At 47.8% G+C, this 66934-nt stretch overlaps 1 protein-coding gene and 1 long non-coding RNA gene across 2 annotated transcripts; both read left to right on the forward strand.

The window, feature by feature from the left end:
• The first annotated feature begins 18552 nt into the window (after positions 1–18552).
• LOC144169816 ((3R)-3-hydroxyacyl-CoA dehydrogenase-like) lies at positions 18553–32300 on the forward strand. The gene is made up of 3 exons (XM_077699176.1): positions 18553–18927; positions 20543–20736; positions 27465–32300. Exons 1-3 carry the CDS (start codon positions 18765–18767, stop codon positions 27864–27866), a joined length of 759 nt encoding a protein of 252 aa, XP_077555302.1. The 5' UTR covers positions 18553–18764; the 3' UTR covers positions 27867–32300.
• Positions 32301–40633: 8333 nt separating this feature from the next.
• On the forward strand, positions 40634–45084 carry LOC144167610 (uncharacterized). Its single transcript, XR_013322056.1, has 3 exons — positions 40634–40904; positions 42033–42131; positions 44674–45084. It is a non-coding gene; the product is annotated as an uncharacterized LOC144167610 (long non-coding RNA).
• Positions 45085–66934: the final 21850 nt, after the last annotated feature.

Below are 66934 nucleotides of genomic sequence, written 5' to 3' on the forward strand. Positions count from 1 at the left end.
GCCGCGTCATGGGCGGCGCCGTTTCCGATGCTGCCCGCATGCCCCGGGACCCAGTCCACCCGCACCATCACGCCGTAGAGCTCGTGAAGGGTTGCGCAAGCGACTTTCACGTTGTGCGCCAAAGTGCCGGCTCTAGGTGTCCTCGTCAGATTTTTGAGGGCGTCCAAAGAGTCGGTAAAAATTGTGAAGATTTGTCCTCGCACAGAAAGTGGGCTGGTCCTTGCACATTCAGTCAACTTCTCTAGTGCATAAAGGATGGCCTGCAGTTCAAGTGACCTCACAGGTTGCTCTTGGCAGTATTGAAACGCCTGCGCATCCCGCTGCTGTCCTCGGACGGCAGCGACCGCTCCCCGGAAGGTGTCTGGGTCCCAGGCGGCGTCCGTGAAGATGGCGTTGTCCTGGAAGTCAGCCCTCTCAGCAAGGGCGGTTCGTTGGGCCGTGTGATCCCCTTTCGTGCGTCGGCGCGTGACTGGCTTCGTGACACGAACCTGGACGTCGTCCCAGGGAGCGATCGCGCGGAGCACTTCTATCTCTTCACCCAGCTGTTCCCCGTCCAGCTCTAGGAGCGACTGGCCCGCTGGCGTGTAGAGACGGCGGCGATCGTGTCCTGCCTTGCGTTCTGCGATGATGTCTCTGAGCGGCGGGATGCGAGAGTAGCGGTGCAGCTCCTCGACCCGGGCATGGCGGGGCAGGCCCGTTATCACCCGAAGACACTCCCGGTGTAGTATTTCCAGCTTGTCGTATTGCGATTTTGTCAGGTCAAAACACACAGCTCCGTAGCAAGCTTTGGACGTTAGTATTGCCATTGTGAGGGTACGAGCTGTGCGTGTGCTGGCTCCTCCGGATTTGTGGGCTATGCGTCTTACAAGATGCAGAAGCTGTTTCCACTTAGGCTCTAGCTGCCGTAGCCACGTTGCCGCACCTCCGCTTTCATGTATCGGGATGCCAAGAATCTTGATGTGCCGGTCTGGAGCTCTCTCGAGTGTCTGGCCGGCGAGGCAGAGCTTGACCTTTTCGTTTTCAACCGTGGAGCCGCCCAGGAGAATATATTTTGTTTTTTCCGGAGACACTTCCATTCCCGTAGTCTTCAAGTAGTCGGCTAAAGTATTGAGGGCGTCTTGTATAGCGTTGGCTGCGTCTTCTGTTGTTCTGAGAGGGTCACCAGGCTCCGTCCACAGCGTCACATCGTCGGCGTACATGGTGAGGCGCACACCATGAATTCGCCGCAGGCGTGTAGCTAGCCCTCGCATCACCAGGTTAAATAGCGTGGGCGACAGTATGGCCCCCTGGGGAACGCCAATGCTGCTGCTGTAAATCCTAGGGTTCCTAATGTCACTCCGAATCTCAAAGGTGCGTCCCTCCAGGAATGACCTGACGATGTTGAGGATGCGGGCTCCTGGCTTCGTGTCTTCGAGTGCGGAGATTACTGCCTCGTGCGCTACGGTATCGAACGCCTTCCGCAGGTCGACGGCTACCAGTATGCCAGGAACCCTTTTTCTTCCTCTCCGCTTTTGAAGACAACGGCGGAGCAAGAAAATGCTGTCTTGTGTGCAGAGGCCTGGACGGAATCCTGTCTGGCCCGGGTCGAAGTAGGGTTCTTTCTGTGCCTCTTCAAGGTGGTAGTTAAGCCGGGTGAGAACCATCCGCTCCAAGAGCTTGCTGAGTGTTGAGGTAAGCGAAATGGGCCTCAAGTTACTGATGCTGACGGCTGGCTTCCCTGGTTTGGGAATGGGGCTCACCACGGAGTGCTTCCATTCAGCGGGAATTTCGCCTGACAACCAAACCTTGTTAATTTCTTCAAGTGGCTGCATTTTCCCGTGTTCGTTAAGGTTGCGCAGCATCTGCCAGGTGATGCCATCCTTTCCTGGTGCGCTCTTGGCGTTGACGGATTCGAGAGCCATCACTAATTCTTGCATTGTGAAAGGCGACTCAACATCTTTGTCGGAAGTAGGTGCTGTGCGTTGATAAATTCTGGGGTCTGGTGGCACTGATGGCTGCGGGAAGAGCGTCTCTGCTGCCTTTTTTTCGAAGTCGGACGCCGAGTCGCCGGTCGCCAGCCTGACGTTTTTGACGGTGTTTCCAGTCTTGCGGTTGCCTGACATGGCCTTGTAAGTTTGCCAGAGCTTCCGCCCGCCAGTCCGTTCATTGAACGAGGCGCAGTGGTTGTGCCATCGCTCCCGAGAGAGCATTTTGGCGTAACGGCGCGCTTGTGCGGTCTTATTGCGCACCTTGACAAGGTCGACATGCTGTTTCCCCCTATCAAGGTAAACTCGATGCAGCTGGCTACGGGTGTCCCACAGGTTGAGAAGGTGCTTGTCGGGTGTAGGAAGGTGTTCATCCACTTCAATCTCTCTAGTGGCTTCCCGGGCAGCTCTGGAAAGCTTCTGAAGAAACGGGACGTTTTCGTCGTAAGCGTCAAAGCCGGATCGAAACCTGTCCCAGTCGACAGCTGCGGTCATCCGTTTTTTCCGCCCTGTGGCTGTCGTTAGGGCAGTGCTGCCACTGCTACTGATTTATCAGTAGATCTGCTGTTTTTGTTCAATTTCTGCTGATTTAGTGATAAGAGTGCAAAATCTACTGATTTTTTTGCTTTCTGCAGATCAGGTTAACAAAAGCTACTACTATGTTGAGCCCCAGCTCGAGCAAATCGGGGCGTCGCCATTTTTCCGAGAACCTGTTCAGATTGGCTTTGAGGGTCGTCGAGAACTGAAAGCTGACCCCCAAAAATTGGCTCCAATCCACCCTGTGAAGGTGGTTTGAAAGCAAAGCTTTAAACGACGCCCACAGCCATTTCCCATGCGACGTCAGTTGAATTTACACACGTGGCTCTACAAAGAGTGAAACCAGAGATTCTGCCAGCCGTTACCTGGAAATCGCAGGGGCGGAGTCCCGAACGTAGCAGGAACGCCGGCCGTGAGGCGGGGCAAAGAAAACGGAGAGGAGCGTCTTTCGAAGGGTGAGGCAGCGGAACCTAGCCATCCTGATGTGCTATCTTGGGGCTACACAACCTCGCCACACAAGCGCAGACACCGAAACGATTAGACATGTGAGCTTAGTGATTCCCATACCGATTTAAACTAGTTATATATAGTTTAGTAATTAAGTTAAAGAATTGTGAGAAAGCTAAAGGAACTTTTATAATCCCTATTTATCAGAACCAGTTGCTCCTTTCCCCTTTTGTAATACCGCTTAAAACACAACCGAAGGTAGCGTTTTTCTAGCAGCCAGATGCATCTCTGTATTTGGTTTGTACATTTTGTTTTCCCGCCCTGCAAACCAATCCTTAACGTATGTTTACCGTACGACCACTTAATTCCTTCGGGTGCGGGTTACCCTGGAGGTGCTGTCGAACAAGTTAAATCAAGCCGTGATAAGGCAGCGCGCAATGGACGCGAAGCTGCGCCAAAACAGTCTAAAAACAACCGTCGCTAAAGCAGACGACAAAGACGTACCGTCGACGCCACCGCCGGCGAGCAGGCACTTCCGCGCGGTTGAACGCTGGGTAAATTCTCCGTGTCTACAGTGTGCTCCGTGAATGAAACCCTCCTCCCCCCGTCGCCACCTTTGCCGCGTTGGGAGTTTGTTGTCCGACACACCACGAAAGAACCGTCGGCTTGTAGAGCTAGAAAGCTTTGCTTTAAAAATGTAGTTTCCGATATGACTTCATTGTGAACCCCTCAGTAGGAAAGTTCAGTAGGAAAGAATTCAGTAGGAAAGAAGCAAATGCGTGTTTTATTGTAGCAATGTAATTAACATATGGGGTGTAATTGTCAGTTTAATGAAGCTCCCCGGAATTTACCTAATAGAAGCCGACGACAGTACCCGCAGTACACGGATCAGCTGCTTGCGACGCTGACGTGCACAAAGCATATAGTACCCAAAAAGAAATAAAAAGAAGAGAACCATAGTTGGCGCGCACGAATTGTCCAACGAGCCTTAAAAAAGAAGTTTGAAATGGAAAATTGCTCTTTATTACTTATTTTGAATAGTAAAATCTGCTGATTTCTGCTTAATTTTGAGCCAAATTTTAATGATTTCTGGTGATTTTTCAAGCAAAAATCTACTACTACTTTTTCCCTGCCTGTGGCAGCAGTGCGTTAGGGTTAGCTTTGGTCCGGTCGTGCACGCTCAAAAGGAAAGTGGCGTAGGGTGCCCAACGAGTTCGCAAAAAAGAGCGAAATTTTCCTCACGTGTGCGGAAGGTCAGTTTCCCCGATTGTAGAAAGGCACACCAATGTCCGAGGACGGGAACCATGAAGTAAGGCTTTCCTCTGAAGCACGAAATAAACGTGATCCTTCACTCTGGCGCTACTGCAGCTTTCAATTCCTTCCTCCTGTCCTTTAGCCGCAGGTCACAGGGGCATTGCGGCAAAGAATGTCGGCGCTAGCGGTGAAAGCGGTGCTAGTTAGAGGTGGTCGATCGGCCATCCAAACTTTGTATGGGTCTGGTACTGGCACTACAGCGGAGTTATGGTGGAGTCAGTGACTGTCGAACAGGCAACATGATCAACACGCTTAAAGCAGATACGCGGCGCGTTCATCAAGTTCACCAACCAACAGCTCGACGCTACACTTGACAATCATGTAAGGATGTAAGCAACCGTCCACGACGTTGACCCACGGCTACGTTGACACAAACTCGGGCATCAAACAAACGCGAAAGCGAACCTACCCCTGCGGAAGGGCGTATGTACCTGCGCAATAGTGATAAAAAACACCTTACCGCAGTGCATAGCTTCTTGATGCTATGCGCAATGCCTTCGCGATAAAAGTAAAAAAAAAAGCCCATGGTCCAGGAAGTGACGAAAATGTCTTTCTCACGTGACTTTTGGCTGTCACGTCACGACCTCGATCTGTTGTTGGCCGGACAGAGCGTCATACTTTTGGGGGGGGAGCAGTATGGCCCCCGTGCCCCCCCCCCCCCCCTTCCCCCCTAGGTTTCCGCGTCCCTGGCCGCTTCGGTGGTGGCGAGGCGAATAGACTTTATGTAGAGTTCCTGTATATAGCTCCCGCAGGGAGCTATATCTAGGAACTCTAACCTTATGTAAAAACTGGCGCCCTCTTTCGGGAACTGCGTGCGCTCCCGCCATGTTGGGGGATTCCCAGATCTCCGGATACCGCTGTGTACATGATATCCCGGGTTTAGCGACGCGCACGTTGGCATTTATCGTTGTCCAAGATGCCCAAATACTGCCGCGTACCTTGCTGTGCACAAAGATGATACGAGGACGACCACGGAAATAGCGTGCACATCTTTTTTTTTTTATTATTTCTCAACGGAAGTATGACTCCAGCCCTGCGTGAAGTCGCTTGTGGGTGTCGACTTCCATTCGCGCAGTAATATTATAGCTAGATCGCATGCATAGTCACGAAACGAATATTATGTGCTGGGCTAAAAAGGTCCCAAAGTGAGCTATTTTCGAGCCCTGTATTTGCCGCGGAGCACTCCTCCCTGCTGGTAGCTAGCGGGATTCACACGACGGAGAAACCCTCCCTTTTTGGCCCGCGGGACCCGCTCACGTGACCGGTTTTAGGCTCCGCCCCTCGGTGGGGATAGCCCGCGGAGGCTCCGCGAAAGAAAATGCCTCCGCATGTTTGCCTCGCCGCTGTCGTCTACTAGTCACTCCGCGTAGCTCCGCACGTGTGGATGCGCCGCCAGGCCGGATAATCCGGTCATGGGCTGTTGACGTCACATATCCGTCCGCCTCCGTGAGAGGGCTTCTCCGTCGTGTGAATCCCGCTAGGTGCACTGCATCGGTCAGCTCGTACTTGTGGGAACGCGACCTTAGCGCGTTCCCTTTGGTTCGGCTTCGCCACACCGCTTGCTCCTCGCGGGAACTTGCTCGGCAAGACGTCGGCGAGGGGGATCTACCTCCTCGCCGTAGGAGTGTCTTTAAGCCGGCGAGCGCGTGCGGGATGCGAGCTGCGGGGGAAGTTGGAGCTCGGGAAGCGAGGCGAGAGGACGTGCCTAGCGACCTCCTTCCTTCGAGGATCGGGCAAAAAGGAGGGCGACAATGGCTGCCATCGGTGTCCCAGCGAGGCAAACGCGAGCGCGCTGAGGCGGCGCCCCGGCGATAACTGTTGTCGCGGTGAGTCGAACCTCTCGATTCCCTTAAATTGCCCGAGCGAGGAACTAGATCCTCGCCGTCAACAAGCTAGCCTGCATGCTCTTTGAATGTTTATTATCCTGTAATAAATGTCAATGAGCGAAAACACTTGTCGCTTCCTTTGTTCCGGTGAGCCACGGCCCGCTGCGGCTGGCGCGGTACAGCGCGCAGCCGCGGGGTGGGGGCAGATAGCTTGCTAGCTGGGCGAAACGAGAAGACGAAGACGGATTAGTCTCTCTCGTCGCCGGTTTTGCTATTGCAGGGGAAAGTAAACCAATCTACTTTAACCCCTCTATAACCCCACATACTTTACCGTGAGAGTAGAGTTTTGAGTCTGCCGTTCGTGCTTTGCACGCCCGCGTTTTAGATGCGACTGCATCTCATTCACTCCTCTCCTCTCCGATGCCCCTCTCTCGCGAGGGGCATTGGATTGGATTCGAATGGATTGGCTTGGATTGGATTAAAGTGGATTGTGTTGGATTGCGTTGCGTCATAGTCGCGGCAGACACACTGGCGCCGGCGCATGTGCAGTACTCTCTCTTCCGCGGTCTTCTCTCCTTCGGGTGCGCTGCGCATATAACCGGTGTGCCGCTCTCCGGCGGCCTTTCGGTCGACGGTTGCTCTCCGCTTGCGCTTGAACCCCCCTCAGCGTCGCATCACACCAGGGTTCCCGAGGGGAGGTGGGCGTAATTTTTTAGGGGCGAAGCTCCTTAAGGCGTGGGTCTGTCCATCCTCGACGTATGTATGTAGCCACCTCTAGTTTAGTTCTTGGATTGTTTACTAGATGGCGTGGCTACCTCTAGTTTAGTTCTTGGATTGTTTACTAGATGGCGGTACTTGTATATGATGAAAAGATGCGCTTGGATTGTTTACTAGATGGCGTGGCTACCTCTAGTTTAGTTCTTGGATTGTTTACTAGATGGCGGGGAGCGTTGTAATAAAATCCGTTCGCTGTTGGCGCGCGCTCGGAGTCGCCCGATGGATAAGGCTGCAGATGTGCGAGCCCGCGAGGCAGATGCGCTCCGTGAAGCTGCGCGACGCCGCCGCCAAGATCCTGCCGTACGAGAGCGGGAGGCCGAAGCGTGTCGTCTGGCTGCGCGACGACGCCGCCAAGATCCCAGCGTTCGAGAACGAGAGGCCCAAGCGTCACGGCAACGGCGCGAGGACCCTGCCGTACGCGAAGCGGCACGGCTGCGGCGCGAAGAGGATCTCCAAAACGTCAGAGAACGGGAAGCGGCGAGAAAGCGCGCGTATCGGCAGGCAGACCCCGATGCAGTGAGAGCTCGTGAGGCGTCTGCAAAACGCATCAGGCGAGCTCAGCCCCAAAGTGCCGACGCGCGGTTTAAGCGAGACTTTCTAGACGTTACGTTCGGACACAGATGTAGTGGGCGAACTTTCACTGAAGAGTTACGGTTTTACCGATGGTTTCCCCTCAGGAGCTTCGCCCACTCATCATCATTCACCCCGTGGATATGCTGTGATTTTTTTTTTATTCTGGATGTTCGGTAGGCTTTTATGGAAGTACTACACATTCTTTTATTTGCCAAACGTTGCAGGAAATAAGGGATCCGCGAGAGTTGCAACCTTCACGTAGCGCCATGAGTAGCGCAAGTAACGTACGTAGTAAATCCGTGTATCGGTCATTTACCGCTCGTCGCCTGCTGTTCGACCGTAGCCTATTTTTCAAGATTAAATTTTTCGAGCGTAATTTTCTAAGCGGCCGTGTGCACCCACTTCTGTTGTCCACGGCGCAAGCAAAGGACGCTCAGCGGTCGCCGCGAGGCACGGGCTCACGAACGCTAAGGTTTTCGCAGTTTTTTTTTCTAAAGCCTTTGTGTGTCCTGGGGAAGTTCGGCGGTCGCCGCGAAGCACGTGCTCATCAGTGCTCGGCAATTTATTGGTAATTTAATTATTCATTGGCAATTTATTGGTAATTTATTGGCAATGTTTAACGCGTTACACGCCACACACGTAACGCGGTACACATTACGGCCAATGCCAGGTATGCAATTTATTTTGTTAAGTGTTTTTTTTTTTGCAGGTTTCCTCTGCATCCCAGAGGATCCTTAGCGTATAGCTATATCGCGAGTGCCCCACCCGTTCCCCCCCCCCCCCCTCCCTCCCTCCGGCATTTCAACCTCACGACAGCCCGCAAGTTTCGAAGCGTTTCAGGAATGGCCTCCTGAGAAACCTGCAGGATCCGAACCAACACGGATGAACTTTCAATGTAGGCGTCCTCAAAGCCCCCCCCCCCCCTCCCAAAAAAAAAAAAAGAGAGAGAGAGAGAAGAAACGCGACAGCCTCCCGCAGCTTCCCTGCTGGTGCCACCCTGACTGCTTTTTCGAAGCGTAATGCGTATTTACGAAGTCTCCCGCAAATGCGAGCAACAGAGAAAGGTCCACAGATCACTCGTCGTTCATTTTGCTGCGCTTAAACCTGAATATAAAAGGATCGCCAAGCCGAGAAAGCTCCTCACACGCTCCGTACCAACCAGTCCCGCGACCGCCATCCCCCAACATGGCGTCGCGTGCTCGTTTCGTTTTTCTTCCGGTAGATGGCGGCACTTTTGCATAACGTCCGGTGTCAGCGGTGGCGAGGAGGAGGACTGCACTGGCGCCGATTAAGCTGGAGGTGGATCAGCGCCGGGCTAACCACCTCTGTTTGGGACTTCCGAGCACATCTCCGGTGGCGGCGACATACACGGAGGCAGGCTTCTGGCCCATTCAGATGCGGGCCCTGCAGGTGGGTCTCCACCACATCCACCGCCTGCAGGGCACACCTGACGGCGTGGCACTCCTTGAGCGCTACCGCAGCCGGCCCAACTCTCGGATGGGCATGCTGCTCAGTACGTACGAGAGCCACATCGCGTTGCCGCAGCGGCCACGCCTGGAGCCACCACACCCAGGCACGGGGCAGGCTCTACGCATTGTCACCACATTGCCGGGGGTCCGTAGTAAGAGGTCGACTCCACCCCAGGCCGTCCACCAAGAGGTGGCTGCCCTGCTGCAGGGCGATGCTGCCGGACATCTGCAAGTGTACACGGATGGATCTGTACAACAGTCGATGGGCAGAGCCGGAGCCGCCTGCACGGCCCTAGAACTCGGCACCAGCCAGGTGTGTAGCCTGCCCTTCCCTGCCTCATCCACCCACGCAGAGCTGGCTGGACTCCACTTGGCTGCAGATCGTCTTCTCAAGCAGGGCACCCAGGCCCGGGGGGCCATCATCCTGACTGACTCACGGTCTGCCCTCCTCCGTCTGCGTGCCGCCGACCAGCCAGCCAGCTCTAGCGGCTACGTTGAGCGGTCGCTGGCGGCCAAGCTTCATGCGGTGGAAGCGCAGGGGTGCCCACTGCGACTTCACTGGCTGCCATCCCACGTGAACATCACGGGCAACGAGGTTGCAGACTCCTTGGCCAAAGGTGCTGCTCGCCAGGCAGGGGTTCCAGCCTCCCGGGATGGGGTGTCATTTGACGCTGGAAGGACTATCCTGGCACGAGTGGTGGAGGCCATGCATCCAGATGCCCGAGTAGTCAGTGGCCAGGCCCCACGGGTCTTGCCCGGACGCATTAGCAGAGACGCCCGGTCGCTCCTTCTTCGCCTGCGGCTCAATTGCTGCAACGTGGGAGCGCGCTTGCACCACCAAGGCCGCCGTGCATCCCCCACCTGCGCCGACTGCCCAGAGCCCGAGACGCTAGAACACTTGCTGTGCTCTTGCCCGCAGCACGACACCGCAAGGGCACAACTCCGGGCCGAACTCCAGCGACTCGGTGCCCCAAGCCACAAGCTAGAAGACTTCCTGTTCCCCACGGGACCGGACGCCATCCAACGGGAGGTCTTCCAGCACCTAGTCAACTTCCTGGTTACAACAGGACTAGCGCTACGTTTGTAGCCATCGAGTCATGGACTAAACGAACGCGATATAGACTATCTCCCACTCTCCTACCGCTCTTCTCATCCCCCTTCTCTCTTCCTATCCTTTGAAGCCCCAATCCCCTTCCCTGGACTGGGTCGTATGAGGGTGAACTCCCCGTTGAGTTCAACAATATCCCCAGGCCTTTTCTCTTCCCTCCTTTGTTAACAAATCACCACCACCGTAAATCGGCTTCACAGGAATGAAAACTGGGGGTGGGGGGTTGGACATATATTGCTTCGCAGTAAAAGACCGTTATATTACACGTGTGTTATAGCACTGCTTGCTGTGATGCATAGAATGGGGTATCTTTTTGATGCTTTAGTTTCCGTATTTCCGTTGTCTTTTGATGTCCTTAATTGAGTGCCATATGCAATCATTCGTGAGTTGTTCAACGGCCACTTCTTCTTCAAGGTGCCACTACCACGGGCAGGGGGCGAAAACCGTTGTTGAACCGAACGGCCACGCCATGCGCGCTCGCATTCCGACACCCACCGGGCTGTGGTTCCTTTGAGGGCAGCTGAAGGCATCTTCGGCAGCACATCTTCGATCACGGGGCTCCTGACGCTCGACGAAGACCCGACACAAGAGCTCAGCGCTCTCTTCGAGTGCCGGCGAAGCAAGAAAGTCGTGGTCCCCGTGGCCGCCGCTTCTTGCCTTCTCGTGGTCGCCTCGGTGGTGGCCCTCGTGGCGGCCTTCAAGGGGCGGACCAAGCGCGAGGCGAACGGAGTGATGGCAAGACTCAGGGACGCCGACATACACTTCAACGGGGCCAGCACACCTAGGGGCCGCCATCCAGCTGCTCCTGGAGCAGCGCCTATGCTTGACCTTCTGAACCCCGACTACAACAAGACGCACCAGGTCACCGATGACCACTGGGAACTGGACAAGGTTCGAGGACGCCCGCATAGCAAGTGATGCACCTGCCCAAGTTCAGGAAAGCGTTTTCGGCCCTTTTCTTTTCGACCATGGAGTCACTTGGCGTAATTACTTTTTCAATTGACGTGGAACCTGAACATACTTCAGAAACTCTTTCACAGAAAATCGCGGCCATTTCTCCAACCTCTCCTTGGGTGGCATTGCAAATAACTTCTGCAAGTTAATAAACATTTCTACCTACAGCGCTACTCTTTCTTCGGGAAAGGCGGAAAGGTTGCAGTGGAAGTAACTGCTCAACTGGAAAAATAGCGCCAGTGGGGCACGTTTTCAATTTTCTGGATATCATTTATTAGGCACCAAACACTGAGAAAATGGTGCGCTGACTAGCGGGTACACGCACGAATTTTTTTCCTATGTCTTTGCGCGCGCATTCAGGATGCTATTCTTAATTTTTGTTTCACCATACGGATCCAAAGCACAAATAAAAGCGCACATTTCGCCTAGGTTCACGAGGAATAGCAAAGGAAATATGTAGAACAGCGCTAAAATTCACCCCATAAATGTCCTGACACCAACGTCATGCAGAACCAAAATATTTTATCAACCCAGCAAACCACGTTACGTCGTGCAGATATCCCGGAGACGTCAGCAACCGACATTGCAGATGTCCAGGAGACGTACCTTTGGGGTCGGAGTTACATATATACAACGTTGCTACAACCGCAAAAAACCCATCCAAATCACGCGAAGGATCACGTCCAATAGACGTCTCATGGTACTTTTATAAGCTGTTTACGGGATGTTACCTTAGTGGTACGTCTTATGGATATTGTAGTGGTACGCATGCAAGACGTATATAGATGTCTGTTCTACATTGGTTTTCTGTCTTTGGCACACGCATTAATTTGTTATATTCATGACTTCTGTACGTTAGCATGATATTGTTGATATGAACTGAAATTTACTGAAAGTATGCCTGAAATTTACATTCTTTATACATTATTTGGAACTTTGGCCAGCATCCTTTCCAAGGTTGCCTACGTGTTGTGGGCATTTATACTTCAAATACATGCCTTACTAGCTATTCAGCACTGTTTGCTGTTACTACATTAATGTGTTTCCACTTTTGAAGTGCTGCATACTGCATGAAGTCTCATATGTGAAGTGCCAAGCTAACCACACACTCTCGCAGAAGCACACGAAGCACAACTCTAAACAAGAAATGTCGCGTCGAAAACAAGAGGCAGTAAGTAACAGCAAACCAGTCCTGATCAGCACAAGCGCCCTGGACACTAAGGCAACCACAGTAGCGTCATCGAATTGTACCATACAGCACGGCTGTACAGGCCTTCTGCAAATAAATTATCACAGAAACAATTCAAAAATTAAACTATTTAAAATCACAGTCTCCCATCCTATCTGTAAGTACCTGCAGCTGGGTAGTAAGAACGCTTTCAAAGTACACATAAAACACAAGAGTTCAGGCAAAACAGTTTATATTGACTTCGAAATTATATAATATGCTTTCGCAACACAACCACTTTAATTTTCATTCTTACCTGCCCTGGCCCACAGGGTACACATTGTACAATTACAAGAATAGTACAAATATTCATGACTATAAATAGGTCACACACAGGAGAACGGTTGACAAAAAATAGGAAGAAAAGCAAACATGTAAACCCAGGGTAAAAGTACAAGATAGCTATGCAACTTGAAATATCGCACATAAAAATAATTGGGTGAAAAGCAACGCAAGAAAAGTGTGAAAACAAAGAAATGATTGAATGGTGGTTATAAAACACAGCAAATTTACGAAACTAAATAGTTCACATGTAGCAAAAAGTTTGTGGAACAATAAAATAAAAGCACCTAGGAAACACAGAAGTGGTGTTGAGTGGTAGCTGTGAGTGCCATACAAATTTAAGCTACCTTAAACAAACCAACATCTATGGAAATGGTTATAATCTATAGAAAATCTGTGTATAAAGAAATGACTGTAGGCGGTTACAAGACCAGTAGAAATTTACGTGATGAAATGATTCGCAATTAGTGAAATGGCAGGACAACAAAACAACAAAGAACTTCAGAAACAACTTATTGAATTCTGGTTAGGAAAACAATAAGTTACACTATTTCAATATTTCACACAAAGTGATATGATTTGGGAACAAACGAGAAAACGGGGAACACGAAAATGATTGAATATTAGTTACAAGAAGACAGATTTACATGACTACGTGATTCACACCAAGTTATACGCTCAAAGAACAATAACACAAAATAAAAACGCATGGAAGCACAGAAATGATTCAATGGTGGTTCAATGGTGCATGCCTCCATCATCAGTTATGGTAGGGAATTCTTAAACAGCATGCGTTCTTCGTTGTGGTGCCAGAAACTGCCAAAATAGTTGCAGACCGGATTTTTTGGAAAGTGAGTAATATTTTCATGGTCCAAAGACTGAAAAAAATTTAATACCGCTTGTAGCAATAAAAACTAAGAAGCCGAAGGTTGTCGACAAAGCTGATATTTGCCCAGGATGTGACTGACAATAAAAATCTGGGCCCTATACATTGTCTGGTTAAAGAATTTGATGTCTGTAACTACACGAAAATATCTAGTTACACACAATGCAGGATGCCACTCGCAGGTGGAAAAAAGCGTGTTTCCTGTTTCCTAAACCAGGAGAAGTCCCGCGCCAAGTTGACCGTCAACAGTAGCTTGAGCAGGCGCCTTGTGCAGACTGTTGCAGTAGCACCTCTCTTGCAAGCCAGTTCATCAATCTAGGCATGGGTACAGGAAAACATGTGTTGTTAATACAGCTTTTTGAGGCTGGTATAATACAGAATGGCCGCCTACCATTGTCCCTGAAAAAGACAGTGTATGACAGCTGCATCCTACCGGTACTCGCCTACGGGGCAGAAACTTCCAGGGTAACTAAAAGGGTCTAACTTAAATTAAGGACGACTTAGCAGACAATAGAACGCTAGAAGATGGGTGTAACAATAAAGGACAGGAAGAGAGTGGAGTGGATATAATTTAGTGTCAGCACTGGCACTACTAAGGCAACCTTAACACTGACTATGACAGCTAATGTGAGGTACCACTATATATAAGAACAGTATTTCGTGAATGGGGACTAGCTCCAGGTCCCATCTGAACTTGCAAAATATTTTTCTGTGTCTATCCTAACCGCTTGGTGGATTGAAGTGACAATATATACACGGATGAAGCCATGTCCACAAAATGTGGCAAAAGGAAACATGCACAAACCCGGACAGAGTCACTGCCATGGACGTATACTTCCTGCAGCAGAAAGGCGAGGTGGGCTAGCTGGTATATATGCATAACTAAACCTTCAAAAAGCACATCAGTGAAAAACTAGTCATGTTGTCCTGTTCGCTCGTCCTGCTAGGCCTATATTTTAGTTGAAGTATACGTTGTACAGCAGGAAACATCAAGGTAGTGCAAGACATTTTTACAGCCCCATGACATTCACACATAGTCTAAGTGGCACCAGTCAGCAGCCTGCAACATGTAAGTTATTAGGAAACGACAGGCCAGAAACCAGAATCATACTCTGCCTTAAACCTGCGAAATCCCAAATGCTGTGTTACTCTGATCCCGAAGGTGTGTTACACACTAAATTCATTAAGCTGAAAATTCCATAAGTCACAGACATTTAACAGCCATTTTTGAATATTTTTACTAGGTTCTGAAAGGTTAATTTACGTTTGCGATGCTGCAGTAAGAGTACGAAGCACAACCAGCGACATGCGTGTAGTTCTGACGTTACAAATAAATTCGGGTTGCTTACACGTTGTTCATTCGAACATTTCACGACCAAACTCAGCGTTCGAAAAGATTGAACACTCAATCGAAACGCGAAAAAAGCATACAGATTGCATTTTAATCTAATGCTGTACTCTCGGAATTCACTCGATTTATTATTTTGTTTTAATGCTACACGCGCGGCAATCATTCAATTTATTGGGCACGTTTTTTAAACGACAAATAATATGACGAAAAAACGGCATCTGCAGAAACGAAACCAAAACCAATATCACGCTAAAAGTACACGGTGTGCGTGTAACGCAAACACGCCTATATTCGCACAGGGACTTATATTCGCACTCTCCAACTTCTCTTATTTCATTTCATATGAAAACATTCGCTTAGCAAAACAGGACAGAACACAAACACTTCACCAAACACAAGGCTAGAAATTGCGGGAGAATTGATTCTGTTTACAAACGCAGCAGCCAGGTACAAAGGTCTACCGACAAATCTCCGCAACGCACAAAGCGAGTCCCTCAAATCGTTAGGGCTAACCGCTTACGCGTACCGAAGTCCGAGAGCAACTCTGCTACGTTAAATACATATGACAAGAAAACAAGGTTCACTAGTACTCACTTACCTCCGCTACTTGGGAGTATTTCTTCGTCCGGTAGATAAATCCATGGTAGTCAAATCACCGAAATAACGAAAGCAACGAAAGTTGAAGGCGTACACACCCGTGCCGTCACCGGCCTGTAACACGCGTATCGTACGGAGTGCAGTTAAAAACAGACGATCGGACTCGCCGCGCAGCGACTTCCTGTCTCGTGTTCGTCCGAGGGAAAAACTTGTTCCTGAAAGGCACCCACCTTGATAAAACGCGTTGCGAAATAGATGCCCAAGTTATTGGCAAATACAGATATTAGTTGCCAATTATATACAAGAAAAGCTTGAGCGTGGGTACTTTTTAAAGAAAACAGTAATCTAGATTACGGCATTCAAGACAATTTCATGGTCTGCGGTGGAAATACAGCTGCCGTGGGGTTGTGGGCGCCGTAATTTTACGGTTTGTTCTGATGCCGCAACCACTTGCAGCGTATATTCCGCGCTTTCGCGCGTCGACATCGCCCCGCGTTGACGGCGTCGGTAAAATGCACGGCGACGTGAGCTGACGCGGGAGGAGGAGGAGGAGGAGGAGAAAACTTTCTTGAACAGGTAGATCGAGCTTCGAAGTGGGCGGGTCCTAAGCCCAGGACTCCGTTGGTGCGGTCTGCCGTCTTCGCCCTTTCAGCGAGCTAAAGCTGCTTACTTAGGTCCGAGCTGGCAAGTTCACTCTCCCACTGCTCCTATGTAGCTATGCCCGGCTATGCCGATGTCTATGTTGCTCGCCAGATATCAGCGTCGACGCAGCGCCAGGAAGCATCCGAAAGCAGGCGACATTGCCCGGATTCCATGTCCATTTCCTGGTTTGGGGTCATTACGTTCGTAGAAAACAATCATTTTTTAACACGTGCGGTAATTTGGTGCCTTGAGGCAAATAACAAGCTATTTCTGTTCGAAAGTGCGCATTCATCCGTGGCTAGCTTGGCTTTCATCAAGGAGATCGGGGGTTTGGGAGAGCTTTTTGCGAGTCAAATACGGGAGCTCTGGTTACATCGCTTGTAGTGTTAGCATGATGGCCTTGTCTGCAAGTTCGGTGCGCAACGAACAAAGTTTATCAACGCCGGAAATCTAGCGGTGCATTCAATTTCATTCGCGGCTACCGTAGCTTGCATAGGGGGAACGATGAAGCGCGATAGCTTTTCTTGGCTTAAATAAGGAAGCTTTGGTTACATCAATTGCAGTATTAGCATAATTTACCTCGCCTCCAAGATCGGTGCGGTAGAAACAAGCGTTAGCACTGCCGAAATTTGTCAAATACGACAAAACGAATCACCCCCGACAATATTCGCTTGCAGCCTCTGTTAGGTTACCAAATTCTTGGGTCCACGCATTGTTTTCCGGCGTGGTCGAGTGGATTGGAGCTTAGGTGCTGGTGTTGTGTCTTGAAAGTCTATGGTTCCAATCTTGGCAAAACCTCACGGACTTTTTTAGTTTTTTTTTTTTTTTTTGCAATGAGGGTGTCATCCACTTTTCTTTTCAAGGCAAAAAAGGGCAGAGTACCTTGCCGTTTAACGTAGAAGTGACGTTTGACGGTAACCTCAGTGTCAAGGCAGCCCCGAAATTTGCTTTGCTCACACTTTGAATTCCTGAAGCTGCATTCGGTACGTAACATCAAGGTTAAATCAAGTAGCAAGTAAAATTGTGCGAATTGCGTCTTTGTTCATCATCCTATCTTATTTTGTTCAGATTTGACGGCAATGACCCCCCCCCCCTCCCCCCACTAAGAAAACCTTACAAGGCTCGTTGGCAACGTCGCTTGTAAACGAATCCTGCACTAAGTCCTTGCCTCTTCCCGTGAGGTTCGGTATTGGGCTACTGTTTTGAAGGTCAAAAGTTCAAAGCAATAGTGGTGGATTACAATACTTGCACAAAACCCCTCGGTACAAAACTCTTACAAAAAACATACAAAACCCCTCGGTAACTTCAATATAGTACGCCTGCGGAGAGTTTGAAAATAAAGTATAGCAGATATAGCTAAAATAAATGTAACTGCGATAGACATGTTCGAAGTAAAAAACGGATATACCAGCTACATCTGAACAACGTCAGCAAAATATGTCTAAATACCGTCCCCAAATGAAGCAGCAGCAACATCGAGAGTACGTCTTTAGCAAAGTTGAAAGAACGTCCGACATTAAGGTACCAGCAACGTTATCTCAACATCCAAAAATTTTCATTAAAATATTGCACGTTGTACGGATGTCTAATAGAGATACTGCTGGGACCTAGACTTTTGGATCTTTTTGGGACGTCGCAGAGATGTTAGTGGTTTGCTGGGAAGCAGTATGCAATTGTGCTGCTTTAATGTGGAAACTCTCAATTAACCATTATGAGCAAATTAAATATTTATGTGTGTCACGGGAATGTGACGCGGGAATTATCCTCCGCGTCACGACACACAGTCGCTACAATACCAATTGTAATTACCCTGCACAAGAAAAGTATGAGGCTGCAGGCCATCGCAAACGAGAAAACAGCTCCCGCGTTCCTTTAAATCAGCGCAAGTTGCCGCCACGCAGACCAGCGCCAGCGTGTTGGTTTGGAAATCCGTGGCTGCTGTCATGTTTTGTGAGTGTTATCAACGCAAAATTGGCTACTCTCACGTCAGGGATGAAGCCAAATTTATAGAAACTTGGAGAGCGTAAGCTTGCTCAGTAAAGTGGCAATGAGGGAGGAAGTGGGAGGCCGAGGTAGCCGAGACATACAAATACGTTTTCTTTTTTTTTTTTTTTTTTGGGGGGGGGGGGGGGTCGGCTTTGGCCCCCCCTGCTTCCCCAGTTCCGGCGTCCCTGTATCCGGTGCACAAACGGTATTCTACGGAAGACAACAATCTTACACACGACACTCAATACACTCATGCCTCGGTAGATCAGAACGAACGCTTTTAGGTTCCGGCTAACCTAGAATTAGTTCTACACGAACATGGGCAGCTCGAGACCCCAGCTTGCTCATTTCAAACAGCCTTTGTTTGTTTAACGGCGTCTGAGTCATAAGTTTGCTTGGTTTTTGGAGGCCAATAAAAAGTGCCTGTTCAAACTTCCCGCTCCATGCGTTCAAGTTAACACAAAAACCTGGAACAGCTATAAAAAAAAAGTTTTCATAAGATGAATTGCCGAATTTATGGTTTTGCGCGTATTAAAGTATTTTGCGTTTATTTAAGCCTGTTTATTAATATTTCTTGCTTTCTGTGCGCGTGTCAGCGTGAACTCTGGTTCTCTGGTGCAGCGCGGCAGCGCGGCGTCGTCTGTTATTTCCTCCACAATCAGGTGGTTGACTTGAGAGTGCGGCAGGTGTGCGTTGAGCAGCGCTAAACAAAATACAAGTTTCCGGGAAGTTTGAGGGTCAAGTTTGCTGATCGCTGCTCACAGTTTAACCGCTCCGTTGGTAACCAATTAACTGTCGGTGTACCGTCCACCTAGATCACGCGATGGCGGGCATACAACAGCTAGCAGGTCGCTTGGCCCTGGTTACGGGTGGGGGCAGCGGCATCGGCCGTGCGGTCTGTAAAGCTCTGTCGAGTGAAGGAGCGCGAGTCATAGCTGCGGACAAAAACAAGGAAGGAGCGGTGGCCACGATCAGCGAATTGCCAGGTGGGTGAGCGAAACAACATGTCGCTTCAAAACAACCTTCGAAGCATTGCGCGTTCAACATTCCTCCACGCGTTTTCGGCCGAAAGTCGTGGGTTCTGATGATTGGACTTGTTACCCTGTATTAGTAGTTGGGACCTCGCTGGTATGGCAATATCGCGCTCGTGAAATAATGGGACCTTTTAATTAAAACGGCCGTGAGTAAGTAAACAAGAAAGTAACGATCGAAGTAAAGGCGGGGCGAAAAATCCAACCATAATGATAGCATTTTTTGGGGGGTGCAGGAATTAAGCCCTTGAAGTATGTGTGTAGGATCCTTGAAGGGCGTGCTATAAGAGCTTGTGTTTGGAAAGACGCTTGAAGTCGAGCTGGATTGCACGAAAGCAACTCCCCATCACAATTAAAATCCTCTACTTCTTTCATATGCGCAATATATTTCCAAATTTGTGCTTCTCGCTTGCTTTCATTGCAATTGTTTGTTAAAGCAATTCATCGAAAAGCCTAATTTCTCCAGAAAGGATGTAGGTGACTCACAGCTTTTGTCAAAGCACTGCCAATCCTATTAAACCCTCCTCTTTGGGTCAAGGTCACACTTTCGTTGGAAAGATGAACAGGTGTTATGTTTCCTGATATACACGTTTGGCTGACCCATGGGAAAGCTGTCGACTGCTTGAAATGGAAGCAGCTGGCAAAATAAATGGAGTATTGAACTGTCCATTGCAGCACCACATAGGCCAATACTGACTTGATAGCAAGGCCGTGTTACACGAAAGAAATCCGTGCAGTAGCAGCCTCTTAAAACAGCCAACTTGCCCGTGGTTGTCTCCCGGAATAATAGTGTAATCCTAACACCCTTCCTCTGCCCTGCCCCCATTCTCCTAAATTCCAGAGATGTTGGACCCAAAAAGACGAAATCCAAATTACAAATTGTGCACAAGAAAGTACAAGTCACATATGTCTGCAGAGATTTTATTTTGTTGACTCGAGTAGTTCATGGGCTGCTTAAACGCACCTATTTTCAGGGAGACTGGAATGCATGCTTTCGGTACTGCGTTTGTCTTCTTTTGGGTATGCTGTGTGCCAGGCTTCAAAGAAAAATTCATCCATATTTATATGCTTGCATGTACTATCTCGCTCACTATGACGTACACTACTCATTAGTATTCAAACGATTATATCATCAAAACAATGACTGTGGGCATACACGTTAGAAGAAGGCTTGGTCCATTAGGACGTTGCGCTCCTAATGCGTACTTGGTTAACCCCTTGTACCAGAGAAAAGTGGTACAAAGCGGTGAATACTAAAGAGCGGTGTAGATCAGAGCGAGCGCGACTGTACATCACACCATTCCCTTTGTCATCAAGATCATCACAACCTGGTCCTTGCTAACCGGGAAATTGCTGCCCCCTTATCAATGCAAGGAGTAAAATGGGGAGTTGCGCCCTAATCCTAATCCTAGAGGGACCCTATTGCTGCTATGAGGATAGCGAGGAGAGTATTGAGGAAACGTGTTATGTTTGCACGGGAATGCACCCATCACCTACTGCCATTTTTTAAGCTCTTACCCGTTCCTTCAAAAAGGGGACCCATCCTGATTTTTTTTTTTTCCTTTTCAAGGTCCACAGGAACACCGTGCTGTGGAAGTGGACGTCGGAAACTCGGACTCGGTTTCGTCGCTCTTTGCTGAAATCAAGAAAGCCTACTCTGCTCCCGTCAGCATCGTGGTCAACTGCGCTGGCATTCTGCGGGACTCGTTCCTCATAGACATGACTGAGGAGGCGTTTGACGATGTCCTGAAAATCAACCTGAAGGTAGTAACGTCAGCACACTTTGGTTCATAAATGTTGCAAGAGAACACAAGATGGGGATACTTAAATTTTTTTTTTCGTGGGGTTGGTTTGTATATGGTAAATGCATGTTCCCTGAAAACTCATGAAAATTTCTTGCAAGGGGCAAAGTAAATTTAAAACAATAGTTTCTGATGTATCCCTGCAGAGGACATCGAAAGTAGGTGAGATATGGTAAGCAAACAAGGGAAACAAGTAGTTTTGTGGAATATTGACTGAGCTAGCAGTCCAGGCCGTCCTTTTTATAAATGTTCTTAAAGGAGCCATGAAGACAAAACACAAGTTTGTGTTATTCGAAAGATTTCATGTTTTATAGTGCCCCCAGCGCTTGTCCGAATGCAAACAATGCTTTATTCTTTCAGAAATTAATTAGGTTAAGTTAAAATTTTGATTTTCCCGCTAAATCGTGCGTTTTCGTGATCTGCAATGACATCACAGGGCCATGTTTACCGTTAGTGAACCTAGATGGTGCCACCACACCGTGGCAAGCCGTTTTTTGCCTTTGGTTTGTTTGTGAACGTATTTGTACCTGGCTTGTTCTGTTCATGGAGACAATCGTTTCGTGAAACATGGTGCTCGCTCGACAAATATGATCATGTAAGACATCGTCACTTGCGTCAATCGGCCAGTGTCGTCTGAAACAACCCCAAAACCCCTCAGTCCTCTGCAGCTAAACCAAGCATAGTGCGCGCAGTACCAACAGCAGTACGCAACGGTTTACGTGTGCTTTTGTAACTTCAGCTGTTTGTCCCAGCAGTACACATTGGTACTTCTATGTTTACGTGTGCTTTCGTAACTACCACTGTTTGTCCCACCATTCTTAGGGCTTTCAAAAGAATGTGCCCTAAATTTAAGCGCAAATAGCTCGTTCGGCAAGCTTATAAGCTCTGCGTAATTTTTGTTTGCTTTTGCCGCCAATCGCAGAGCTGTCTGGTATGACATCATAGGTTCTGTTGCGGGAAATGAGCTGGTGGGTCGCATGGCCATTCCCGTTTTTCCTAATTATGTAGCTTATTTGAGCGAAGTTTACGTTAAAAGTGGTGTCAGTATGATTCTAACGAGGCAATCTTTGGAATGAACTAAACTTGCGTTTTCTCTTCTTGGCTCCTTTAATAAAGAATGCACGTAAATCGAAACATTGGATAACAAACTGTCATCAAATACTTTGGGCCCAAGACTAACACTGAGCCCCTGTCACAACTGTCATTTGTCTGAATTGCAAGGTGGACACCAAAGTGTTCCAAGCCTGTTTTTGTGAGGGATACCCTGAAATACAGCCAGGTTGAAGAACTTCAGCCCACTTCTACTCGTAAATATAGATTTGCCATTTAAAACCTGGCGATGGGTATTTAATACCCATGCCACGCGTACACGAAAAATGACATTAAGTGTTTAAGGCCTTAAGATACCGAACGACATTATTGGGGCGGTCGGTGCTACACGCGAAAACGCGAAGGCATTAAGTGTGTTAGGCATGATGGTGATGATGACCGAAAAGAGAAATGCACTGATATTTTGGAAGTTTTTAATGTAGAGGAAAACTTTATACAAGGGTTAAAAATGTTTTTTTGTGAAAGAAAATTTTATGAGAGATAGTGTTTTCTAAAAAATGGTGTGAACCGCTTCTAAAAGTGGCTTCAGAAGCTGCTGTCGCCTGGCAGCAGCAGCCAGATCCAAGAAATTGAAAACGGCGAGTAACATAATGTTTTCCCTTTTGCCGCTGCTTTAGGGAACTTCGTCTTCTTCAGAACTTTGTCACCAAGAGTGCACAAAAAATTGTCTTATTTCGAAGCTCAGCTACGTCCCCACGTCAACACTCTGGTGCTGAGAGTTTCATTGGTTCATTCGGTGCTCATTGCGTTCGAGAGTAGGCAGATTTAAGGCATTCGTGAAGGCGAATGAGTTGTGCGGAACTCCTTAAATAAAAAATGACATTAGAGCGAGTGGCATTAGATTTTTGCGGGTAGCAGCGAAATAGTGGCATTAAAGCTGAAGACATTAACCCTTTCAGTACGGCGCCATGGGCCATCGGACGCCGGTGTCCGATGATTTCAAACGTCCCGCGAAAGCTAGAAACGGCGCCTGGTGGGCAACTAACCCCATCTGGCGTATTTATTGACACCTCATTTTTCGATTTTATTATCTTTTGTTGATATTTCGCGTGCAGAGACCGCGCCAAGAGTGAAATTTGAACCCGCGGTAGTGGCAAGTTGTGTGAAAAACGGTGTCCGCTGTATTTGGGCTGTATTTATAAACAAAACGGGCTTCCTATCTGACGACTGCCGCTTTACACATTGATGTGTAGGGTCTGGACAATGTACGGTAGGGATATTTTGCCAAATGCACCGCGTCCTTCATGGTAGCCTGGCACTCATGTCAGATTACTGCTACGGAGCGATGCGCGACACTTCTCAAGAGCGCTGGATTTTTTTTTTTCTGGTTTTTTACCAATAAAGTGAAAAGGATTTTGTGTCAGAACACAAAAAAGTGTGCTTGGATGCATGACCGACTTATTCTTCGAGGAGTGGCACAGCCGTCAGTTCCGCTAGGTTGACGGGCCCACAAAAATACAAAACTTGGTTTGCGGTGTTGATATATATATTGAATCATAGCCATGAAATGTAGGAACAATTTTTATATCTTAAAATTCCTAAAATAATTTTTAGGCTCATTACAATCGCCTATACACGTTGCGTGTATACTTTTTTGTGCATTTTTTTCTGATTATTTGACTAATAAACTGTAAGTAATTGTACCTTTCACAAAACTGCTGGTATGTGTTTGTAAGAGCAATCTATAAGCTACAAATACATGCATAGCAATGCTAAATGTGTCCACTAGCTCAAGAGAAAAAATAGTTTTGTGGAAGCACTCGAAATCAGCCGTTTTTCCGCCGTAACGAAAGAGTTAAGGACTTAATGTCATTTTTGGTGTATGTGTGGCACAGGTATTAATTAGTGAGCTTTATGTAATGTTTTTATTTATTGTGTTGCTGCTTATTAATCCACAAGAAGCATTGTTTTAACTTGACTTCTCTGTCCAGAGTAATATTAGCTTATCTATGCTTTGGAAAGGCAGCTGCATATATAATCGCCATCACACTAATACCAGTATCATTTCTTTGGCAGCTACACCACTGTAAACCTAGGGCATCAACTTTGTCTGATACCCATTTCACTTATAGAAACAAATCAAAGCTTGTTTAAATTAATATGTGTACAAAAGTACAGCTTCCTTTCTGAAAGCACATTAAAAGCCATCTTGAATTCAAACAACTAAAAAGTGGTAATCAAATGCCCCAAGTATGTCCATGTGTGTGCAGGTACACCAGTTTTTTTTTTTTTATCTCCGAAATTATCTGTATCATTGTAGGTGGGTAGACGAGGGGACTATTCTTGGCAGGTAAGGAGCATAGCTTTAGATGAAAATATTTTTCTTCGACCCCTTGTTGAAATTTTACATTGGTACAGAAGCACTATACTCGGTGACAACTTAAGAACGGCACCGGAAGTTGCCGCTGTGCCTAATCACCGTAGCCGGATGTTTCTCCGTGCAGCGCAAGTAGGGCGTTACTGGGGACATTTAGAACATGGCGTGAGCCGTTCCCGTGATTTTTCGGACTTAATATGCTTATAAACGACTCCAGTGACCACAAACAAACTGCGTGAGACAAGGCAGACGATATCACGCATTCATAGCAAACCCCTTTCAAAACGCGCGCGCACTGACGTCACGGGTCCAGCGCTTTAGCGGAGTGATACACTACATGAGGTGGTGCCGTTCTTGAGTTGTAACCGAGTATAGTCAAGGTGATTATGATGCTGCAGTTTTGAGGCCTTAGATCTTTATGTTCCATGGAATGCTTTGTGAGGTACAAAAAATACCTGCACAATCTGGGGAGCATGTGCTGGGAAAAGGAAACAGCAGTGCTGGAGGAGTGTAGGCTGCTGCCGCGTGTGCAGTACGAGCCATAGTGAGAGCTTAAAGGAGCCATGAAGGCAGAATACAAGTTTGTTTTATTCGAAAGATTTCGCGTTTTATAGTGCCCCCAGCGCTTGTCCGGCAGCAAATGACGCCGTATTCACTGAGAAATTGCTCATTTTAGGTTAAAATTTTGATTCTCCCACCAAATCGTGGATTTTCGTAATGTTAGCCATGATGTCAGAAGCGCGTGTATTCAAGCGAATTCGGGTTTGCGGCCTTGCTGTCCGTCAGTCCTCCCAGGTGGCGCTGCTATAGTCATCCACGAACCGTTGTCCTCTGTTGCTTTGTTTTTGGGCGTATTTGCACCTGGCTTGTTTTTGTTACTGTAAACAGTGATCGTCTCGTGAAACCTGGGGTATCCTCGACAAACATGGCCACGTATGACAACGCCGCTTACGCCAATCGGCCAATGTCCTGCAAAACAACTTCAAAGTGGCGGAGTGCTGTGCAGCTAAAACAAGCATAGTGCGCCCAGTACTAACAGTGTGCATCGGTACTTCTATGCTTACGTACGTTTTCGTAACTTTCATTGTTTACCGCATCATTCTTACTGCTGTAAAATGAATATGCGTCACACTTAAGGGCAAATAGTTCGTTTGGAAAACCTTTAACCCGTAATTAATTTGCATTTGCTTTTTTTGTCCTAAGCCAATCGCACAGCTAAGCTCATATGACATAAGTTCTGTTGCGGGAACTGAGCTAGTGGGTCACATAGCCATTCCGTTTTTTCCTAATTATGTAGCTTATTTGAGCGAAGTTTACGTTAAAAGTGGTGTCGGTATGATTCTATCGAGGCAGTCTTTCGAATGAACCGAACTTGTGTTTTGTCCTCATGGCTCCTTTAGGGTACCGTCAGGGCCGAATAGGAGGTTTATGGTGAATGTAAGAGTGGAACATGCTTTGATGTGCGCTGCCCACGGGACTTGTCGAGTGTTAGTGGGCACAGCTGCAAAGTTCAACAGCAGATAAACACAAAGCCTTACTTGCCTTTGCCTTCACATTCTTTGAAAGCTCTTAGCATCCCCTGTAATTTTCTGCATCACTTGTGTTTATATAAGGGATATAATGTCAAAAAGGATATAATGTCTTTAGCATATACAACCCTGCCTTAAATTGAAACAATCAGTTCGCACCTTTCATCGCATTCTGAAACAATCTGTTTGCGCTCTGTGGCACATTCCTTGTCGGAGTTGTAAAGTGACTGCCTTATAAAAGTAAAGCGTTTTAAAAATTGAGTGCTTTTCCAATCCTGTCGCATTGGATGCACTTTTCGTCGAGTGGTTTGTCATTGTAGTCCTTACTTAGCTTTTCAACGCACTTAGCCGTCCACTTGTCTCTTTCCTCATTGCAGAGGTCTGCTTGTCCGTCCACATGCTCGCTACACCTTTTGCGAATATCCTTATCGCAGCTGTTATTACTCTGTCTCAAAACATTCCCCTGGATTGTATCACACTCAGCTACTCTGGCACCGGCAAAAAAGTACAGGTTCTTCTGTTTTCATGGTCTCAACATCTGACCGCCCTCTGTGAAGAGGCAGAGCAAACCAGTAAGGCAAGTGCTGACACCTGGTGTAGCAAGTGGAAAGCTGTGAAATACGACAAGGAGGTGCAGGTACCACGCCAGTAAATTTGGCAAGCACAAGGGTCCACATGCGGATTTGAGAGCGACTTTCTGAACATACATTTTGCGCTCAGTTGTGTGGTGTGCGACAGACTGTCGTTTGAGGTCACTTTGATGGTGGTCAGTAACATCCTAGATGTCATCAAGTGTGAACACGTAATGAACGTGTTGCTGGGCACCTTTCCTTAAAAGGCTGATGTGGCAATGTCATACCTGCAAACTCTCCGGAATTGTCTGGGAGACTCCAGAATTTTTACCACATCTCTGGATTGTCTATCTCCAATGTCCCGAAAAGTGGCCACCACAGCTCAGAGGTCGGTATTGCTTCAATCACGCGCGGACATAAGTCTTTGCTGCTGTAAAGTTGCGGTGCTTTAGAAGAGCACTTGCCGCTATACTGCTAGTTCCTTATAACCATACCGAAGAGTACTGCTAAGTATATTCAAAGCACTATAGTACCGCGTACACCGCCCATCTAGATGCTGCCGGAATGTTATTTATAGCTTACAAAGGCCGGCCGCGAGACGCGCCACCATACCAAAAGAAGACGAGTGAAACGTTCCCTTCATAAGTAAACAAGTTTGGCGCCCTCCGATGCAAGAACCAGAAGTAGAGTTTTTTATGACGCAGGAACAAAGCAGCTCAAACTGAACACCCTTGCCCATTTTTGATGTCAATCTCAAGTCCCATCAGTAATTCTGTAATACTAAACTAACTATAACAACCCCCCCCACTAATGCGGTCTCCCGAATTTTATGCTGCTTGGTTGGCAGGTATGGTTGTCAAAGTGTGTGAGCCATGCGAGGATTCCTTACCGTGCAGTGCTGTGCTGGAGCTCTGTATGACAAATAGATACGTATTTAAAGGAGCTGTATAGCAACTGGAAGGTGCTATTCAGCTCTGCTGTTCATCTATCTTTGCAGGACAGAAGGGCCTTAAATTTTTCCTGTGGCGAATCAGCATCTGTATTAATTTAAAGGCCACGTAAAGCAGTTAATAGCCCACGCCTCTTGTTCTCCCTCTATTTTTCACCTGCTCTCTTTCTCGCAATGTCGTGTCAATCCTCTGTGGTGTGCCCCTTCTTCCAGGGGACGTACCTGGTGACGCAAGCGGCGGCTCGCGAGATGGTGACCAGTGCCGTGCCCCAGGGCGCCATAGTGAACATCTCGAGCATTGTTGGCAAAACGGGCAACATGGGCCAGTGCAACTACGCTGCGTCCAAGGCCGGTGTGGTGGGCTTCACCAAGAGTGTGGCCCTGGAGTTGGCCAAGCACAACATCCGCTGCAACGCCATCATGCCGGGCTTCATCGAGACACCCATGGTCGCCAGTATGCCCGAAAAAGTTCTGGCCAAGATTCTGCCCAGGGTTCCCATGGGGCGTGTAGGGAAGCCTGAGGAACTGGCCAGTGCAGTGCTTTTCCTCTGCTCTCCGGCCAGCTCCTACGTGACCGGTTCAGTACTGGAAGTAACTGGAGGGTTGTACATGTAGGTCTGGATGTGCGTGTGTGTGTGGGTAAAACAAACATCTTTTGTGTGATGCAAGGTGAGGGATTGGACGGGGAAGTGTATGGCTTTAAAACGCTGCTGGCATTGTAGGGAAGGCAAAAAAATGGGAAGTACTACAAGATTTCAGTGCACATCAAGGAATCCCAGGTGGTCCAAATTAACCCAAAGGTTGTCACGTCAGCCACTTTCAATGGGAACAGAATGGGACGCCTAGTTCAGCCGGTCATTTGTGGTGTGACGTGAGGAAGTGGGTATTGCGCCTTGCATCACCACTCGTGCTGGACAGGCAGACACCGAGATAGCATGAATGAGTAGGAGTGCTACCACACAAAAGCTGGACAAACCCTGCAAATTGTTCTTTTTTTTTTTTTTTTTTAGTTACTGTAAAGCAGCGCTGTCAAGCATGTGACTGCCCAAGATGGGAGCGCGAAAATGTGACTGTTTGGTAAGCACACTGAAAAAGACAAATCAATAGCCCCAAACAAAACTTTCTTCCAAAGTTGGTTAAAACTGAAAAACACTGTTTACAGGCCCTTTTCCTTTTTCTCTCGTAGTAATTTCGCGATGGAAGTCTGCTTTGTAGTGCTAGCAAACCTTCGAGGAGTATTGGCACCAAATTTTTTTGTCTGAAGGGCATGATTGGCAAGAAACTCGCCACTAGGTCACTGCACACGTTTTGACAGCCTGACCACTGAAGGCCATCCTGATAATAATTTCCACCTTAGCATGTTATCCATCACACTTTGTTGGAGGGGTGTTACTTGTGCCAATAGAAGGTGCGCACCTAAGATGCCAATTTTAAAGCTTTGGAGCAGTCAAGGTTGCCCCAGCTGGGCTGCCTTACGGCATTCAGGGTTACCATCACAGCAGATGCTTGATTACTGCGGCCACCAGCAGCATGGATGATGACTTCTAGCACGATTCTTTCCCATGTTTTCAGCTATTTTTTCCTACATATGTAACTTTAGTTCGTCGAGAGTGCCATTCTGGTGAGCGGTGACACATATGGCGTGGCACAGTGTGTCAGATCTTTATTAATCACTGCCAGTGCCAAGGCACTTGATTGATTTTGATTCGATTGTAGGGTATAACTCCCCGACGCAACGCAGGTGATGAGGCGTGCTGTAGTGGAGTGCTCTGGATTAATTTTGACCACCTGGGTATCTTTAACGTGCGCCGAAATTTCGTACACACGGGCGTTTTTGCTTTTCGCTTCCATCAGAAAAGCGGCCACCATGGCCAGGAATCAAACCCGCGTCCTCGTGCCATGCAGCACAATGCCTTAGCCATGGCACTTGATGAGCCGCACGAGTGAAGGTGTGTCACAAATCTCATACTTACGACTTGGATACAACACCTGGTCGGCGTTTAAATAGGAGAGGCATCACTTTGGTTTCGGTTTGCAGGGCAGTGTCTACCAAGCTATCCCTTCAGCTCGACGAATAGAACCAAAATATGTTCCACACTCTGCAGGCTGTTTGTACTTTAGTCAGGGTGTCTGGTGGGTAGATGAAGGAACTGAATATAATAATACCAAGCCTGAAAATTTGTGTCCGTACTCCTCTAAATGCTGTATAGGTACTGGGGGATAGAAAAGAGCATGAGCAACAAGATTAACGACACTTAGGTCAATGCAGAATATCGTCGAATGTACGTACTGCATTCATTAGGGACATGGCTTCAACTATCCACTTTATACTAGGTGACAACTTAAGAACGGCACCAGAAGTTGCCGCTGTGCCTTATCACCGTAGCCGGATGTTTCTCCGCGCGGCGCAAGTAGGGCGTTACTGGGAATATTTTGGACATGGCGTGAGCCGTTCCCGTGATTTTTTGGACTTGATATGCTTATAAACGACTCCAGTGACGACAAACAAACTGCGCGAGACAAGGCAGACGATATCACGGATTCATAGCAAACCCCTTTCAAAACGCACGGGCACTGACATCACGGGTCCGGCGCTTTGGCGGAGTGATATACTACATGATGTGTTGCCGTTCTTGAGTTGTAACCGAGTATAGTGACAGCTGTTTTATCATGCAAGCAGTTCAATGCTGAATGCTTTGTTGCATGATGAAGTATGAAACCAAGGAAAACTATCATGAACTGCTGCCATTATATGCCTTCCCAAAAACACTGATGAAGTCTTTAATCCAAGGGCAGATCTGGCACACTTTCGGAATAGCATTTTTGTTGATGGGAGCAAATGTTCCAACGGCAGAGCGCGAGCAATCGAATCCTGATCCAGTGGCAGATCAAGAACACTGTCACAGTCAAGGTTGCTGCGAGGAGCAAAAAAGTTGGTCCCTCAAAATCGGCAGATTCAACCGGAATTCGTGGGACGATTTTTTCTCTCGCATGACGTTGTTGCTGCCTGCTTCCAGCCTGCTCTCGCTTTTGAACCACGATGACGTTCGCTCAGGCGAATGCATGTAGCATCCACCAAGGGGAAATGCGGCATGCCATGTCGCACTCGTGGTTTTGCTACCTGAGGAAAGCAACTGTGACTCTACCGTATAGCAGCAAGGAGCCCAGCTCCGAAGATGACTGGATGCACATGGCATGCAAATGCGCCTTTGACATTTTTTAGGGGCTGGAACTGTTGGCATCTCCTGTCACCGTTGTAATCATCGTCTCATGTAGTCACGGTACTAAAACACCGGGAAACTTGTTTACACCTCGCGCTAGAACGTAACGCGTACTAGAAAACACTGGTACACTCATTTACGCCTCGCGATGGAGCACTTTGTAACGCGTACTAAAAAAAACACCGAGACACTCGTTTACACCTCGCGCCTGAGAGCTTCGTGCTTCAAAGACAAGAGACTTTTACAGTAAAGCTGTATGCCTGTACCCCCTAACGGTTTTATCTCCGTTGGCAAAAACACCAAGGCACGAAGAATACACTTATACATTACACGCTTTGCCCCTCCCCTGGTTTCACGATAGTGGAGATGGCCCGGGATTTATTTTTTTTTTTTCCCTTGCCTGCCTGGGAAAGGTCGAAGAAACCGACATCACGAGCAATGTTGGGTGCCATTGAGACAGGGAAAAGAAAAGCGCCTTCAAGGGAGCAGACGCTCTTGGAAGTGCTCGAAGTGAAGGTTGCCAAGAAATTCCTGTTCCGGTCACGCTTAAGCATTATCCTTCAGCAGGTGCATTCCATAGGCAGTTTCGCGGTACCTGTTCTGCGAGTAATCAGCATGCTGTGCGGCAGAGCTTGGTGACTGCTCTGTATCTGCCATTGGAATTCAACATGTGTTTTCTATTTCTGTGATATGGTATTTGTGAATATTTTTTTTATTGCTTTGTACAGCTAGCAACCAGCCCCTTCTCTAGCTTTTTGTGCTCCATGTTGCTTGCCTAATGCTGTAGTAAGCAGAAAGTACATACTAACACAATTTGGCAGTTTAAAAATTGTGAAAGGATCTTTTGTGCAAGAATCTGTTGCGCTTGCATTGGTATATGCTGTAGTGTGAAGGTGAAAACTGCCATGGAATTGCCCGGCTTCGAGCACAGACCTTCCAGCATTATGCTTCTTATTGTAGATGTGCAGAGGGGGGAAAAATCAAAAGACATGTTTATACAACTTTCTGCGTGTTCCTGATCCCGAGCTTTCCCACTTAGATTGTGTGAACTTGGCAGGTACAGTGGGAACCTAAAAAAAGGTGTCAGAATATGGCTGAGCCTATTCGATCGCATTGTGTTGTTAAAGGTATACCCTCCATTTCCCTCATCCCGGGCCCCATAGTATGTGTTTGGTTCAGAAATGTATCCAACTTGCAGTATATCAATCTGATGATGCCACAAAGTAAAGGGCAAGCTCTTTTGTTATTATCTGGCATTTAAACGTGGCCATCATAAATTTGTTAAAATTAGTTACCTTTCTTTTATACTCTGATGCATCTTTTCCGAACATGAACAGTTAGCGCCACTTGCAGGAAATTTCTCTTCACCTTTAGGTTCCGGAGGCATGGAAAATGGCTTTGGCTGCTGCTGAATGTGCCAGTGATTTTCAGGATGGTACTTGATCTCGGTGATGCAATTATCTCCGTGTATTACAATTCACTGCCAATTGTTCAAATCGCAAAGGAACAAATACTGCTTGCAGCCTGACCGTGTTCATGTAGCAAGGCTGTTGCAGGTACATGGATGGAAATGCTTTGCTTCGATCCTGTCAAAACTCGCCTGCCAGGAAAGGCCCACGAGAGCATACTTCTTGTGCTTGTAATGCTAGGAGCTCCGACACAACGAAACTTGAGTGCCTTAGGTAAGATCAAATTGCATAAGTGTTATCAACGATGGAAGGAACAAACAAAAGCTTAGTGACAAATCGTGTTTTCTACTTTACTGCTGTGTTTTTAGCATGCTATGATGCCATGTTAAATAAAGCCAAGTGTTGCTGTTCTCTTGCAAGTGTGTGAGAAGCTACCTTTTTCCACTCTTCAAAAGTTTCAGCACTGCCTCTCTGCAGTTAGATGGTGTCAAATAATTTCACTTGGTGAAAAAGTTGCCCTAACAACATCAGGGGAAGGGTGCTGAAAATACACAGTGCTGTAGCGTTCATACCTTGTGTTAGTACCAGAAAGTGTTCAGTGGTCAGTTTCTTCTCCAAAAGGAACTAGTAAGAGACTAAGACCGTGTGAGGTGAGGTGAGGGTTTGTTCGTACACCTGCACACACGCAGACTCCTCAAGCCTCTTCCCCTAGTGTTGTGAGGAGCAGGTGGTATGCAATTGCCTCTTCTGAAAAGGGGGATCACGATCTCGCTCTGCAGGAGAAAGGACAACATTCTGTGATTCTACACTACCACCGTCTTCCGTGGGGGCTGAGACCGTGTTTCACACTAATCGGAACAGCAGGTCATCTCCGCTTATTGAGGAGTACGTCGTGATGATCATGATGATGGTTGGGTAGGTGTGCTTGTATAGGCGGGGACTTAATATTCTGGACCACGCGAGTGCATGGCAAAAGCCACTGATGCGTACCCTGGAGGCCTGGCGCCTGTTGTCGATACTGGCGCGGCGCACATGCGCGTCCTTTTTTACTCACAGGCACGCAGATTTTCTCGCTTCCTGCAGCGGTGTTGTGATGGTCACTGAAGCACCGCAGAGCGATGCCTTTGTAGCATTCCCTTCATCCCGATGGCACATTTGCGAGATAATGTGGCGATTGCGCCTGCTTTGACACAAGTGCTCCTCATATCCTGATAAATACTTGTTTTGTTTGGTATTTTTCTGTTTTGTGCTTTAATGTTTACACACGATGAGACTAGCAGCTTGCGAACAGCGTTGCCAAATGAAGTATGTCTGAAGAGCAATCACAGGGGGCTGTGCTATCGACAACGAAATTCCATCGAGATGAATCACAAACCTTTATTTATCTTGTTTATTTGGTGCACTACTTCACCACTGAACTTATCTTTCAGCTCGCTTTCCGCTGCCGATAAAGTAGGCGATTTTCAAGATTCATAAAAGAAATTGTCTCTTTTTTTTTTCTATTTACTTTCTTACTTAAAAATGATCCAAAGACGTACCCATAAATTGTCTGTTCCCTCTGCACGTCGGAGTTCGTCAAAATGGCAAGCACCTCACACTGCGTTGTATGCAGGTGACCGAGCAGAATAATATCCGCAGTGCGCCATTCGCTTTTAATTTCCTTTTGAATCAATAAACAGCAACAACGCATTCCTTGCGCACGGCCGCTGGGTGAGAGAGAGCACGCACATGAGTGAGCTTGCAGCCGTGCATGGCGCTTGCACGACCACGTGTGGCCTCCATGCGTGCTTCCCATGTGGTTTTAATGCACATGACGCAATAAAGTAGCCTGCTGATCACGTAATATACCGGGCAAGACAAACACGGCTCGGTGCCTTCAGTGACAGACGGAGTTTCAGTTGCTCTGTCGTGAGCCACAGCCGACAGTGCCAGTGACGTAGAGGGCAACGAAATTGCTTTTTGAGAAAGATGCGCTGTTAATTCATGAAGTACTGGTGAAGTGAGCCTCAAACTGCATTGCAAATAAAAACTGTTTGGGCACTTCAGTCTGCCTACGTGATTTGAAGTTGAAGCCCTTGCCTTGGGATTATCATAGACTTCTTTATCGTGTTTGCGTCTCTTTTCTTCATCAGTGGACTCGGACAGACTGACTGGCAGCACTTAATTACGACAGGCTTTATTATTGACGTAGCCCCTATGACGCACCTGGCTCTGAAGACTACGGCGCCGCTATTGGCGAGTTCGATCAAATGCTGCAGCCAATCAGCGTTTACGGCTCTGGGGGAAGCCGAAGCCACAGGTGGTTTCGGCCATGGTTTCGGCGGCTCAGAGTGACACGCCGGCACGTCGTATCTTTGTAGGGACGATTGTCGATCGTCGCCATACGTCACACGAGCTTCGCGGTGTTTGTTGATATAGCGCGTCGTTTACAAGATATGGTATGAATAACGCCGAAAGGCACGGAGCGTCTTCTTCAGACGGAAATGCTGCGCTCGCGGGCGCGGCAAATCTTCCTTCATGGTAGACACCGACCGCGCACGAATGGGCACATACCGCAGCAGCTAAAACTGGTCGCCGCCTGCCAGATCCAGACTATTGCTGAAAATTTACAAATTAGGGGATGGCAGACAGGGACGCCAGAACCGTGGGGGGGGGGCACGTGGGACAGAGCATCCCACCGCCCAAAAAATTGTATGTCTGGGCTGGGCCCGCCAATTCCTGCCTAGGCCTTGACACTTAGTTGCGCAACCTACACTCTGCAAGTTTGCATAAATTTGGCTTCATCCCTGACGTGAGAGTATCCAATTTTGCGTTGATAACACTCACAAAACATGACAGCAGACATGGATTACCGAACCGACACGCTGACGCAGGTCTGCGTGGCGGCAACTTGCGCTGATGCAATTTTCTCGCCTTCGTAGGCCTGCAGCGTCAGACTTTTCTTGTGCGGCGTTACAATAGGTATGGTAGCGACTGAGTGCCGCTACGCGGAGGATAATTTCCTTGTGGGGTCATTCACCCCGTGCGACAAAGCGGCAGATTGAGCCCGCAGCTCCAAGTCAGTCTGGTCAGCAAAGGAGATTGACTTGTCACGCTGTGGCAAGTGAAGCAAGGAGCATGGTGGAGGCGACAAACGAGAAATGACTGCTATTGATCGACTGCATAAGCCCACAAATCTAGACAGCATTCAAATAAAAATAAATAATTATGCACTCGAAAGCACCAACTCATTTAAATACCTAGGTAGTTATTGACAACCATTTCCACTGGCAAGCCAATATAAACTCAGTGTGCTCAAGGTTATCTTCCGGCTGCCATGCATTGTTGCAAGCGACAAATTATTTCGACCTTGCACTCTTCCACTGTCATTTATCCGACTGCATAGATTCATGGGGTTGGACCTACACTACATAGGTTGAACCTTTACGAAAATTACAGAAGCACTCATTAAGAATAATAACGCACTCAAGCCATGATCATCCCAGCACACCCCTGTTTAGCAAACTAACAGTTTACGTCAACAGAAAACAGCCATTAATCATACCATAAGGTATAACCGCCCTGTTCATTCTTCCATTCTGTGCTCCTCATCCCGCCCTACCAGGAAGAATATTGCTGGTAACTTCAACCTACCTTCCACCAATAACATATATGGAGATCGACGACTACAGTTCATCGGTACCAAAATCTCGAATAGTTTGCCCAGGATATGAAATTGGCTGATAACTTTCCCCTTAAAATCAAGAAACATTTATTTCCCCTCCTTAATGAGTCTCCGTGAGTGACCAGCAGTCACTCCCCAAATAGTAACAAAGTCGTTAAACTCTTGACTACAAACATCACTTCGTCCAGCGGAAGTTTACTGCGTAGTTGTTATTATTCATTGCCTTTCTTTTGTTCGTGTATAAAAATTGCATGTTTCTGCTATCCTACCCCGTTAAAAAAACTGCATGGACCCATGGGTCCATGCAGTTTTTCTGAACTATCATGTTGGAATTGGAAATAAAGTGAAATTAAATGAAATGAGGAGTGCTACCGAGGCTGAAAGGCGACGGCGAGCTTAATCGGTCTTAACAGTAACGCTTGTCAGTAAGTGACGCCGGTAAGCGAGACACACTTGCTAATAATGGGTGAAAGTGAAGAGAAAGCGGCAAGCAGGATTTCATGCTTGCGTTGCTCCGGAAGGGGTGTTCCGCTAGCCTCGTGATGTTACATATCCACATTCTAAGTCGGGCGTTCTTCTTGTGTTTTTTACCTCTTCTGATTAATTGTCTACGCGTTTTCCATATAGGCGGAGATCGGCTTCCGGTACACACGCAGATAAAGGTACCGACTGGCGGCAAACAGGATATAGGGTCTTGCGATGACTAGCGAGCAGAACGAGCTTCGAAGGTGCTGGCCTGGGGGCTGATAAAACGGTAACGGCAGCAGCCGCAAAGTTGAGCCAAAAGGTGAAGTGCCGGTCGACGCAAGGTCGAAGCCAGCGTTCGTCTTCACATTCCTGAAAATTTCTAGGCTTCGCCGTTAATTGCTTTTGCTTCCCCTCCCCACGAAATTTAAGGCAAAAATATAGCGAACGGGGGTTGCGCGCTAGCGTGTAGAGTTTTGAACAGTATTTGAATCGACGTCTTGGATGCGCAAACCACGTCATATTTCGGAACCGAGCGTATATCTTTCCTTCAATCACGAATACGACATTGCAGGCATGGGCTGTCTCCTTTGTGAACATTATTGCAATGCTTCAGATTACGCATACAAATTCATAATATGGTCACAGATTTTTGTGGAACACACTTCCAGTGCTTGAGGTGTGATTGATTGATTGGCAGAGTTGATTGCTTGGTTCAGTCCGCAGCAACGTCTGAGCAACGCCCGATGCAGCAGCGGCATTCTTTTTTGTAAGACGTGGTCCAATTCCAACGACGGGTGTGCGCGTCTCTGTTGGCATCTATCAATTCCGTTGTTGAAGAGGAGCTACTGAGGGGAATGTGCCAGAGGGAAGGAGCTCGCGCCTAACGTCACGCTTTGAGCTTCTACGGCGTCCATCGGCACCCGCTGCTTGGAGTACGTTGAGTGCAATCAGTAGTTTTAGCGCGCAGCACTTTGGCGGCAGCTACTGTGGTTTGGCGGCGGCGACGGCGACGTCGTTGTAACTGAGCGAACGATGGGAAGACCAAGTACTGAAAGAAAACGAAGGAAGAGAGCGGAGCGGCTAGGAGGAGGAAAAAAATCCTTGGGTCACGTGATAAAAACGTGACGTCACTTGGCTTGTTTTTGAGCGCCTAGGGACAACGCCGAAGTAGGCGCAGCATTTCCCTGGGTCCTCCCAAGTGAACGATTTGCGCTGTCAGAACCCAGCGTGTCAGTTTGTGTTGATTGCTACCAAATGAAGGTGCAAATGCGTGCATACCGTGAATGCTACTATTGGTGCGATCTCCCTATCCGGTTAAATGTCTTGCATACCTACTGCGACATTTCAAGAGAGACTTGCAGCCTGAGCGTAGCGTAGATCAGCCGTGCCGGTCTCCGGCGTTTGCTGTACGTCACAGACGCGGAAGAGCGGAAAAGAGGGCATCTATGCGCTCATTTTCCCATCAAGTTCAGTAACATCGTTATTTTAAGTTTGTTGTAGTTTTTGTGTTTATACCACTGTACTGTGTACCTCAAGCTGCGTGAATTCTTGTTTGCGTGGCCGCCTCGGCCTCCTAGGTGCCATTCTCGTTCCCGATAGTATTGTGACGTTAACAATTTTTGTATAATCTTGAATTAAAATTTAGCGTGCGCTACCTACTTGGACGTGGAACATAGACAGTGGAAAGAGACAAACCAGATGTTGGCGCGCAAACCAACACCTGCTTTGTGTAGCCAACGGGCCTGTGGTTTGTCTTTTCCCAGTCCCTGTTTCTCGTCCAAGTAGGGTCCCTAGAAATTGTGCTAGTCTGCCGTCCGCCCGCTTTCTCTATGGGAAGGCGTGTCCGCGCCGCTGATGCACGCACAGCGCTGCGCAGAGGGCGCTGCGAGCAATCGGAACACCCGATCGGCCGGAGCGAGAGCGGCCGCAGGCCGGCCTGTGCCGCGCGCTACTGCCGCGGAGCGCCAGCGCGCATCGGGGTTTGTCGGCCACTTAGAGCGGTGAAATCGAATGGTACGAGGTACATCAGCACACAATCGAAGGTACGATAGTACTAAAAGACCTTTCAGTTTCACGCCCCGAGTTTTTCGCGAATTGGGCTACGGAGCCTCTTTGCGGCCGCTGAATTTCGCGAGTGGGACCGAAGGATGAAACCGCAGCAACCAGCATAGCCGTTTCACTACCACCGCTTGAACCATTATTAAAGTGAAGCTTTCTATGTCTCACTATATGTCGCCTTGAAAAAGCACTGCAGGAAAGCCAACTGTCTCTGACGACGGTGATGTTTGTGAGTAAAGTGAGAGGAAAAAAAACGCTTCCCGTGGTCAGAATCGAAGCTGTCTCCATCGCGTTTTGAAACCGACGTCTAAAAAAAGCAGTTTGGATTTGGAGAGGAGTGCATGGACGTGCGCATGTAATTAGTAGAAAAATTATCCACTCCTCCACTCCGCAACGATGGTTGAACACGAAGCTTTCTTCGCGTGAAATCAAACTGCAAAGGGTCGATGTCAAATCCGGCGCGATAAGTCCAAAATGCGTGCGAGTCAAAGTGAAAGCTCAATGAGGCAAAGTCAAAACTCAGACGACAAGGAATCGCTCACAAGAAAGCTTCGCGTTCAACCATCAATGTTCAGACAGTCAGATCCCTTTCAAAAAGAGCTCCCTGCGGCACCAGAAGCGGCGTCTGTTCCACATCGAAACTACCGGGTCATTCCTGAACGTCATTGACCGTAACAAGCACGCATCCGGCTGCTAGGCTGACGAGAAGAAAAGCGAAAGCTTGAGTAAAATGTTGTGCCAGCAAAAACTTGTTCCTATATACTTTGGGCAGAGTGCGGGGGAGGGGGGATAAAGCAAGGTATATATGACAGTATAAATAAACCTCAATATTTTTACTCCTTGGTTTCAAACAGCCGCGATTATAATGATTGGCCATAACAAATATTCTCCCGTTTTGCTTTCCCGCGTGCGTCTCGCAATTCCCTCCGAGTGTGTGGGTGATCAAAAAGAACCTGTGCAATGAGGAATGCAAGCGAAGTTACTGATTTGCAGCCGGGTGTTATTACAAATCGGTTTCACGTACCCAATGCTGGCGAATGTTTCAAACCATGGTATTCACGAAAATTACAGGCACGCAAAAGAGGTTTGATAGTACCAAAATTTTTGAAAATTTCGAGGTAAGCGGAGTGTTGGGTTAAGTGAAATGCGAAAAATGTATGGCCAGACCACTGAAATAAGAGCTAGTGCTGGTAACAAACGCTCCAATGCACAGGGACGCTTCCGGAATACAGGCAAAATAATTTGCAGAAAAAAACAATTTTTTTAGGTATTGCGGAAAAAGAACTGCGTGATGCTCGCCTGTTTCGCCTTCGCATCTGGTCCCAAAAAAGTGTTCTCGAGCATCTCAATGCCGCATCAACTGTTGGTCACCAACGCTGTATTCTATCTTGCTGTGAAGAAGGCAAAGCATATGTTTTTCTTGTTCCTGCCGTTTTTGGCACTTCTTGAGACACGTCGTCGTCCGCATGATCAGAAGCGTCTTCCGCAGATATATCAACGATGTAGGCGTCGGACAGCACTCCGCTAACGGGGCATCGGCCGCGCACAGTGCGTACCCCGCGCAAATTTGCCGTTCGCGACGGTGTTCGGCGCGTAATGGGAGCTAAGATTTAACCGAGAGTTTATCAGCTGCCTGCAGCGGATGTTGCATTGCGCCCTCTTTGTCAGCATTTCGAGATATACGTGATCCCCGAAAAGACGTTTCGAGACAAAGGGTGGAAAATGTCGCCTATGGCAGGTATATGCACGGCAAAGAAAGGTTTCGACTTAACCGATATTTCGAGATATCCGAGTTCGAGTTATGGAGAAATCACGGTATATGATGACTGAAGGTGATAAAACTTCGTATGCATGTGCACACGTCTTGTTTTTTTTATTCGGCGTTTACATTCCACAGATTCCCAGTTGACTGGACGTAACTGAGGGGGCCGCGAAGACGTGCCCTTAAGGGCCTCCAGATCAACGATGCTCAAGGTCAGAAGGCACCGGTTCTAGCTGCGTTATTTACATACACGTACAGGGGACAACATTTTGGGAAACTTGCAAAGAAAGACGGTTCCAAAGAGCCATACAAAAAAGCGGAGCGCCGACACTCCACACACACATTTTCACGCGCTGACTAATCCATCAGTTAACAACGGCGGGGGTATTCACAAAGAATGGTTGTTTGCTAGCTGAAGTCCCGCATGATGTTTTCAAGCTGGAAAACCGTGCCTTGCCGGCAGTGTTTCCGATGCCCCCGAGTATGTGTCGAAATCGGTTCGACACATACTCGGGCGCTAGCGTAGCGACACGATTCCGCGGTTTTTACAAGGCTCGATCCTTCATAATACGCGAAAACGTACTCCTGTCACTTCACGCTTCGGTTAAACCTCTTCGTACTGGTAAGAACCAACTTATTTGGCTAATCTGGTTTATCGACAGAAACGGATAGGGTTTGAAAAGGGGCAGTTAAAATTGGCTGAACCCGCCCAGAAATAAGGCTGAACTATGAAGGCAGCAGCGGCACGGCAGAGCGCCGTCCGCCGCTGCCCATCGCGCCGGCCGGCCACCGCGCTCCGATTGACTGCAGCGCCGCCGCAGCATGCATGGGAGCCCCCTTCGCGGCCGGCGGACGGCAGACTAGCACATATTTCTAGTGACCATAGTCCAAGTATGCAGAGCACGCTAAATTCAAATTACGATGATATGTCCCACCCACTCCGGCCGCAGTTTCAAGCGTTTCATTGTTCCTTTTGTGTAGGAGCCCATAACATTGCTCAAGTTAGATCGAACCGGTGGCGTATACTCCCCGAAGCGCAGTCCTGAATGTGTGAGGTGCAATGCCTCGAACGTAAGTATGCATGTGTTTGATAGCGTTAACCTCGCGAGTATGTCGTGTGCCCACATCAGAGTTCTAGCTCTTCGGGCAGTTAAGTTGCGTTGCGGGAGATGAATGGGAAACGTCGCTTCTGTACAGAAAACGTAAGGATATCGTGGCCAAAAAAAAAAAAAAAAAAAAAGCGTGAAACCGTCAGCCAAAAAAAGACAGAAGAGGGAGAGGGAAAGGATAGACCAAATGATGGCGGCAGAATCAGATCGTCCTAGGGGCTGTGTAGGTTAGGTGGCATTTTGGACCCTTTATGAGGAGGCACCAGGAGCAAATGTCAGTAAAGTGTACATTGAAGGTGAATGGAAGAAGCTGCGTATGCCCCAAATAGTACGTGGCAGGGCACAAAGCCACTGAAAATTTGAAATCGCACAAATAAGGTGTACAGGCAGGAGGGACACACACACAAGCATTTACTGGCAACTGTCGTTTTATTGAAAAATACAAAATTTATACACGACAACAAATCGTAGATTCAAGAAATATGGTGCCGATTAGTGCGTGCTCCTGCCCGTGTAGAGTGATCAACAATTTGCTGACACACTTGTTGCTATGTTCATCGGTAAAGAAGGCCTCAACCAGTTCCCTAATAATCTGATCATTATGCCTGTACAACACCACAGTCTCATTAAACAAAGGGTGACACCCACACTTTTTATAATGCGCAGGAAGATTTGCGCCCGTTGAATTCGTTGTCGTAAACAAATGCTATCTGAGATGGATGCTTAGACAGCGTCCTGTCTGGCCCACATACACGGGCTTGCATGACAACGGAATTCTGTAAACCATGTCAATCGTACAACAAACTAAAGGCTGCGCAAGGGTAACACCGCACAGCTCGTTGCTCCCTTTCCTCGGACGATCCTTGTTATTATCAATGCCAGAGATTGCCCACTTTTGCTTTTGCAGAAAACAACACACAGGACGATACGCTGTGGGTTCTTTTTCTTTCAGTGGTTATCCTGTGTGGTCTTATTCCACGCCGCCATCTTTTACTCATTTTGTTTTTCAAAAATGTATTATTAACTTACTAAACTTTCAGTTGTGCTAGCTGACACAGCATTTAATCCTGTTCCTGCGGCATCTGCATAGGAGGGCTTCCAGTGGAAAAAAAAGTGCTTGGACCTGGCCCCTACGATGTTGGTGCAGAGCCTGGGGGGCAAGCCTTGGTCTACAACCCATGGAAAGCAGGTGAATGCCTCCAGAAGTGGGTCTTTTTGTGATACACTCGAAATTAGCAGCAGACAGACTGTGTCTGCTCGCAGAGCACCCTGGTAGTATGACAACCAAATATGCAGCTGTGACCTGACGGGAAATATGTAGCTGTGACCTGACCTGTGTTACTGACGGGAAGACTTAATAAAAAATGAACTGCCCATCTGTTGAAACGACAAAAACGCGGGACATGAAGCCTTCCAAAATCAAGTCCAATACTAAATTAACCATCCCAGTACTGAGCACCTGTTTCTTATCGGGATGGTCTGCTGCACTGCAGTTATGCTCTCTAGAGCTTTACTGATGCAGGCAATCCATGACCTTCCGTAGCGTACAACCATTGTCGTTAGATGGAGATGTGCATTTTCTGTGAAATTTTCCACGTTCATGCAAATCCAAATTGCTTCGACTGTGCTAGAATGGCGCAATCGGATAGACGTCAGCTTCATAACATGAGGGACCCAGGTTCAGTTCAGATCACGGGAAGCGTTTTAAAGTTTTTTCACTTCACCCACGATCGTCATCATCAGAAAAAGTTGGCTTTCCTGCAGTGCATTTTGGGTGGACCACAGATACATCAGGAAAAGGCTGGAAGCTTCACTTTAGCAAATGAAACTGTACCAAGTTCAGCATGTGCGTGAAGCTTAAGCACTGTACATGAGCCCAGTCAGTGAGGAGCGGTTACAGGTTAAATCCTCGTCAAGAAAGATCACAAAAAGTTCAATGTGAATCACTAAGCTTGCAAACTTGTCAAATCTAAACTTGACACTTTATTGTTCCAGTCTTTCGTGCTCAGCTGAGGAATGGTGGGCAGATAAGGGCAACAACTGGCAGAAAGGGTCATTAGCATGCAGTTCATGTGCATATGTAAATATTTTAAAAAGTACTGGTATGAAATTTTCGTGTACATTTTTCCAATAGCTATGGGTGCCTACCAGCCCAGGAATCTTACAATGGAACATTAGATGATCAACCGCAGAGTAAATAATTATTTTGAGCCTTTTTTATTCGTGCCAGTTCCGGCTTCGACAAAACGAACACTAAGGTGGCCGCCATGAGAGAACGGCAGTCTTGATGTCACTGTTCTCGTTGCATCATGGTCAGTCTAGACGCGCATGTTAGAATGAGTGAACACGCCCAGGCTGGCCATGGTTGCGCGCGCCTGGGCCGCACGATATCAGTCGCAAAACTGTGACATGATACACAAGGCGGTGCAGTGTGCGCCATCAGCAACCGGTGTGTTGGTTGAGTCACTGGAGCCCTGATGTCGGCAGTTTGGAGCACTCCACGTGTCTTATTTATGCCAGTGTCAAAAGGGTATTCATTCTGAGATTTCTGATGCATGCAATTGATTTAAAATGGTATGTTATACTGAACGGTTGCTGTTAAAATCTTCATATACAAAGGAAAATTTTTGCATAGTTATCTCAGCTTTGATATTTCGTGTCAGTACTCCTTTAAGTATAGCCTAATCAGGTTATAAACGTTTAATAGTGGTGCTACTCCTTAAGGTATTTTTTAGTTGTTTTAAGCTGACATTTGGAGTTAAGAGAGGCCGTGACATTCTGGCCGCCCATTTCTGGCCATTAGTATTTCTAAGTCGTTCTTCAAAACGTTTTTTGCTCTGCACTTCTCTGAAATGTCGGCGACACCTAACTGAACTTAGTCATAATTAAGGCATTGTCGTGCAAAGGTCAAGCTATCTCCACCCTTTTGTTTTGTTTTGCTGAGTTTTTGCCACTTAGGACCACTATGGAACTTGCTGCCCACATAGGAGTGCTCTCCAGACGAATCAGCCTTAGGTGTCACAGGAGTGAGAGTAAGAACTTTAAAATAGTGTTAGAAAAAAGCGCTATACAATAGCTTTCTTTTTTTGGAACGTGTTAACAGGTCGACCAACCTCATGGCGACTGTAGGATGTGACTTGTTTGTAGTGGGCAAAATCAGAAAAATAGAGACGAGCAAATCAGTCATCGTTGCACGACAGCTTCTGCGACACCCAAGTTAAGCTGCCTGCAATTGACATGCAAACAAAATTGTATGCCAGATGTTTACAGTTTTATAGCCTGGTTCAAAGAGACTGGTATGCACAATTTTGAGGAAAGCTGGAGTTGGCCGTGTTTTTATTTGTATTAGGGTTTTTTTTTGTGAAAATGTGCCATTTTATTATTTGTGTTATAATTTTTTAACTGCTATAGGAATGTTAATTTGTAGATGCAGTTTTTCTGTGTGTTCGGTGTTCTTATGATCCCTTATGACTTCCCGCGCATTAATGAGGGGTGTGGTACCTGAGCAGATTAAATGAAGAATAATAACGTAAGAGAATTCCGCCACACACATTTAAGAAAAAAATACAGCACAAACGTCAGTGTCCATATGCATACTAAAAACGTACACGCAAGGTACACAATAATAGTGTACTGTGTTTAAACTATTTGGTCATTTGAATTTTGAATGGCAGGCTCCTAAGGTAGTGCTTGACCAGTTGTCAAAGTGGTATTTCCGTTTTACTTTTCAGTGACAGAGGGCTCAACAAGCATCTGGATGCATCTACAACGTTTGTGCTGGGTAGTTCTGATACCTGTTGTCTTCTATGGCTATGAAGCTGGGAATAAATAAGACTAAAAACTGTCTCCTTCCTTTGGTATATTCCTTTTCCATAGTGCAGGAACGTGGAAATAGTGGAAAATACTGCATGAACGTGGAGATAATATGGAGGGCAATACACGAGCACTTGCACGTCATCGTTCCCTGGTCACTTATCTTGTATATTGTTGTGCCAGAGCACCTGGCCCAAATGCGTTGCACGAGGCGACGCGCCGACAGCGAGGCTAAGTCACGCCTCTCCCTTGCGTCGCTGCGGCGCGGCCGAATCCCGCATCTCGGAACGCTGCGGCGCGGCCGAATCCCGCATCTGAGAGCGACCAAACAAGGGCATGTCGCTACGCCCGGAGGCGAGGTCACGGAGACGGCGGGGGCATCGCCCTCCCTTTCCCCACTGGCGGCGCAGCTGACTCACCGCTTCGCTACCATTCGTCGGAATTCAAACTTCAGGCAGCGAGAGCTCTGAATGGAGCTATTCGAACTTTTCGGGGCCCCAACGAACTTCCCGGGCTATAAAAGAAGCCCGGAGGCTCTCATCGTCGGCATTCCTCGGCGGCTTCTCTCCGGCACCAGTCTCTTCGGAAGCACCGAGTGAAAATGGTGCTGTCGCCTTTGTGCGAGTTATGTAACGTTTGCTTACCCTGTACATACTGTATATAAATGTTACTTTAAGTTTTCGTCGGCTCGAGAACTTCTTCGCTCTGCTCTGCGCCGCATCGATAGCGGACGGAGCAAGGCAACGTCGCTGCACCTCTGACTGCGCTCGGATGACCAGTCGCAACAGTTGGAGGCTGCGGTGAGCTGGCCCAGTCCCAACAGCGGTGACAGCGTCGGGATGGCTGATTCCCAACATCGGTGACGAGCTGAAGGCGAGTCACAACCTTGGCGACCGCCCTGGGATATGGTCATTCCCAACAGCGGTGGGATAGTCATTCCCAACAATATGTGCTGCAGTTTAAACAACGAACTGCCAGGTAGCCAACATTCACAACCATTTAAAGTTGTACGTCTCAAGCTGAAAAGTTATAATTCATTTGTCCGAGGAACATTTTAAAGTTCTTCGCAAGAAGACATGATAAAGATTGAGATGCTACACTGCAGGTTCACTTGCTACAGCAGGTTATAAACATTTTGTATATTTTAATACTGGCCTTCACATCTGCTCTGGAAAGTTGGAAACAATCTGATGCTTGCTCTACATCGGTTACTACAAACGGCTAGTGTCAAGCAATCAAGCATCCTGCAGTAACACAGTAACACAAACTTGTTTAAACTAGCCACTAAAGAAGCTACGATACCTTCTATCGCCAATAAATGTGCGTTTTGGAATACCAGATCTGGAAACTGTCTTGAAGGGGCAGTATCTCATCTTACGTTTTTTTTTTTTTTTTTAGTTTAAATGTGCCACACTGCACAAGTAAAACTCCCGTTGCGATTACTGTTCTCCCCGGTACACGCGCGCGCTTCTAGGAAATCTCACAGCTCTGCACGGGATTTTTCTTGGATTTTCTCTTCGTTCTTGAAAGAAGCAAGGAACTTAAACGCAGAGGTTAATTCAGTGTCGGAGAAATAATGAAGGCGTCCTCCAAGTCTGATGATTGGTTGGTGCGGCAGCAGTAATATTAGGGCCACACGGAGGAGAAAAAAAATGTTTAAGTTTATAAGAATAAAGTAACCAGCGCAGGACAAACTCGGGGCGATACCGTGGACACGGTCAGGCAGGCACGCTCCGCATTCATTAAAAAAAAAACCTTCAAGCAAGACACCCATTAAAACTCATATAATTACAAAAGGAAGCTTCAGTTCCAGCCGTTTCTTGCGTCGTCTGCTGCTCGACGCCGGCACTCAGCGTCTTACATTCCCAGGAGGCGACGCGCAAGGCCACAACAAGCCTGCTCGCTGCAACTCCCTAAATGTCCCCAACGTTTGTCCTCAACTGACAGTGGTTGTAGGAGCCAATCAAAACGTGGAATATTTTCCTCCTTTTAGCCGCATGCGGAGGAGAGTGTCGCGAATTTGTGAGGCGGGAGGAAGTTTCGGAGCCCTCGCCAGTCACGTGTGGGAAAATTACCCTCGGCGTCCAGTGTCGCCCGAGAAAAAACGCAAAACCAGGCATCCATAAAAGCGTGCTTCTTCTTTCAAGTTCCCGAAAGCACATAAGTCCAGCACGCGCTGTGTGCTGTACTTTCATCGGTTCTTCGGGTCCTTCGTCGTCGTCCTTGTTGCCTGGCTTATGTGAGACACGTGACATTTGTGTGGGAGGTTCAAACACGATATACAACATTTTCGGCAGGCGCCGACCCGCTGTGAGATAAAGGCAGAGTAGCGCGCGCCGCCGTGTGCTCAATTATACCGTGACCGGCTTCCTGCAGACACAAAAGCTATGCGCCTTGACCGAGAAGACTGCAGTTCGCACTGCGCACAGATTTCGCGTTAGGGAGTATCGTAATCTTAAGGCATTTCTGAAGTGGGTACCAGTTGACGACGATATGCATCAGAAACGTGATGTTAGGCCTAAGGTCCTATGCCTTTACCCAACCTTCAATGCTACCATATCTACGTGCCAGCAACGTTATACTCACTGTTCGTTGAGCTGTGGGCACCTGCTGGCGGCGTTAGACATCAAAGCGCGATGGTAGGCTAACAGTGCGCTCTCTTATATCCGTGTCTACGTCTCTCTATACGCCTCGAGCGCGGCCTGTGGAGGCGCCACTGAAATCCCCCTAGCGGCCCGTTTCGAAAGCAGGCGCGGGAGTCTCCGTCCCGGTCCCCACTGTCGCCGCTGCTTTTGCGGCATGTTCACGACTGAGATTTAGCGTTTTTGGGCATTGGAAATCCCTGTTTATGTGGAGCAGTCATTCTGTTCGGAAATGGGGTGTGTTTACGAGAGTGTAAATGTTTCTGACGCGATCTTAGTGCGGTATATTCGGTCTGTATAAGCGCCAGAGGCCAGCGTCGCGGAACCGGCCTATGCATGGACCTGATTGTAGTTACACTGCCCTGAATTTACTAGCAGTGTCTCCGTAAACACCGGTTCCTCAGATGTTCATGCTATCGGTATGCACTACGATGTAAATTGGTTTTGTGCGCTTACATAGTCAGCGGAACACTCATACCTGACAGCACGCCAGTTACTTTTGCCAATAATATACCTCTGATATTGACCATCAGCATTTAGAAGCCAGTGTGTGTTAATTTCGGGAATATTCAACGTAAGTACGACGGATAATGCAGAATTATACTAGGGGATCCGCACACGACAGAGTCCTCTTGTCGTGAGGTGAGCGCCCGCAAACATTCATCTGCTGCTCCCGCAAACATTCATCCTCTGCGAGCAGCGCGCAGACGGGCTCAGATTAAAAATCGGGGTCCGCGACTAAACGCTTCTTTGAAATATCGTCACATGGCACAGGGAGCCTGCAGAATAAAGGAGAAAGTGAAATCATAATGCCTTATCACATACCCCACTCTTCCAACGACACCTGTCATCGCTTGTGAACTGCCTACCCTGTATACTTACAAAAAATGCGTCCGCCGAACGGTCAGCTGTTCGTTGAAGTCGAAAAACAAAACGACAGTGAACGGGAGATTTGTGTGTGCGATTACTAAACCGTTCATTCCTTGATTCCGTTCCGCATTTGTAACAGCGTCCCCCTCCCCCCCTCCCCCCCCCCCCCCCCCTATGTCTCGCTAAATAGCAGTGCATTTCGCGTATACAGTTTGGTCGGGTGGACCACGAAACAACCCGAACGCGTGTTGCCTGTCGCAAAATCCCACTCTCACAATAAAAACTGGTTATTTCCCCTCGTGCTCAAAATCCCTCTTCTCATATGCACATGTCAGCAGTTGCCCCCTCTCGTGTCCCCTCGACTTTCTCCCTCTCCTCAGCGAAAACGAAGGTTAGGTCGGCTTTTGTTGCCCCCAAGAGGAACAAAGGGGCAGTGGCTGCCACGCCGTGCAGAATGTTACAATGCGTGCGCGGGGATGTACAATGAGTGCTCCCCTGCTACACTGGTAAGGGGGATCGCTTTCACTGATAAGGCGTCCCTGCCTTTCCTTCATCTTAAGCCGCGCTAAAAATGGAAACACAGGTGTCAGAGTGCCGTGCAGGTAAAAAGCAGAAGGGACGAAATATTACCAACAATTAGTAATAACAGATCATACCACACCATTGCAACATTAAGGATGCAATGCCGCAATTTTTATTTATTTATTTACCTTCCCTCTTCACCCGCCCCCACTTAGGTTATTAAAGTCGTATTTATTTATTTATTTATTTAGTTAAAGTTCTCGACAACACCGCAAGGGCCTCCTCGAGGAATGCACTGTGTACATGAATAAAAGGCATACAAAAGACAACATATAGGAAGGGAAATAGTAATTCAAAAAGGGTAAAAATAAATGTGTAGATATATATCAGACAGGCTAGTGATCAAGGAAGGCAAAACATTTTCTGAACAACAAGAGCTCGGAGGTCGTAGCGAGAGTATGCAGTAATGTTTCTTCTTTTTCACTTGGCGCAGAAACAGAAGAACAGAGGGAGAAGTGCATGTGCGACGTCCCTAGTGCATTCAAAAAGTCGAGTTTTCAAGGAGAGTTTAAGAAGACCCATGTCATTGCAAAAACTTTCGATGCAAGATAAAAACAGACTGTTACAGGCATGTTGGCATCGGCCAGCTGGCGCCTGGCTCAGTGCTCTGTCAACATGAAAGCAGCCGTGCGGCCGCAGTGGTCTGCTTGGAACTCGCAGGTGAACAGGGCTTACAAGGCAAGGGCAGTCAAACTTGGAATGAATGCAGTCAAAAAGAAAAACTGGGTCACGCCTGGAACGCCTAATACGTAGCTCATCAAGATTCAGGAGCTTGAGAAGCCCCCCGTGCAGATAATAACTCACTGGTGAGTAAAGGTAAAATACGGTTTTATAGTGAAGCGCTTCTGAATCCTCTCTAGATGAAGAGACGGCGAAGGGCTTAGACAATTTCGAATGGCACTGGTAAAGTCGAGCTTCGGTAAAATTATGGTGCGGTAGAGGGAGACAAAGCATGATCGGTCGGTGAATTCACTGGTGGCCTGGGAAATTAGGCCAAGAGTTCAGACACAGGCGTTGGTCAAGTGGTTCACGTATGGGTTGAAAAGTAGTTTTGCGTCCAATATTACATCCAAATCACGCACTAAAGTAACGCGTCTTGCGGGTACACCAAGCAGGGAGTGTGGGAAAATGAGCGGGGCAGTCTTGCGAGTATACGTTATCAAGATAGTTTTGGAGAGATTGAGCTTCAAATAGTTGCTGTCGCACCATGCCGAAACTGCGTTGATGTTATTTTGCAGCAGGACGTGATCGTACAGTGAAGAAACAGCGCGATAGAGCTTCATATCAGCGGCATACTGAGAGAGCGTACAGTGCCTAATTACAGGGTGGATGTCATTAACAAAAATGTTAGGGAAAAGCGGGCCCAGTGTCAAACCTTGAGGTACCGCTGATATCATCGCCAAAGGCCGGGAGGTGACGCCTTCATAACAGACACAATTGAACCTGCCTTTTAAATAACTGCCGAACCAATGAAATAACTCGCTGGATAGACCGTATGCGGATAATTTGTGAACCCCGCCGCGGTGGCTCAGTGGCTAATGCGTTGCGCTGCTGAGCACGAGGTCACGGGTTCGATTCCCGGCCGCAGCGGCCGCTTTTCTGATGGTGGCGAAAAGCAAAAACGCCCGTGTGTGCGAGATTTCGGCGCACGTTAAAGATCCCCAGGTGGTCAAAATTAATCCAGAGCCCGGCACGGCGCACCTCATCGCCTGCGTTGCGTCGGCGCGTTAAACCCTACAATCAATCAATCCATCAATGAATAGGACAATTTGCGAAGCAGTAATATGGGGCAGTCACAGGAATAACTTGAACGGAAAAGGACTCGCTCTAAAGGTGTCACCGGCGCCATGAGCATTATTGACTGATAGATGTTTTTATTCGAGCAAGCCTTAGGGCGTGTGCTACGGTGGGGAGAGGGGATGCAAGCAAGAGGATTGATAAATGTGAAAAAAAGTTGTCTAAGCAAGCTTTGCTCATCAGAGAAACATAAAACGCGTGGAGGAAAAATAAATTGCCACCAAACATTTTGTGAAATAAACAAACTCGCTGGGTAGACAAGCTTTCTCTTTACAGAAACATGCTATTTCAGGGTGAAAAAAAGAAACCTTATTGCAAATTTTATTAACATAAAAGTATGGGAGAAGCTTTTTCTATACATATTAATAGTGGTGAAACAGCGCGCAAAAAACAAGGACAAAAGGAAGAGGACAACGACACGAGCGCTGACTAACAACTTAAATATTTATTACACCGTGAAAAAGTATACAAGAGCGTGCGTGATCATAACAATCTTGACGTATGTCTCACATGTGCACAGAACAGCCACTCATTCAACAACTGTCCAGATAGGCTACTTCGCAATCCAGTAGCGATATGGACGGGCAACTAATACAGTCATCTGAATAATTTTTCACATAAAAGGCTTCAGCTATCTCCCTTGTTCTCCTATCTTTGCGAGTCATTAAAGCAGTAGTAGCATGAAACAAGGGATAGCATCCGCAACTCTTACAATGCGATGACAAATGTGACGTGGGCGTGCCCTTAAGGGAGTTTAGATGTTCGCGCAAACGCTCATTCAGGCATCGCCCCGTTCGCCCGTTGTACTTTCTTTTGCACTTCAAAGGAATGCAGTACACGACCGCGAACATCGAAACTCCCTCAAGGGCACGCCCACGTCACATTTATCAACGCATTTTAAGAGTTGCGGGTGCTATCCCTTGTTTAATGCTACTACTGCTTTAATGACTCGCAAAGATAGGAGAACAAGGGAGATAGCTGAAGCCTTTTATGTGAAAAATTATTCAGATGACTGTATTAGTTGCCCGTCCATATCGCTACTGGATTGCGAAGTAGCCTATCTGGACAGTTGTTGAATGAGTGGCTGTTCTGTGCACATGTGAGACATACGTCAAGATTGTTATGATCACGCACGCTCTTGTATACTTTTTCACGGTGTAATAAATATTTCAGTTGTTAGTCAGCGCTCGTGTTGTTTTCTGTAAAACGGCTTTAGATGAACTGTCCGGACTACCTAGGGGTTTTAAGTTAATCCGTACCTCGACCAGGAACTGTTTCCGAGCATAACGTCCTTACATTTTAAAATAGATCGTGGACCCATTCAACAAAGACCGAAGTTATTTAATACTACGAAGAGAGTAAAGGTATTTAAGCTCGAACAATCCAACTTTTTCAGGTGACTTCGAATGGCAGTTCTCGTTAAACAGCCTCAAATCATTATAGAAAGGCTGACGAAGAGAGGTCTAGGACATTTCGGTGCAGGACATTTCGGTAAACGACGTTTCGGTGCGGAATCTTTGGTGATCGGGCGTTTCGGTGCACAGACAGTTCGGTGTACGGTGCGCAAACTTTTAGGCGACCGATATATCCGGTGCTTCCCTGTTTGAGACAGCCGTTATATTTTTATTTCCGCTGAACGTGGGTGTGGACAACAATCTGGAGCAGTACTTTTATTTTTTCAGTGATGCCATGTTTGATCTTTGCCAGGTAATTTAAAAAATTCAATATTTATATATTTTTGTTTAATATCTTGTCTTGGGGACACCTGTTATGCAGCCAACTGATTGAATTCTTTAGCACACGTTTTTTTCTTTCATTTACGACAGGTTGTTTATTTATATTCGCCTTTTTTTGTGGCATGCAAGTCAGATAAGACAATTGACTGGTGTTTACGATGGTCTAACGCCTTCTTTATGTATTTTTTTAATTACATACAATAAAAATTACATAAATTACATGCACACTCTCAATATCCAAAACATAACAAGCATACGGTAGCCCCCCAAAATGCAGCAAATCTTATGAAGAGTATTACGGGGGCTCTGGTATTACGTAGGCTGGGCTGTCATACTAAAAAGAATTAGCGAACACTGTTTCCTCCAGTCTTTTTTTTTTTTTTTTTACGGACACGTCTAGGATATTCTCGTGGAGGAAGAACGGGCCTTTTTGAAAACATATTTGCAAGTTAACGGGGGAAAGAACAGGGTAAAAATTAACGACGTACACAATAAGCATTTCGAATTTTTTAACTGAAGTGAGCACGCAGACGGGCTACATATAGAAAGGGTTTACAAATTGTTGCAAATGAGATTTTCCACAATTTCCTGCATGCGCGTCTTGGGGAAATTTTTGTCACGATGGGTGGGCGTTCGTTCTACTTCCGGAACTGCTGTGTTGCTTGCTTCCGTGTTCTCCTCAGTTAATCCATAGAAATGCAGTCGCTTATGACTCTCAGGATAGCTTTTTTCTAGGCATGTTGGAGAGTCACTGGCCTGCCATGCGGCCACATGTGCCTCAGGACCTAGCAATGAGCCAGAATTTAGTACGGGTCATCAACGTGTAGGTTCCATGCTCGACTGTAGTGTTTAACGCGCCGACGCAACGCATATGCTGAGACGCGCCGTAGTGGAGGGCTCCGGATTAATTTTGACCCCCTGAGGACCTTTAACGTGCGCCGAAATCTCGTACACACGGGCGATTCTGCTTTTCGCCTCCATCATAAAAACGGTCGCCGCGCCTCCATGTTGTTATAAAAACGTAACTCACTAGACTCTAGCCGCGTTAACTTTCCTGCCTTCCTTCTACATCATTCTTTACTTCCTTCCTAAGTATCCCTTCTCTTTACCGGGCCTAACACTGACGATTCGGCCGGACTGAAGCATTTAAATTTCGCCACAAAGGACAGACACTTCATTCTTCTACTGCAGTCCTTTTTTTCTTTACTTGAAGGCAGGGAGGCACGACCGTATTTGTCCCCCAGGCGGACCGAGCTCGCACAATGCCAGGCGGGGATCCCCTGCTCGCTCGATTCCCTCTCCAGCTCAGGGAGAGGGCTTTCGCGGGATTCCGAGTCACTAGATCCAACGCCTCAGTAGATCCAACGAGTCATTACATCCATTCGTGGATCTACTGACTCGGTGGATCTAGTGACGCGTTGGATCTAGTGACTCGGTTGGATCTACTGACCCGTTGGATCTAGCGACGCGTTGGATCTAATGACTCGGATGGATGTACCGACCCTTTGGATCTTATGACTCGTTCGATCTAGTGACTCGGTGGGGCGGGAGGGAGAGGAGGGTTATTAGGGCAGGAACATTTTTGTCCCCGTCGCCTTCCATTCCGGCTTTACAAAATGAACAAAAGGGCGCCCCTCAGCTTACTGCTTGAGTAGCGGGTATGCTTTCTAGCGCTGCACGTCTTTATTTATTCTTTTTCCACAGCTCGTGGTGAGTTCGTAAGTCCACACAACACTTTCAAAAGAAAGGGGCAACGTCTTTTGAGGCTAACCACGCTGCGAGCACTCGGCTATCAGTCAGGGAGTAAGGAAAATGTAAAAAAATTAGGAAAAAGGGTTGCGGCGACCACTGCAGATTAGTCACGGGAAAGTGCGCCTGCTACCATGACGTTCATGTGAAAGGTACACGTGACGGCGGTTGCGAGGGGACCGCGGGATGGGGATATTTTGTGCACAGGTTCTCCGAAACCTTGACTTTGGACGGGGGAGGGGGCGGGGTGCCTTACTGTTAATTTTAGTTCGCCGTGGCAGCCGCTAGGAGGACCGGTGCTGGAAAGATCCATTTAACCTTATAACGCAGGAGTCGTTGTCGGTTTTCTCTCTCTTTTTTTACATTTTCAGATATAATTATAATTTTCACAACTTAGGTTAGTTTTCGGTGTCATAACTTTTTTCTGTTCGCTAGGTTGTGTTAGATTCGTTAACGTTAGGCTACTTTAGTGGAAGGCGAAGCAGTGCCAGACTACGGCGCCTAGTATATTCTAGGCACTACAGCCCTACGGGGCGTTTTTCATCAAAACAATGCCTGTGGGCGCCCCTTTAGTGGGGGTCTTATAATACCGTCGGACGGCATATAGACACAGCCTCATATAAATGCACTCGACTTCCTTGAAACGATTTTTCGTGTAAATATTTGTTGAGAATCGTTCCTCGATGACGTTTTATTCTTTTTTTTCGGCATCTCCGATTGCACTGGAAAAAACATGTATTGATACTGCAGTAAAGTCTGCATGCAGACTTCAGACGTCGCCTACGTCGTCTTCTTGACCCCAACAGCGGCCGGAGCCCCGCTAGCAGTTCCCGGTCCGCCGGACTCCTGATCTATTTCTCTGAATACGCGCTGCCCGCGGACCGCACGCGGCCGTCGGACCTTTCGATTCGAACCTATTTATTACAAATGTTCTTGTTCGCAATTCTGCATTATTTTAGGCCAGGTGATGGTTATGCGGCATTGTCAAAAACGACTGTTTATTTGTTGAATATTTGGTGGAATATTTGCACCTTTCGGAAGCTTGGCTTTAAAAACGCAGAAAACCAAAACGAACAGCTTTAGCTGCGGTGCGCACAGTTGGTAGCAATTAAAATGCGAAAACTTCGTATAAAAACTGAACATCTGTCCTGTTCAGCTGTTAGACAGCGAAGCTGTTAGATACTAATGAAAATGATGTTACGAAAGGAGTTACAAAAGCTCTTTGAATTGCAATTTAGCAATACAGTTGATTCATATTAATACGAACTCCATGAGGACCGCAAACAGCTTCGAAATAACACAGCTTTCAAATAAGCAGAATTCCGCCATGGTGGATCGTGGCCAATGCATATATGCTGCTGGGCCCAAGGACGCGGGTTCGATTCCCGGCCGTGGCAGCCACTTTTCCGATGGAAGCGAAAACTCCGGTGTGTTCGAGATTTCGGCGCACGTTAAAGATTTCCATGTGGTCCAATTTATTCTGGAGCACTCCACTACGGCACGCCTCATCGCCTGCGAAGCGTCAGTGCGTTAAACCTCATAATCAAGTTATTGAGCGCAGTACAATGACTTTTCCGCAGCCAATGCATGGGCAAAAGCTTCCTTTGTGCGCAGTTTCAAGTTTATAACTTTTTTGTCCAAGGCTTCATGGCCTTTGAAATATCCCTTTGAAGTGTATGAGTAGTAACTTTTGATATTTAATGACACGCAAACTATTCGGATTTTCATATCCGAGTTCAATGCTTGGTCAGTGCGAAACATCACTTTTTCTTGTGAATTAACTAGGTCCCCGTCCAGTTATATTTTTCAGCAGGAAAGCTGGGGAGGAATCAATAATAACGGAGGGATTGTTCGTTGATATTCCGTCTTGCACGCCAACTGGAAGTTGGGGTGGCTTTGCGCTTTCCGGCGGACTTCTCGTTGCCAAAGTAAAATGAGGGCCATGAAGAAGAAGTTTGCAGTATGGCAACGAAATTTATGCACGCATATTTGCATTTGTGTAAGATGGTAAAACAGGGGAAAGCATCCGTATTGACGACCTGGGAACAAATCTCTGTTCGGCGAATCCGATTCGCTCTTTCCAGCGACGCCAGTGACACCGCGTTGAATTTGTCCAAAGCCGGGATACGGTGATATGGGCGGACCGGTATATGTCGCTCCGGCGGCATCCGTGCGGCTTCGCAGAAGCGAAAGGAAAATAGATATCGCAAGTATAGTAATCGACAATGCCGTCTAAATAATCAGAAAATATAGGCTGAACGAGCGTTCATATTATCTCAACTTTCTTGAGGCTGTAGAAGCAGCGGGTAAATGTGAAAGAGTTTTCAGACTTACCGGTGTCTGCTGCGGAGAAAAACGGAAGCCTTCCGGAACCACCTGTGCGTACGTGGTGCCTAAATTATTATTTACTGAATTACGTCTGCCACATTTAATAGTTCTTTGCTATGAGGGCGCCGATTTTGTAGGCTCTTTGTATCACCATGTGATCGTCTTTTTCGGTAACTATTTACATTCATTACCGCATAATGTGTCAACCGATCTTGGCTTATGTGTTGATAAATTGCCGTAATTACACTTTCAAACATATAAGCAGCAGAGGCTGTCCAATCCGCTTGCTTTTATTTTCAATAAAGAAACAAATAAAAACTTTTTGCACGCGAAGGCGAGAAGCAAATGTCGGGATGCGTTTATTGATTAATGACTGAATATACAAATAATTATGTCGAAGCAAGATGTTTTAGCAATGACAAAAAAGTAACTGGTTCTGATAGTTCAAATGCGAGCTCTTGAATGCATTTGGCAGCCCCCGTTTTCGTTTTGGTAATAAGCATTGACGCACTTAAAAATTTTACCGGCAGTCAGATCAACATAACGTAATTTCAGCCAGACGATTTCTCTTAAAATAATTACTACAACCCAAAAGCGCACCTGTAAATTACTCCCTGTATTTTCATGTACGCTTCAATATCACACGTAGGCTTATAATTTTGCGTTATATATAATGCTAACACGTACGTTCGTTTGTGTACAACTTGAAACGACGTAATAGGAGCCTCGTCTTCGCGGGTTGACTGCCCAAAGTGACAACTAGGTTTTACGACAGCCAAGCAAAACAGCGTAATACGCACATATCGCCCGCGCATGGTGCGCATGCGCTTCTGCTTAGTATGCCCACAGGGAAATGAACACGTTTAAGTTAAAACGTGCACTGCGATGACGTACACTGCAATAATATCCCAAAACTTAGCGTTGTACCGTATGCAGCAGGTTGTTTGCCCAAGGAGGCGGGATTGTACTGAAACCACTTCAGTGTGGCCTGAGCCATGCGCAGCGGATTGCCTCGCAGCGCTTTTTACACCGCAGCAGACACCCTGAAACGAATCGAACGTTGTCTCGCAATCTGCAACGTATGCATGTTTGTTTTTCAAGAAAGTAGTTGTTTCAAGCGGAACTACGGGGTTTTAGGCCGCTATTGATGCTGGCACACATGCTGCTACGAAGTATGCTACTGAAGTGTACTAGAAGAAAGAAAACTTCTAGTACACTCTACTACTACGAAGGCTAGGAGGTCACCGTCCCGTCCGCCATTGCCGTTTTCCGCAGCGCCACCTGTAGGGGCTGGAAAAAGCGGATAGAGCAGAGCACCGTACACAAAAATACCGGAATACTGAAATATACGTCTACTCGCGGTGAAGGATTTCTCACCTTACCCCTCGCGTCTCTTATTCCTCGGTCGCCCACGTCGTCCGCTTCAGCGCGTTCTTGGAAAACTGTGCATTGAGCTCCTGAATGGGTTGCCTTAGCTAGCGGACGCTGCCGCGCGCATTCATTTAAGTGACACGAATGGTAGCGGTGGCCCGATCCAAGTCCAAAAGTTCTAGGCGAGCTCCCCCCGAAGCCGGCACCATGCACGCCCCTTCCGCCATTCCCATGTGCCGAGAGGAATTCGGGGAGGGGCAGGTGGCTGACCCTCAGGGCGAACGTCCATCGGGATTCAGAATCTAACATTTGAGGGAAAAAAAATAGAATAACACATTCGTTTTGGGGGTATTGGGCCTTTTCGGTGCATGAACATACGATTACACGCACAGTTAAGCACCCGCATCTTCCACTGCTGGTCGATTTCGGTACAAACAGACGTAGGTGATCCAGGAATTGATGATAGAAAAAAAAAATCGCGCCAATCCACCCCGTGAATGTGGTTGGAAAGCAAAGCTGTAAACGGCACCCATAACGATTACCCATGCGACGTCACTTAAATTCACTCACATCGCTCTACAAATAGTAAAACCAGATAGAAGTGAAATGCACTTAACCACACCATTTATTACTTCTAAGAGATTTTCTCGGTAAGGTTAAATCAATGCATGATGCATGAACGGTGTCTGGTTGAGTTGTATTGGTGTAGCACAAGAGTGGAAACTTTTTTTATAAAACTAAAGTAAGGTCCAACCCGGTGTTAGACGATCTGACTTCTCCGAGATTTGCGGCAGAGAAGGAGGAGGAGGATGAAGAAATACTCCTGTTCAGATTTCTGAACAGCCCAGAGTGCAGCCCTGGGGAGTGATTCCTTCTTCTTTAATTGGGGCCCATATGCAGTCCGTGCGGCCTGTCCGCTGAAGCTGGGTAGGTAGAAAGGCCCTGAACAGCAGCATCTCCCATTGCTCTTGTTGGGTAGTTGACGGAAAGAGAGGAAGGTGCTCTGGGCTAGAGTCGCACACCCCGATTACGGGGCGGTGTGCTCCTACTTCTGAGCAAAATTTAGATTCAGCGTCGTAGTGATTCGGATGCATTAAAGGGGTCCTGAAATACCTTCCGCCGATGCATGGATGTACATGTAACCAAATAAGACAATGTATTAGCAATCTCCTCCCGCAAGAATTTTGTTAAAACGATGAGTATTAGCTGAGAAATCGTAAATCAAAAACCGCGCATTATCGTCGCTCCGCGTTTCCTCCTCTTTTCAACTGTTGACGGCGAGCGAGCACTGCCTCCCATGATGCTGCGCTAGTCAGCGGTGACGTACTTCCGCATTACGCTCCTCCGACTGCCGTCTGCTACGGGCAAGTTTTGTTGACACCATGAATTCCGCACTCCGCTCAAGGATGGATAAGCGAACGAAAAATCTGGCCGCATGTGTGCGCTGTCCTGGCCTTGCCCTTTCGCGGTGTGCGTTGCTGCAGTGCAGCACGTGACTTTTAATCGGCGGCGAACTCGCAGCCGCTGGGGAGGATCTTGCGCTCGGTCCCTTTCATGCACCGCGCACTGTTTATCCAAAAAGCGCCGTATCAGATGTGGCCCCGCTGGTGCCGGGTCTTATTTTGCGGTGGTGGTAATTCTTGCCGGCGCCATGCGAAAAAGACATTTTAAAGCGATACAGAACCCGTGCACAAAACGCTTCAATCCTGTGAACAGTTCAGCTTGGGGAGACGCGCGGTGGAGAGCGGCAACGTTGGCAAAACATGCTCCGGCGCGGCTCTGAGCTTTCTAGCGCTGGAGCGAGCGCCTTTCTTTGACGATCTCAAACATCGGTTGCCTTGGCAACAAGGCACAAACCGCCCCAGAGGTCAGTTACGGTTGCGTGATCCCGGTTCAGCTCGGGGCCCCACCTCGCGACATGTGGGCACTGCAGGCGTACCACTCACTCTCATTAGGAAGTGTGAGATGCGTTTGGCATTGCAGGAGGCGATGGTGTGTGTACGTGTTGTGGACGCCTTTGTTTCGCGATGAAATGCGACGTTGTGCATCTGCGGGTGGATAGTGCTTCCCATGGTCTGGATTATCTTTCTCGAGCGACGTACGACTCAACCTCGCATGGGGCATGTGCAGTGTGCGTGGCTAAAAGCAATCTCGGCTTGCGCGCCAGAGTTAAGTGGCTTGCTGTTCGTCCCCGCAAGCCGCGCGCGAGGTGAGTGCCGAATTTACGACGGGCAGGAGGAGGCAACCCATCGTCTGTCAATCGCGGTTCAGACTTGCAACGCATGTTGTGACGTTGGGTTCGTTCGAAACGCATCTCTGGATTGTTTTGAAGTGGAAAAAAATGTATCCGTCAAACCCGGGCATTCGGCTCAGGGCGTTCTCTGCGATTGCACGAAAGAAGTGCCACGGGGCTTCAACGCTTTCTTTATGGAACGTACTCCGGTAAGAGAATATCCATGTCGTGTTATGGCCGTGTTGCATTCAATACGAACGGTTAAGCGTTTGTTTACACTTGTTTCGTTTGTCGTAAAATGTCCAAGCACTCCGGCACTACGCTGGCAGATCAGCCGGCGAGTCGACGCTGAGCAGACGACTCATATCTCTTTGCCGGAAGTGCGTGAAAAAGCCGCCCAATAGCAGGATGTCTAGCTCATGACGAACATCTGGGAATCGATGATGTAGACATGTGAAGATGGCGGCGTCCAAAAACACGAAGGAAAGGGTGAGAAAAAAGCGACAAACTTTGCAACAAAAGTGTGAGCTTTCCGCTGCGCGTAAAAGAGTAATACTTGGCCCAGATGACCTTGACGACCCAATCTAACGATTGCGCTACTTCATTTAGTGTGCTCAAAATGCCTTTCAGGGCCCCTTTAAGTGAAGACGCGTAGGCTGTGGGAAGGACCCCGGATTGTATGAGCCGTAGGGTAGTTTGTTGTTCCCTGGAAAGGTTAGGGTAAGGCGAAGGCACGGTCTGTCCCAGAAGGCGATAATCCTGGGTTATCTCCCTGAACGTGAAAAGCGGGTAACTGTCCTAGTGAAGCTCCATAGCACAGGAGGTAAAAGCGCAGGGTTGTTGGGTGGGCGTATTTGTTGCCCTCCATTGAAGCGTGAGGGGGGGGGGGGTTCAGATGAGCTGAATGTAACCGTTTGGGGAGTGCTTTTTTAGCACACGCAGCGCAGGTCAGGACACCCAACCCAACATCTAATTCCAGTAGGCTTGCTGGGAATAGGTGACTGCCCTCCGAACCCCTGGTTGAGTGAGAGCCAAGGTGATGGCTGCCTCTTCTGCTGCCGTCATTTCTTGGGTCCTAAGCGAGGTACACGCAAGGAGGTTGGTTCTGGAGGTAGCCACGATGATGGCGTATTGCTGCCCTCGATGTTTGGAGGCGTCTGTGTAGATAACTGCATGACCCCCACCGAGGGTGGCGTTTACCGCTTGAGCCCGTGCTTTTCGGTGACCCTCGTCATGTGAGGGGTTCATATTTCTAAGCAAAAGCAGCATCTTTAGTTTTAGTCGCCAAGAGTCTGGGAGTACGTCAAGCGGAGTGACATTCTGGGCTGCCCAGCCAATCTGGTGAAGCATGCGGTTATCCACCGAAGTTCTGAGTCGGACCTTCTGGTTAGAAAGATGGCCTTCTATCAGCTCTTCCACCCTGTTATGGACCCCGTGCTAAGCAGCCTCTGTGTGAACGCACTAATGAGAAGACCAATGGCCTGCTCGACCGCCTTTCTAATCATTATATAAAGCATCTCGATGTCTTCCTTGTCGAGAAGGAGACAGGGGGTTGACGTGACTCTCGAGAGTACAAAAGCTTCAATTAATCGAAAGGTACCGAATTCCTTTACGCCTCGCTTTTTTGTGGCAAGTCGCCTGATCATGTGTATGATTTGAATTATGCTGTTTTTGAGGCGATGAAAGGAGACGTCATTCTTGGTGTTAGTCTCGAGATGTAGGCCCAGGATCGTGATGCTGGGGCTTGGAGTGATGGCCTGGCCATCAAGGAGTATTTCAATGTATTCCTTCATTTGGCGTGAGGGCGGACGGCAAGAAGCTGTGATTTTTTACGTGAACACTGGAGGCCACCGGCTGTAGCACATTGGCGTACTAGAAGTGTGACGCCATGCATTGGTGTGACCTTTCTTTATTTTTGTAACTCTTAGCATATGAGCAAGGTGCGCACAGGGACGCTAAACGGGCGTGAGTGGTCGCGTGACGCTTTCACGTGGCATTCAGCGAGAACGCAGGGGGTAAACCCGTAGATGTGCTTGGTGAGTACACCACTTGTCTTCTCTGTCTTCACGTGGGCTCGTAGCTATATCGGTAAGACAACGGGCTCTCGCCTCGTTAGTCTATTAGTTCTAGGTTCGATTCCCGGCGGTGCCAGCAAATTCTTTTATTTGTTCGCTGAAGTTTTCTGGTGACACCAACGGTCGCGAAAGAACCCTTGGGGGGTAGAGGTAAAAAGCTTTGCTTTAAAAAACAGTGAAAAGTTGCAATCAATTACAGACTTTTTTATGTTAATAATATTTTCTTTATACCGGCATAATCATAAGTGCAGTGAATTTCTTCGAAACAAATTCTCCAGTAATTGTGTATTAAAGAGGGTTCCTCAATCGTGTTATATTGATTTGTCTTCGGGCAGTTTCTCAAAGATTTATTTTTCTTAAAACATGGTCTGTTCTCTTATTGTAATATTTATGCATAATTATGAATCCACATATTTTTAAACGATTGAAATTGTAGGTATTTACTAAGGATCGTTCCTCATTACTTTTTCATTTATTTACCTTTCTTGTAAATGTTCTTTGAATGGCAGCGCTAACGACTGAAACGAATTACTGAAATTGTGAATTTGTGACGACTTAGTTATGCTCTCTGTTTATTTTTAATTGCGAAATGAATGCATATATAATTCACGGTTGAGACATGGCCTGTACAAAATCAGTACCACTTCAATGGTGAAAAATCTTGCATTCAATTCGTTCTTTCTTTCACACTTAGGCATTTAGAGAGTGCAAGTACATCAACCGGTTATTCGTGGATGCTAGTAAACAAAAACAAACTGATGAACACAACGACCTCCCAATTCCGAGAAATACAAGCACGCGCAGTTCCTCCCTTTGGATGTAATGGCTCGTTGGATCTAGTGACGCGTTGGATCTAAGGACTCGGATGGATCTCTTGACTCATTGGATCAATTGACGCGTTGGATCTAGTGACTCGGTTGGATCTCTTGACCCGTTGGATCTTCTGACTCGGGCATCACGTGACCTAGTGGATTTCCTGACTCGTTGTATCTAATGACCCGTTGGATCTAGTGACCATAAGCGCTTTCGCGGCCGGGGGAGGCGCAACACGGGGGAAGAAAGACAGGGATTATGGACAGTGGGATTTTGAGACACGGGGGGAGCGGGGCGGGAAAACTGCGACGGGGGAAATGCGACATGGGCAGAGTTTGGCCTCGGTCATCGTGGGGTGCGGACGTGTTTTTCGTTCGCTCCTGCGCGGCCGGGGCGGTATCGGCCACGCGTCGCGAGCCATGGGTGTTTCGTTCGGGCGTCGAGCGCTCTGCTGCGTGGGGCCGTCGAGCGCCTGCTCCCGCTCGCCAGTAACCGCTACCACGAACATCACCCAGCAAGCTCCCCTCACTTCGGACCACCGCGCACGACTCATCGCAGCACAGCCTCGCCTCTACGCTCCACCGCTCCCGTCGAGAACTTCTCCCGGACGCAGCATGACGCCAGGACCTGTGTTTGTGATGTGTACTGTGTTCGGTGGCCCCCAGTGACTGTGGCAACGCTTCTTTTCCTCGCGGCGCTAAACTTTTCTCTTTACCTATCTCCTTTTTCTCTACCCTATCCTATTCATCCCCTTCTACATTCCTCATCCCCCGGACTGGGTTGTATGCCGGTGAGCCCCCAGCTGGGCTCAATAATATCCCCAGTCCAATTTCTTTTCCTTTTCCATCAAACCACTACTACTACTACGACATGGGCAAACGTGCTACACCCAGTTGGTCCAGCACCGTGATCCCTACCTGGCTTAAGTTTCGACGAACGTCTTTAGCATGTCAGAAGCTGCACTGTATTTTTTTTTTTCATTTCCGTTAGAGCTATTATGTTTCTTCCGCACTTGCACAGTATGTATTTTTCCGTGGTTTCATATTAGATTGCCTTGGTTCTTGCTATAAGGCGTGTGTTGGCACATATTTAACGACGTACAGGCTTGGAATATATTTAACATTTTAGAATGGTTTATATTCTTATAAAAGGCATAAGTTATTGTCCGGGATTGGCTAATCACACCCCCGAAACATATTTTTCTGTGACGTATATATTCGAAACGAAGCCGCAATCGTTGTCCACGCTGCAAAATGAAGCCATCCTCTCACTGTGCCAGTATCAGGTCTAAACGAGGCGATAGTAGAATTCATTTGTGCCTGACGTATCTGGAGGTGACAGGGGTGATATGCGGCGAACGTCGCCGACGCCCGGAAGAGCGGCGACGGTGCGCGCAGAACCGCGTCCCCGGGTAGCTCTTGCAGGCGATCGCGTGCTCTACGAAGACGCAGCTGCTTTTTAAGCGACCTTAACGTACTCTTTGCTTATAGACATCACCATACCAATTTTTTTTTTTATGGTGCGGAAAGGCGAAAAGAAGCGAAACAGAACCAAAACACTGCACGAGCCCCTATCAGCCACGCAGCGCACATCCCGTCAACGCCGCGGAGACGCGGCGGCAGGCGGCGCACCGATCGCGAAGCTCGAGGCGTACACTGACCAGCAACTTTGCGCGAGTTTTTTTTTTTTTTTTATAATTTGCTCATAATGGTTTGAGAGTTTCCACATTAAAAAGCACAATTGCATTCTGGTTGACAAAAAATCTTGGTCCTGACGTTGGTGTCAGGACATTTACGGGGTGATTTTTAGCGCTGTTCTACTTATTGCCTTTGCTATTTCTCATGAATCTAGGCGAATGGATACGTATACGGTGAAACAATAATTAGGAAAAGTATGCGCACGTAAAGACATGGGTAAAAAATTCGTCCGTGTACCTGCTAGTCAGTGCGCCATTTCCTCAGCATTTGGCGCCTAAATTATATCCAGAAAATTTAAAAAAGTGCCGTACTGGTGCTATTTTTTCAGTTGAGTGGTTATTTCCACTGAAACATTTCCGCCATTAGCTAATAAAGAGTAGCACCGTAGGTAGAGAGATTTATTGACTTCCAGAAGTTCTTTGCAACGCGATTCAAGGAGAGGTTGGAGAAATGGCCCTGATTTTCTTTGAAAGAGGTCAGGTCCTACGCCAATCAAAATAGTAATTTCGCCACGTGACTAAAGGTTCGAAAATAAAAAAAGACCCAAAACGCTTTCCTGGACTTGCGTTGGTTGCATCCCTTGCTGTGTGGGCGTACTCGAACCTTGTCCAGTTCCCAGTAGTCATCGGCGACCGGGCGCGTCTTGTTGTAGTCGGGGTTCAGAAGTTCCAGCATAGGCACTGCTTCAGGAGCACCTGGATGGCGGCCCCCAGGTGTGCTGGCCCCGTTGAAGTTGATGTCGTCGTCCCCGAGTCTTGCCATCACTCCATTCGCCTCACGCTTGGTCCGCCTTTTGAAGGCCGCCACGAGGGCCACCACCGAGGCGACCACGAGAAGGCAAGAAGCGACGGCCACGAGGACCACGACTTCCTTGCTTCGCCGTCGCCCGAAGAGAGCGCTGAGCTCTTGTGTCGGGTCTTCGTCGTGCGGCAGGAGCCCCGTGATCGAAGATGTGCTCCCGAACATGGCTTCAGCTGCCCTCAAAATATCCGAAGCCCGGTGGGGGTCTGAATGCGAGAGCCGACCTCTCGACCGGCACAGCGTGACCGTTCGATTCAACAACGTAGCTGCCCTCAAAGCGTCCGAAGACCGGTGGGGGTCTGAATGCGAGCGCCGACCTCTCAACAGGCACGGCGTGGCCGTTCGATTCAACAGAGGTTTGCGCCCCCTGCCCGTGGTAGTGGCACCTAGCAAAAGAAGTGGCTGTTCAACAACTCACGAATGATTGGCCACAAAAATGGCGCTCAAGTAAGGACAACAAAAGAAAATGGAAAAACGGAAACTCGAGCATCAAAACGACACCCCATTCTATGCATCACAGCAACCAGTGCTATACCACGTGCAATATAACGGCCTTTTACTGAGAAACAGTATATGTCCAACCCACCACCCCCAGTTTTCATTCCTGCGAAGCCGATTTAATCGGCGCCGCTGCAGCCCTCCTCGCCACCGCTGACACCGCTTTCACATGTGTTATTCCCCTCTCCACCACCGAAGCGGCGGGGATCGACGCCGGAACCGGGGGGAAGGCACGGGAACCAGATTCCCCCCTGAAGTATTTATATGTCTGGGGCCTGGGCTAGGCCCCCCACTTGCTGCCTAAGTGACACTTTGTTGCGCAACCTACGCTCCCCAAGTTTCTATAAATTTGGCTTCATCCCTGACGTGAAAATATCCAATTTTGCGTTGGTCATTATCATCAGCAGCAGCACAACCAGCCTATCTACTCCCACTGCAGGGCAAAGGCCTCTCCCATTAATCTCCAATTATTCCGGTCCTGCGAACTGCGACTAATTTATACCCGCAACAAATCGATCTCGTCTGGCCGTCTAACTTTCTACCGCCCCCTGCCATGCTTGCCTTCTCTGGGGATCCACCCTGTTACTCTTAAGGTTATCTTGCCTTCGTATTACTTGCCCTGCCCACGTCCATTTCTTCTTCTTAATTTCTACCAATATGTCCTTAACACGCGTTTCTTCCCTGACCCACTCTGCTCTCTTCTTGTCCCTTAATGTGACACCCATCATCTTCTATTTCATTGCTCGCTGAGTCATCCTCAATTTAAGTTGAACCCTCTTAGTGAGCTTCAATGTTTCTGCCCCGTAGATGAATACCGGTAAGATGCAGCTGTCATACACTTTCTTCTTCAGGGACAATGGTAGGCTACTGTAAGGTCCACTTATGAGATTAGCGGCCAGGCGCCCGGGCTGCGCGTGAGAACCCGCCGCTCTGTCTAGCGACGTAGCACTGCCAACACTGCGCTGCAACCGCCGCCAATTCTTCACG

The sequence above is a fragment of the Haemaphysalis longicornis genome, unplaced genomic scaffold (genome assembly GCF_048455015.1).
Source record: "Haemaphysalis longicornis isolate Haplotype H1 unplaced genomic scaffold, Haemaphysalis longicornis Haplotype H1 scaffold_2, whole genome shotgun sequence".
NCBI classification, from domain to species: Eukaryota; Metazoa; Arthropoda; class Arachnida; order Ixodida; family Ixodidae; genus Haemaphysalis; species Haemaphysalis longicornis.

Excerpts from the sequence above, each read along its gene's own strand:
- LOC144169816 (XM_077699176.1), top strand. The coding sequence starts at position 18,765 with ATGGCGGGCATACAACAGCTAGCAGGTCGCTTGGCCCTGGTTACGGGT. Across the intron at positions 18,928-20,542 it reads CACGATCAGCGAATTGCCAG|GTCCACAGGAACACCGTGCT; the intron begins GTGGGTGAGCGA and ends TTCCTTTTCAAG. Across the intron at positions 20,737-27,464 it reads TCCTGAAAATCAACCTGAAG|GGGACGTACCTGGTGACGCA; the intron begins GTAGTAACGTCA and ends CCCTTCTTCCAG.